This window comes from Brassica napus, chromosome C9 (assembly GCF_020379485.1).
Source record: "Brassica napus cultivar Da-Ae chromosome C9, Da-Ae, whole genome shotgun sequence".
Taxonomy (NCBI): Eukaryota; Viridiplantae; Streptophyta; class Magnoliopsida; order Brassicales; family Brassicaceae; genus Brassica; species Brassica napus.
In genome coordinates, this window is record NC_063452.1 from 41,381,698 (window position 1) to 41,453,786 (window position 72,089).

At 35.3% G+C, this 72,089-nt stretch overlaps 1 protein-coding gene and 1 long non-coding RNA gene across 2 annotated transcripts; one reads left to right on the forward strand and one right to left on the reverse strand.

The window, feature by feature from the left end:
• Positions 1-19,014: 19,014 nt before the first annotated feature.
• Positions 19,015-20,358, reverse strand: LOC106417593 (probable membrane-associated kinase regulator 6). Its single transcript, XM_013858375.3, has 2 exons — positions 19,531-20,358; positions 19,015-19,449 (listed from the first exon to the last, which is right to left on the reverse strand). The coding sequence occupies exons 1-2, from the start codon at positions 20,213-20,215 to the stop codon at positions 19,442-19,444; spliced, it is 693 nt and encodes a 230-aa protein (XP_013713829.1). The 5' UTR covers positions 20,216-20,358; the 3' UTR covers positions 19,015-19,441.
• Positions 20,359-29,884: 9,526 nt separating this feature from the next.
• On the forward strand, positions 29,885-35,634 carry LOC111209646. Its single transcript, XR_002661079.2, has 2 exons — positions 29,885-32,672; positions 33,688-35,634. It is a non-coding gene; the product is annotated as an uncharacterized LOC111209646 (long non-coding RNA).
• The last annotated feature ends 36,455 nt before the right edge of the window (positions 35,635-72,089 follow it).

Here is a 72,089-nt window from a genome sequence, read left to right on the forward strand (position 1 = left end):
ACGGATTTTGCGAGGACTGGAGGGGAAGCTAAATACCGCTTCAGCTGTTGGAAAGCGTTTTCGCATTCTTCCGACCATTCGAATTTTTTATTTCTCCGTAAGATATCGTAGAAGGGCAGGCACTTGTCCGTTGATCGTGAAATAAACCGGTTAAGTGCCGCGACTCTACCGGTCAGCCTTTGGACTTCCCGCTTATTCTTCGGTGAAGCCATCTCGATCAGTGCGTTGATCTGTTTTGGATTAGCTTTGATGCCGCGGAATGTGACTAGGTAGCCGAGGAATTCCCCTAATGCTACGGCAAACCTGCGTTTTGTCAGGTTGAGCATCATGTTATGGGAATTTAGCTTCGCTAAACATTCCTCGAGATGTGAAACGTGATCCTTTGCTTGGAGGGATTTGACGAGCATGTCGTCGATATAAACCTCCATCGTTTTACCGAGTTGTTTGAAGAACATACGGTTCACGAGTCGTTGGTAAGTTGCGCCAGCGTTTTTGAGGCCGAAGGGCATTACCTTCTAGCAATAGGTTCCGCGATCGGTAATGAACGCAATCTTCTCGCGATCGTCAAGGTTCATCATAACTTGATTAAAACCTGAGAAGGCGTCCATGAAAGACAGAAGTTCATTACCCGCCATTGCTTCTACTAATCGATCGATATGTGGCAGAGGGAAACTATATTTGGACAGGCCTTGTTTAGGTCTGTAAAATCCACGCAAATTCACCATTTTCCGTTTTTCTTTTTGACTACTACAGGGTTAGCGAGCCAGTCTGGATACCTCACTTCCGTTATTGACCCGACATTAAGCAATTTTTCGACCTCGTCGTTTACCGCGGAAGCCCGTTCAGGTCATAGCTTCCGCCATTTTTGTTTGACGGGTTTGAAGGTCGGATCGATATTTAATTCGTGACACGTTATGTTAATGTCGATCCCTGGCATATCTTCTGTGGCCCATGCAAAAGTATTGAGGTTCTTTTTTAGACAGGTTATGAGCTCTGTCCTCAAAGGCTCGCGGAGATTGGCTCCGATCTTGACGCATCGTTCCGGAGATGCTTCGTCGGGACAGACTGTGACCACAGGTTCGCAAGTTGGTTCGCGTTTTTCCTCTAGGGCCGTGATGTTACGAGACTGCCAGAAGAGTTCCGCTGAATCTTGACTTCGCGAATCCTTGTTGGAGATCTTTTTCTCCGCTTTTCTAGGAGTGGTCTCGAGGTCTCGAGGTCTGGTCTTTTTCATTTTTGTTCTGCGGCGTAACACACCTGTGATACTCTTGGGTTTCCCCATATTACCTCGACTCCGTTAGGGGTTGGGAATTTGAGGCAAAGATGGTACGTTGATGGGATGGCACACATGGTGTTCAACCATGGTGTTCCCATGATAACGTTGTAAGATGCGGGACGGTCAACGACTAGAAACTCTGTGCCTCTTTTCACGGTTCCGGCTTTGACTGCGAGATTAATCGACCCGTAGGCCATGCTTGTTTCTCCCGAAAGTCCCAGTAGTGGGCTAGGGTATTTCACGATTTCGGATTGATCGATCCCCATTTTCTCGAAAGTATCCTTGAAGATGATATCGGCCAAACTTCCGGTGTCGATTAGCACCCTAGCGACGTCGACATCTCAGATCGTCAGCTCGATAACAAGGAGATCGTTTCGAGGTTTGGCTCGATCAACCGTTGCTCCCCCCTTGAACGAGATGACGTTCGCGCACGTCGAGTCTTGCATATCGTTCCTGATCATTGAGTGGCTTTTGAGAGTTAGATTGATCCGTACCCCCCCCCTCCTTCTAGCGCCAAACTGTGGGAACCAAAATTCGCACTGTCGATTTCCGTTTAAATTAGGAAAGTAGGAGAACCCTAGTTTCCCAGAGGTCCCGGATATCTACTAATACCACACGCTAAGCAATCAGAACACGAGATAACAACGATAAATTATATGAAATCGTAAAAAGAGAGCAAAGAGAAGTCTTATTCGGAATTTGCGTATGAACGTTTACAACAAGGTATAAGCCTGGGCTCGAGAGCTGTTGGTGAGATTCCTAGTTCTAACAACCCTAAGACGGCTAAACCTAATTGAGTCGCAGCTCGAACAAAAACGGAAAGTTGCCTATTGCCCTAAGTGCTAATTTTTCTCTGAGAAAAGTCCTCCTCATGCTTCTCGCCTAGGACTCCTTATATACTGGCTCCTAGGTCGGTTTGCGCTTTCCCTCTTCTACCCTTAAGCCGTCATAGCATAAAAATGGAGATATTCCATTTTTTCAAATCTTCGTAATTATCTTCAAAATTTCGTATTTATCCGCGGAAACTTGACATTTATCTTTCCTTGCGAACCAAGCGTAAACAGTCATGCGGCTTACAGGTTGTTGGTTAAGAAATCTTAAGTTGGGCCTCGGGTCATGTCTTAGGTCCCTTTGGGCCGTCTTCTGACTCGAAGCGTTTTTTACGGCTTCTTTCGGTAAAGTTTGATCGATGACTTAGAATGGCAGGAAACATGAAATGGGTTCGCTACGGCCTTCGGGAGATAGCATCGAAGGGTAGACGAGAACGCATGGACTAATCGTCGTATCAACGTTTCGGAAGAGCTCGGTCGCTACGTAGCGACCGAGCGGAACAGACGCTCGGTCGCTACGTAACGACCGAGCTTTGGCTCGAGTTCGGTCGCTACGTAGCGATCGAGCGGAACACGCGTTCGGTCGCTGCGTAGCGACCTTTTTCGAGCTCTTGTCCGATGTCTCGTGTTTCCTCCGCAAAGCTTTTCGTAAGGAAGAATCTATTTCGAAAAAGTATTTGTCGAAGAAAGTTTCTCGTTTTCTTCTTCGAACGTTTTGAATGTTAACTTCGTCGTAACCGTTTTTAACCCCAACATCTCCTAATAAATTATGAGAAGAAAAAATGGCCTTATTATATATATTGAAGTGTTTTTGGTCCCCCAAGCAGAAGAAGATGATGAAAAAAGAAATGAACATAGGAGATAGGAACAGTGTCACGTGGAATGCTTGGATCTTCTCGGAACATATCTCGTCTATGTCTCCTTGTTTTTTCTCACTAGCACGTGAGATTATTATAGTTTCTTCCTCTCATCGTTTACCCAATTATATTTCTCTCATTTTTAAGTGGTATTCTTTGTGACACTATTCAATCGGCTAATCCTCACGAATCTTCGGTTTTGTTACCTAATTTCTCTCGGTTTGATGTATCATATAAGACGTGGGCTAAAAGCACTTGTGGGATCCGACATGGCTTTTTCAGTTCTTGTTATACGTTGGTATTAAGAAGTGATAGATTTCGTTTTAAATTTTATTTTTCATTTGGTTGATTGAAGAATTTGATATCGAATTCCACACATCTTCCTATCAAAACAAAAACTCCTCCGTAACAAAGTCTATGTAACATCCCGAATTGTGATATATAGAAAGGCTTAACAGGATTGATTTGGTTACCTATGTCACCAAAGTTGACTTATCTTTTCTGTCACACATCTGTTTAGAACTCCAGAGTTAAGCATGCTTGGACTGTAGTTGTGAAAGGATGGGTGACCTATCGGGAAGTGATTTGCGATACCGTGCGAGTGAAGCCAAAGCACGAGGAAAGACCAGGTGGTAATTGCAGGGTCAGTAAATGATGATTTCAAGCCTTCGAAAAAATTAACGGACCGACCGTTGGAATGGGGTGGGGCCCACGGGACGAGAGAACAGGCGTGGGTGGCTCATTAGCTGTGGACGGTCGGGGCGTTACAAGTGGTATCAGAGCTGGTTAGCCATCTAGGTTTTGACCCGAGAGACATCTTGAGACCTGTCATGGGGGAAACGAGGACATTGCGTTCTTTGAGAGAGGGTGAATTGTAACATTCCGAGTTGTGATATATGGAAATGCTTAAGAGGATTGATTTGGCTACCTATGTCACCAAAGTTGACTTACCTTTTCCGTCACACATCCGTTTAGAACTCCAGAGTTAAGCGTGCTTGGACTGGAGTAATGAAATGATGGGTGACCTATCGGGAAGTGATTCGCGATACCGTGAGAGTGAGGCCAAAACATGGAGAAATGTCAGGTGGTGATTGCAGGGTTAGTAAAAGATGATTTCGAACCTTCGAAAAAATTAACGAACCGACCGATGGAACGGAATGGACACACGGACCGAGAGAGCAGACGTGGGTGACCCATTAGCCGTGGACGGTCGGAACGTTACAGCTTAACTAAAACGCAACGTGTTTTCGAAAATTAAAAGATGTCAATGACCAATATAACTAACTTGACTTTATTCAAATGGTAACTTTAGGAATAGGGCCATAAATAAGTCCATAACTCAAGAGGACATGTAACTATGGCTATTATCTAGAGTTATAAAACCATTATCTGGCTTTACAAGACAATCAATTAAATATGAAAAAGCTTTGTGATTATCATTATATTTTGGCAGTAAGATTTGAATCTAGATGCAATGTAACCAATGGACTCTCTGTACCCCCTAAATTCTTCTAGGACCTATATATTTGCAGAATAAGAAAGGAAGAAAATGATGCCTAGGCAAATCATTTTGCCTGTCTTTTTGGGTGAATATGTCCTTCGACACAATGATTTCAAGCATTGGAATACCTGTATGTTTATTGAATATTTTAGTTTGGAAGCTATCTTGTCTCTAATGGTATAGGGTCTATATTTTTTTTAACCATTTATATATGTTCGGGTAAATCTTTTGCTACAAAGTTGCTGCAAAATTATGGGCAGCAATTTTGTTTTTAATAACAAAAGAGAATTACTTTAAACAATCCTTAGTTTTTTTTTTTTGGTGGAATCGGTCCTTAGTCTATATATTCGAATTCAAAGCACTTTCATAGGTCTGGCTTGAACGAAACCCATATGTTTGTCCCCATCCGGTTTATAGACTACTATGTTATGCAGCTTTAGTAAAAATGTGATAGATGCGAATCCAACGTGATATTAACACTTTCTATAAAAACGTGATATATATATATCAACACTACTAATTAACCATTGTGTAAATTTCTTTCTATTTTCAATTGGTTATGAAAAAAGCTGCATAATACAATTGATTTACAATATTCCGTAAGTTAGTAAGCAAAAAGAAAAGTATTCCATAAGCTTAAAGTTTGTATATAAATGTATAAGTAAAAACATCTTATATTTTTTTTCTGAAAAAATTCATATAAAAAAGTATAAACCAACAATAGTAGGCCTGAGTCCACACTATTGGGGACGTGACCTTGATGTGCTGATTTCTGCAATATTTTGCATAGCAGCCTAGGCTAGGCCTGAGACTTTTATCCGAGATCCGGATCCGATCTGAGATTTGATCCGGATCCGATCCGAAAATCCGGATATCCGGAGTGGCCGAATCCAGATCCGGATAGTAAAATGTTGGATCTGTCAAAGCCGGATCCAGATCCGGATCCGGAAATCTTTATTTTTTAGTCCGGATATCCGGATCCGTAAGTTTTATTAATAACTATTTCAAAAATAGTAACATCTATATATAAAAATTAATTTTATTTAATATATTTTCATTTTTATAATAGTATATATAAATTGTATGTAAATTTTGTAATCTTATACATAGAAATAATTAAAAATATTATATATTTTTTTATTTTTAATTTTTTTAATATTTTATATATATTAATATTATTTTTTATTTATTTTAAAGATCCAAATCCGGATCCGGATATCCGCCGGATATTACAATTTTTAGAAGGATATCCGACATCCGGATATCCGAGAACCCCGGATCCGGATAAGGATAGTAAAATTATGGATCCGCCGGATAAAGATCTGAATCCGGATACCTTAAAATTGTCCGGATACCCGATTCGTCCAGGTCTAGCCTAGGCTAAGTTTGAAATCTAGACACAAGCGTCAAATTTCTGTCAAGTTTTGGATTTCGCCGATGGTTTATGATTTCTGATTTTAAACAATCATAGAAGGATCAAAATCAAAACTCTGTCATAATTTGCAAAGATTCCCACTTTATGTTTGCATATGTATATATATACAACCCTTATGGTATATTTAAACATGTGATTATTGTGATAGATTGTAGATTGTCAGGTATACTACAGAAAATGCTAAAGATTCATATAAATGACAAGCACATTCAAACAAAACGAAAAAATAAATAGATCACGAAATCCACCTACTTATGATATCTTGTAGTGAAAATTTCCATAGAAGTATATATGAATTTCCTGAAGCAAGATAATAAAATTAGTGAATAAAAGAAGGACAGAACTTAGGTTCACCCCCTAGGGTGAACCTTTAAATTCACCCCATCCTTTAGCACCAATCAAATTTTCACATAGATTATTAATTAAAAAATATTAAATTAAACAAAAAATAGCTATAAGAAATAAAAAATACTAATTTTAACGATGCTAACGCTTCCACATAAACCCAAAACCCTAAATCTTAAATTCAAAACCCTATACCCTAAATTATAAACCCAAGTCCAAACCCCTAAACTCAAACCCTATACCCTAAACATTAATCCTAAACCCTAAACTCTAATCCTAGACCCTAAACCTAAACCCTATATCCTTATACCCTAATCCTAGACCCTAAACCCAAACCCTATACCCTAAACCCTAATCCTAGACCTTAAATCCAAATTATATACTTTAAACCCAAAAAATAGACTATAAACCTAAACCTTATACCCTAAACCCAAGTCTTAGACCCTAAACCTAAACCTTAACCCAAACCCTATAGCATCTAAGTTTGGGGTTTGGATTTAGGGTTTACCGTTTGGGTTTTAGGTCTAGGATTTGGATTTAGGGTATAGGTTTTAGGTTTGGGTTTAAGATTTACCGTTTGGACTTATGGTTAAAGTTTTGGGTTTAGGGTATATACTTTGGGTTTAAGGTTTACGGTTTGGGTTTAGGGTCTAGGACTTGAGTTTAGGGTATAGAGTTTAGGTTTATAGTCTAGTTTTTGGGTTTATGGTATATAATTTGGGTTTAGGATCTATGATTAGGGTTTAGGGTTTAGGGTATAGGGTTTGGGTTTAAGGGTTTGGATTTGGGTTTAGAATTTAGGGTATGGGGTTTTGAATTTAAGATTTAGGGTTCAGGGTTTACGTGGAAGCATTAGCGTCGTTAAAATTAAATTTTTTATTTTTTGTAGCTATTTTTTATTTAATTTAATGTTTTTTAATTCATAATCTATGTGGAAATTTGATTGGTGCTAAAGAGTGGAGTGAATTTAAAGGTTCACCCTCGTGAACCTAAGTTCTGTCCATAAAAGAAACTCTTGAGATCAAAAATGAAGGTGGAATGAGTTCATATATACAGATCCAAAAGATATTAGCTGATATAAATGCAAGTTGTTCTAAAGGAAAGATTACAAAACAAAGTGAATTGAAGGACATGCTGATGGTTATCAAAAGGGGAAATAAGTGCTAATCAAAACTATTTTACTAGCTCTACTGGCTTACACTATGTTTATCTTCTTACTTTCTTTGGAGATATGTGAGAGATTTGCGAGTGTTATTGCACATTTCTGGTGGAGTTTAAATCCATCTAAAAGAGAAACTTAAACTTCGTTTACCAAGAGAGAACGGTGGAATTGGATTCCGCCTGATCCATGACCTAAATATGGCACTCCTGGAAAACCAAATATGGTGATTGATTCAATTTTCAGATTCTCTGGTAGCTCGACTTTTGCGTGGAAGATACTATTGACTTAGCTCGTCATTGCGAGTAACTCGTTGGATAATCCTTCCTATGTAGTATTTCAACGACAAGAAAATTACTACTACTGAGGACTAGACAGAACATTCATTTAGGATATGAGGTTAAAATGTGGGAGGCTCATTTGATTCCTATAACACCAGCTAGACCGGCACATCCTAATGCCTTTGTGGTACATCTGTGAATGATTGTTGGTGACTTTATCAAAGGGGATTAGACATGGGATGTGGAGATTCTTCAAAATTATGTAGTCCAAGAGGATATACCACTGATTCGTAGTTTGGTCATAAGACAAACCACCCATCGAGATATATTTTTTTGGAGCTTCACAAAGCATGGTCAATATACTGTTAAGCCTGGATACTGGGTAGCACAGAATATCCCAAAAAATGAAGAAGAAAGGTTCTTCTCAGAGCACAGTATTGTAGATCCTAAAATCTACACTAAGAATTTGATAGTGATCGGGAGTTCAGTCTAGGGAAGGTAAACGATGTGGGCAACGATATCTTTAGAACACAACGATGTAATCAGTTTCCGCTAGGCAAAAATGGACTTTTATTGATGAATAAGATCGAATACAATGAGTAAAACAAGATCGAACGTTACAACGAGATCGTTAAGAGAAAAGATCTAAAGATGGATGAAAACAAGGTCGAAGTATGGGTGTAGCTCTCTCTAGGATTTTCAACGTGTCCCTTCCTTATGCGTCGATCTCTTCTTATAACGGGCTGCTCCCGTGATGCTCGCAACCGTTCCGCGATCTCTGTTTCCTTGGATCGATCTTCTTCCTGCTTCGTCGCAGTCGGGCTCCTCTCGTGGTCGCGCGGGCCAAGCCTTTCGGGCCCAATTACTTAGTTGACCAATATTGGGTCCAACAAGTATCACCAAGCGTCAGACCTTTGTGTTGAAAATAAAGACTCCCAGAAGATGTGCCACCTTATTTGGCAGCTTATAACCGGCCATGTAGCGGTAACAAGGAACCTAACACGTTGTCATATGCGATGTGATAATTATTGGCATATATGTGGGGACCTTGACGAATCAGTTTCTCATGCCACTTTTGAGTGCCCACCGGCCTTGTGTGCATGGTATTTATCAGCAACACCATCGAGTCCTGATATCTTCCCTGTTATACTGAGTATTTATGCTAATATAGACTTTTGGAGGAAGAGCAGTATTGAAGATCCAGATCCAGAACAGATCCATAATTGGACATGAACACATATCCATGTATAACGATAACGATAAAATTTTCAGAGGCATAGATAGAGACCCCCTTGAATTAATCAGATACGTGGAAAGAGAATGCAAAGCTTGGTACTTTGTGAGTGTGACTATTCTTACAACATCACAATCATTAAGTAACACTGATTGACTATCCATATTCTTAGTGAACATATGTTTGGTGGAAGACTCATGGATTTCCACCTCTCAATTCAGTGGATGCGGATTGGTTTGGATAGACATCTCTAGACATATTCAATTATTGGGGACACGAAATATAAGACGACATGAGTCAGATTTACATTCAAAATTCTGGGTGATGGAGAGTATACTATGACATTCAACTTCCTAGAGTTTTAAAACAAACTGCACATACCTTTCACTATGATTAAAAAACCTTATGCATGAACAAATTTCTTAACAGAGCTAGAAGTGATTGACTCTCAAAGAAGATTCCAAGCATTCAAGATATTCTACATACCTCAAGGGCAAAAATGGAATTTTGGATTCTCTACCTAGAACTGCAAGATCTTTCTATATGGAATTTTGTTTTGTTAGTTGTTATATTTCGGTCTGGTTGTCGAGATCACATCTAGTTTGAGTAATAAAATGACCGTGTGATGTAAAAAAGTGTATTAAAATCTATAATTACAAAATATTCCAGTTATTGAGGAATTTGTTCTCTATGACTATCCGTAGTTAATTTATGAGCAAACTTAGATGAGGACCAAATTAGAAAAAATATAAGGGAGGGTTTCGTTTCAATTTATTAGAGTTTTGGTTTAAACAGTTTTGGACTAATCATTAGATTTTTTTTTTCATTTATATGTAAGCATATATTGATTTAGTTGTTTTCTATTTTTTTGGTCTAGTTAAATTTATTGATAATAGAAGTATGTAGAAATGTAAATACAAATTTTTAGCAATGTTTACACATATTTAAGTATGTAGAAAAAGAGAATAACAAGTTAAGCTTAGACAAGAAAACGTAAATAGTTTGAATTTGGTGTCATCCACATTTGCTTATGTCACTTGCAAATTATGTTTTTGCTAAATAAAACATTTAATTTTTTTTTTCTGAGTTTCAAACGCCAACATTTGGTTTGTACGAGTCAAATTCTAAATTGACTGTTGTTATGTGACTAATAGGTCCATGAACTTCCAGCCTTCCCAATTTTGTTTAGTGTTCCATTCCTGCACTTAGGTATAAAATCATAAAATTTGTTAAAATGCTACATACATTAAAGTTTCTCTTATCACATGTATTTGTTTACATATACGTATATTGAAACACAATATGACATAATCCTGTAACTTTTTTTGAAGGGAAAATTTTTGTGATAAAGCAACAATTTCACGTATTGAATAATGTTCCTACACTTTTTCAGAAGTTATATTAAAGTAAAGAAAAGAGTTTCATATTATTGAGAGGAAAAAGCTAATCATATATAGTACAACATATTAATTTAAATCTTAAGAGGCAAGAAAATAAGAAAACATGACAACTTCTATAACAATAGTAAAACATGTAGTATTAAACAAGAGAAAAAAACAAAAATATCACTAAATCAAGTTTTTGTTCCCAAACTAGCACTCAAGGTCAAAAATCACAAAAATAGCACTTAATGTTTTATCAAAAGTCACAAACTTAGGGTTTAGAGTTAAAGGATGGGGTATAGGATTTAGGGTTTAGGGTTTAGGGTTTAGAGTTTAGGGTTTAAGATTTAGATTTTAGGGTTTAGGGTTTAGGGTTTAGGGTTTAGGGTTTAGGGTTTAGAGTTTAGGGTTTAGAGTTTAGGGTTTAGGGTTTATGGTTTAGGGTTTAGGGTTTAGAGTTTAGGGTTTAGGGTTTAGAGTTGAGAAATGAGGTTTTGGGGATAAGATTTCAAATTTTGAAAAATAAAAAAATTAAAATTTTCAAAGGATAAACTTAGAAATGTGCTATTTTGGTCATTTTAGTTTTTGAGTGTTATTTTTGTTATATAAACTTAGAAATGTGCTATTTTGGAGATTTGCCCATTAAACAATATCATATATCATAGTACTCCCTCTCAAGTTGGAGCGTGGAGGTCATAAACGCCTAACTTGCCAAGTAGATAAAAGATTGTTTTCTTCCAAGAGCTAATGAGAAGGTCAACAAACTGATAAGTTGTGCTGATAAGTTGTACTGACATGAGAACTAATGATGTTTCCGGTTGTGATTTCATCTTGAATGAAGTTACAATCCTTCACAGTGTGCTTTGTGAGTTCATGAAAAACATGATTTCTGATATATGCATAGCTAACTTGCTATCATAAATCATAGGAGTCTCGTACGTGACCAAGTGATTCGAGCAGCTCCTTTATCCATATAAGTTCTTGGTCGGCGAGTGTCATTGACCTATATTCGGCTTTTGCAGATAAAATAGAAACACAATATTTTGCCAACTGGATATCATAGGTAGATGAGAGTAGTATATACCTTGACTGGTTAAGTTAGATGGGCCACTTTAGGACGCGAGTTTGTGAATTGTTTCCATAAGCATATCAAAAGGATGAGCACCTGTGCGACCGCATTCTGGAATGACGTCAAAACGATAATTTTGTTGTAAAAGATGCGACTATGATTCCCAAGAATTATTTCAGAACTCCCAAGTCTTTCATGCAAAAACATGTATGAATGTAACTTTTGAATTTAGTAATAACCTCAGAATCATTACCAATGATTGCTAAGTCATCGACATAGATGAGTATGTAAAGAACCTTATCACCATTAACCCTAGTGAAATGAGAGTAGTCTTTCTGACAATGGACAAATCTATATATGAGTATAGAGTTTGATAAATTTGAAAACCAAAAATGAGGTGCCTAGCGCAAGTCGTATAAATACTTGTGTAGACTACATACAAGAGATGGATTCGAAGGTGTAAATCCCGGTGGAGGTTTTTAGATTTCATCTTTGAGGTCACTATGTAAGAATTCATTATGGATATCCATTTGTAGAAGTTCCCAGTTTTTTGGCATATGTAACTTTAAGAAGAATCCGAATAGTGTTCATATTAACAACCACAACAAAAGTTTCATTACAATCGACACCTTCTTCTTGATGATTTCCCATGACAACCAAATGTGCTTTTTTTTTTGTTGTTCAACAGTTCCATCGACATTGTATTTGATGCGATAAACCCATTTAGACGTAAGGGATCTTTTCTAGGAGGAAGTTGTTGGAACGACCATGCGTTATCCTCATTAAGTGCGATATATTTTTGTTCCCATGGCTCGTCGCCAAACTTTAAGTTTCACAACATCACAAAAATGAATAGGCTCGTCTCCATGAGTTATAGCTGCCATAAATGTTGTGTGCATATCTGAGAAGCCATATATAAAAACAAAATTAGTGATGGGATATAGAGATGTACCAGAAAAAACCAACATGGAGTTGGTGGATGCGAGAACATTGTTTATATCACGTTGAACGTAGTAAGTCATGTATGGCTTGAGCCGCGTAAATGAAATCTTTAGACGTACACCTCAACCAAGTTGTTCCACTTGTGGAACTATTGTTTGAATTTCTAGTGGCCTTTCATCTGGAGAGGATATGTCTTGCGAAGAGGATGGTGAAGAATATGGAGTAGGAGTTGATATTGGTGACTGACCAGAAGGCTGCACATTAGTGGTTTTAGTGCTCCCCATGTCGTTGTAAATTATGACTGGAGATGGAGCAGAATTGTCACTAAAGTCTTTGTACTATAAAGGAGAAGTGTCAGTCATTGAATTATTGGTTTAGGAACAAAGGGTTGACTTGTTGTAAATGGAAACAATGTTTCATTGAAAATTACATATCTGGAGACAAAGAAGTCGCTTGTTTCAAGATCAAAAACTCGCGAACCTTTTGGACCAACAAGATAACCAATAAAAATGTGCCTTCTGCTATGAGCTTTGAACTTATTTGTTTTGGCAGTTAGACGCTTAGGAAAACATAGACTGCCAAGAACCCATAGATGATTATACAATGGCGCAGAGATGTGTAGGACTTCATATGGAGATTTTTCATCAAGGAGCGTACTTGGTGTGCGGTTTATTTGCATCAGTGAGAATGCTTTCTCCCAAAAATTTGATTGGTAGATGTCTTTGAAAAAAAAGAGATATCGCAACATTGAGTATATGTCGATGCTTAAGGTCAGAGTGCATTCGTTTTGCTGTGGAATTCCAACACATGAGGGATGATGGGAGATTCAATTTCTAGAAAATGGTAACATAGACACATGAATTCAGTTCCATTGCCACTTCAAGCCGTTTGAACTTTCTTTCCAAATTGTCTTTCTAACATCGCACAAAAATTCTTTAGAACTTGTGCGACTTCACTCTTTGCGAGTAGAAGATGAGTTCACACTGCTCTAGAATGGTCAACACCTATTGAGAGAAAACAATGAGCCCCAAATGATGATTTTGTTTTGTATGGACCCCAAAGATCAAAATGTATTAGGGAGAAAAAATTGGTAGATTTATTAGAACTGCCATAAAACGAATCACGGGAGTGTTCAGACTGAATAAAAATGTTGCACAAATATTTAAATTCACAACTACTACTATCAAAATCCTTAAGTGTACATAAAACTGAAGATATTGCTTTCTTTCTCGGGTGTCCCAAAAGTTTATCCACAAGGATGTGTAGTTGTTAGTTGTAGTCTTGTATGCGCTGCCTAAAACTATCCCGCAAAAGTTATAAGCCACATTCTATTCATCACCTGCTCATATCGACATCGTCAAAGAACAGTCATGTATAATGCATAATTTGCCAGTGAAGATAGAAAAACAAACCAATTGTCGTAATAATCGTGCCAATGAAATCAAGGTGTAGGAGAGATCAAGCACATATAGAACGTGAGGATCCTATGACCACCAAGGGGAAGTGATCCTTCTTTTGTCGCATATGAGTGTTTGTCGTTTGGAAATACGATAATGTTATGAGGAGTTTCACATATGTTTGTTAACAGATCTGTGTTACCCATCATGTGGTGTGATGTTTCTTAATCAAAAATAAAATTGACATTCATATCCTTACCATAAAACTTTATGTTGGAATATTATGGTTTGAGTGGCACTAAAAAGTAATGTTATTTTAACTAGCATTATAAAAATGCCATTACTTTTTAATGCCACATCAGAAAAAACCCGGCTCCACCTAGGATATTGCTGACATGTTAAAGAACTCAGCCAAAAGTACAACGGCGGTATTGACAGCTAAGTTATGGTTACTTTGCGACTGATTTAAACAACACGGCTGACTTATAAGATATGTGCTGACTTACAACATAAATCAGCCTTAAGTTACGGCTGATTACTTACGGCTGATTACTTACGGCTGATTTACAGAAATGTGGCTGATTTATGAGATAACGGCTGACTTACGAACACAAGTTACGACTGATTTATACATCGACGGACTGATTTGTCGAAAATTTGAATGTGTTATAGATAAGACACGGCTGAGTTATGTTTCTCCGACTGATTTAGTGATCATTGGCTAGATGAGTTATTAAATTTACGGTTGGATTATGGGAGGTAGTTATAGTTGATTTACGTATAATCAGCCGTAATGAGCTCGATTAATAGTAAACTCAGCTTAATTACGGCTGAATTATTAGCAAAAGATTAATTACTACAATAACATTTATTTGACGGCTGATTTATTTGACGATATAACTGACTTAATATTTTCTAGCCTAATTACGAATGATTTATTAGTGAAAAATTAAGTACTGAAATAGTATTCACGTTGAGACTGATTTACATTTGTACTTGATGGTTGATTTATTTAGGCTCACTAATGTGTTCGTTTGGTGGCTGACTTACCGATTTTCCATGTCATCAGCTCCTATTGTCCATGTCATCATCTCTTATTTTCCATGTCATTATTAACATTGCAACAACCAAATTAGGGTTTATGTACAGACGCCGTGTCTTCTTCTTCTACTTCTTCTTCATCATCTACCATATTCATTATTATTATTTTCATTCATCTTTCTCCTAGATCTTATGGCTCCGGTAATTATTGTTTCCGGTAATTGTGTCAAGAAAAATAATTATTTATTCAACACCGACGGTAGAGGTGTGTAGAGTTCTGCATATAGATGAGGAAAATAATGGATTAGGGATTAGGGATTGCGAAGTCGGTACTCGATGATTAGGGATTGATAGAGCTACATGTTCTCGAATAAATCTTTGAAAACAATGGCGTACGATACTCCACTAGTTTACGTCTCCAATGCTTGACAATTGAAAGGTTTTCTAAGCCTAAAGAAAATCAAACATCTACGTCTCTGTGTAGAGATTACCTGAGAAAAAGGATAGCGAAATTAGTCGGAATCGCGGAGCGAGAGAGAAGAAGAAAAGGTTATTCAGTTATGGCTCAGAAGTAGAAGGCTCATAAGTAGAATTTAGATACAGTGGGGTTATGATGGTTTCAGCTTGGAGAAGAAACGCAACGAGAAAGACATTGATTGCTCTGGTAAAATGGAAGGAGAAGAATTGTAAGTAGGCAGAGAAGATGAAGTAGGCGAAGAAGACGAAGAATATGATGATTTTGAAAGCTAATTTGATATGTTCGACGACTCGGATGGTGCGTCATCTGAAATGATAACTTCATTTCATACGGTGCGTCTCCAACACATGACGAAGATTCACCGACTATCAAGGATTTTAGTGTTTTATATACTAAGGTATGAATTTTGTTTACAATACGGCTGAGTTATGATTACAATTCGAATGAATTATAGTTAAAATACGGCTGAGTTATTTAAACGATACAGATGAGTTATGTAAACGATACAGTTGAGTTATGGTTAAAATATAGTTGAGTTATGGTTACAATACGGCAGAGTTATGGTTACATTGCGGCTGAGTTATGATTAAAATGGTTGAGTTACAGAACAATCTTCCTGGATTTTTAGTTGTTCCATATGTAAATATATCAGAGGTATCATCACACCAACACCATTTTGGTGTTCCTCTCTCCACATTCCCACGTCCCCTTCTTAAGTTGTCTACCACGAAATCCAATTAATTTCAACAGGAGTTGAAACGAACAAAATCGAATTCCACTTACATGAATCGTAGGATGAGATTGGGTTAGATGAGAAAGACATTTTTTAAGATATTTTAGAACCCTAATCACAACTTCATAATAAGAAAAAGAAGAAGGTATCTTCAATCAATGATTCTGAACCAATAAAAAGAAACATAGACACGACGACGTTTAGTTTTTTTTTTAAAAGTATCATCATCTCGAGATTAGAAAGGTCTCGAGATTAGGGCAAATAAAGGGAGCCAAACTTTTCAAAGTATGGAAAGACGAAACTTCGCGATACGGCTGAATTCTGACAAAAAACGATATGACTGAGTTATATAAACGATACGGCTGAGTTATTGAAACGATGTGGTTGCGTTATTTAAACGATATGGCTTAGTTATGACAAATAAATGATACGACTGAGTTGTTTAAATGATACAGCTTTGTTATATAAACAGTACGGTTGAGTTATATAAACATAAACATAACATCTGATTACAAGGAAAATTGAGTTACATTCAAAAACCAAAATTATCATGCCAAACTCATTAAACATATCGATGAGATCAAGCCAAACTCTAGTTAGCTTCCAATCAGGCTTCTCGCAGCCAAGCTCCCATATCATCTTCAAGGTGTGCATTTGATTTCGAAATAATGTTCTAGACTCCAACTGTCAAATTATGTCTCGCATCCCACGTATATTTTCGCTACAAAAAAAACAAAAATATTAGTTTTGTTATTAAACTAAAATGGATACATAATTGTTGCTTAAAACAAGTATAAGAAACCATTGTTCCTTAAATGATCGGGAATGAAGCTGTAAGTCGGCCACTCATGAACCCAGCCTTCTAGAAGAATCTTTGGAATCGCTTGCGAGAGATCGTGTAAAAATATAAACAACATAACAATTGTTCTGTCAACATAGGCACCCACACCAAGGTTTAGAACGGGGAGGTTATCCCGATCTGCAGAACTTAGTATGGCATTGACATTGCTTTGTAACTTAGATGTCAAACCAGGGACAATCGACATGACATAGGCCTTTGGAGAGAGAATATGTAACTTTGACGAGGATTATGTTTTTCTAGAGAGTATGTGATGGGAGAGACAAGGTTTCTGAGAGGGGAAATATATAGAGAGATATAGAACGACGAAACCTCGCGAGATAAATTTAATAAAATTTAGTAAAATTTGCATGCCCGAATTTATGGTTTTGTTCCTTCCCAAAATAAGAAACTTCGCGATATAACTTATACTTAACGGCTGTGTTATAGGACCGTTACGGCTGAGATACTGTTCGGATAGGATTTAAAGTTTAGGGTTTAAGGTATAGGATATAGGGTTTAAGGTTCTTAAGGATGTCTACTTGGAAATATAAGAAAGTACACACATTCAAATGAAAGTACATCGTATATGGTTTACTTTATATGATTTGGGGTTCAAGATCAAGTTAAAGTCTTGTAAGTAATTATATAAGTAATTGTAAGAGAACATATATCTCAAGATCATTTTAGAGTCTCAACTTGGAAACTCAAGAAACTACACACATTCAGTCAATTTATATTCACTTGATGTTGATAAGAGGAGCTTCAATATATTTTTGTTAAGTACTTCAATTACAGTTTCCAATTTTAGGGTATGTTTGAGGCATGACTGAGTTATATAAACGATACGACTGAGTTATCTAAACGACACAAATGAATTATATAAATATTTTCCGATTTTAGGGTATGTTTGAGGTATGACTGAGTTGTATAAATGACACGGCTGAGATATATGAACTACACGGCTGAGCTGTATAACAATGCATAAATCAAATACAAAATAAACATAACATAACTCAAATACAAAATAACGTGAGGGATGTCTCCCGTATGGAAATTGTGATTAATGTCTTTATTTTCAAGATTAGAAGCCCTTTCAGCGTAAAGTCTTGGAGGGTAATCTCGTGCTTGATCTTCAAAAACATCCATCTGATCATAAAATACATATATAACATATCAATGATAAATCAAACGTAAAGCATACAATATACCAGCCACCAAAAAATACTCAGCCACAATTATATATATAAATCAGTCGCGATAGAAAACTAACTCAGCCACTACTGTAAATATAAATCAACAGCAATAGAAAACTAACTCAGCCACACCATAAATCAAACTCAATCACAAACTAGAAAAACAAAAAAGTAAAGCGTCGAAACATACCGGAGAAGACGACTTCAGACGATTGCAAAGAAGACGATTTTGGAAAAAACGCTTGCGGAGAAGGCGATTTCGGAGAAGACGCTTGCGGAGAAGAAAGTTTTGGAGAAGATGATTTCGAAAAAGATTTCGGAAAAGACACTTGCGGAGAAAGCAATTTCGAAGAAGACAATTGCGGAGAAGACGATTTCGGACGAAAACAACGATGTCTGCTCAAACGGCGGTGAGGGTTTAGTCGACGAATGAAGTTTTAAGTTAAACATCATTTGGTTATGTTCCCTATCTTTTGATCACAGTGTGACGTGGATTATAATTATTTGTGACGTAGATTTTTTAATGCTTTTAATGATTTTTTAATTATAAATAATTTCAGTTAGAAAAAACTTAGCAAGAGTGTTTATTTTAATCTACTAAGGGTTTACAAACATTTGAATAATTTTCAAAAGATGTATGATATTGTTGTCATATAACAACTTTTATGTGGTATTTGAGTAATAATCTCCAAATTATCCCGGAATCTAACTTTATCTTTAGAAAATACACACCTCGTGCTGATTTTACTGAAACAGTACAAAAGCGGCTAGCAAAAATGGATCATCGGCCTTAACCATTACCAAGAAGTCTAGAACCCACTTACAAGGGACTATTTTCACCTTGGTTACGAAATATATATTGATAACGTTTTGGATATTATGTTTTTGGAACTTCCTTTTTTTGCTTCTCTGTGTTTGATTTAAATGTTTTGAGTTACAATTATGATAATATAAGGGGTTCAATCATGCAAATATATGATGACATCCCCGTATGACATCGCTAAGACAAGAAAAGACAAGTTTTGCACAAAAAGTAAGAAATATTGAAACACAATTGGTCCAGAAAGTAAAACATGGGTAGGCACATATATGATTACATATATAAAAAGAAACTATTTAACTTACATATATGGATAAAAATAGCCAAGAAAATCTGAAAATATTTTCTTGATTCTGCTAGATGCCTATATGACCTATATATGTGCCCACTCATGTAAAAAGAAAAAAAAAAGAGAAGAAAAAAATCCTTGATCCACATCTGATGACACATTCACATGGAATCATCACATCAAACTATTTAATTCAAGAGAGATTAACAACAAAAAGACACATTACAAGTTGCTCTCTCTCTCTCTCTCTCCCCTACTCCATGTATAAAGTACTAATATTCTCCATCTCTACTCCTAGGCTCCTAGCTGCTCCTTTTCCATGGATTGATTCTTCACTTTCAATTTTCTGTTAAAATAAACAAACAATAATTAATACATGATCAAAAGTAACTGTAAAATTAAACAAAAAATGATATCTACAAGATACCGAAAGATTTCTTGCAATGAAGAACGGCTTCGTAAATGGAACTCTCTGAATCGCAAGACCTTCTCCAATAATAATCATCTGCAAAACTTATTCTTGGCGACGACGTTGTTTCATCAGAATAAACTCTGCTTCTGGACAACGTCCTTACACGGATCCTCGTGTCGCTTCCAATACCTCCAGGTGATCTAGCGGATCTACATCTCCTTAATCTTTTACACAGTGGGGTCAAAAAATCAAGATACTTGAACAAAACCCATTTCGACACTCTCAATTTTCTATAAGGAGACTTGTTTTTAATGTCACGCGTCTCGATCTTCTTCTCCTTTTTCGTATCCAACGGCGTATATTCTTCCTCGGTAGCTGCTGACGTGGCTTTTGATATATAAGGCACGACGTAGCCGTCGCGGATAAGCTCGTCGGCGTGAACTAAAGAGTGATCTTGGTCGGAGAAAGAGACAAAGTTATCGAACTTAAAGCTACTTTCATGGGCTTTGTTGATGAAGAATCTTCTTGAAGGAGGCAATCTTGGATCCATCTCGATGAAGGAGGAAGAAGAAGAGTCTTCGTAGGTTTGATGATAATCATCAATGGAAACTTCTAAAGAAGGAAAGTTAACTAACCAACTGTAAGAGAAGCTGTCTACGGGAACTAGTGCCATTGAAGCTTCTTGTTGATTTTCTTCCATGGCTCTTTTCTTATTTATTTTTTCGGGGATATGTACTCTTGAAAGTGTTCAGAGGTGTGAGGTTTGTGTTTCAGAAACAAATGTTTCAGTGAAGAACAATGTTCGGTGTGTATATATACATGAAATGACATACACACATATAGAAGCAAAGATATATTTTATTTTATTTTCTTATAACGGTAATATATTATATTATGTGGTTAGTTTGGTAAGAAACAATAGATATTAATAATTGGAAAAGAATAAGAAAAGAAAATATATATAAGAGTTTGTGAGCCCATATACTCGTTAGGTGCTGTTGTCTTCTCTCCTTTCCACTCTTTTATTTTATTTTTATTTAGTTTACTCTTTTCCATATACAAAAGTTATTTTAGTTATTTATTCCATTGTAGCATCGTATTTATCTTTTAATTAGGAATATCATTCAAAGCTTTTTTTAAGAATCACCAAAAGAACGATGCAGGTTGACGCATGTCTCATGGGATTATTGATTTGGAATACAAAAAGAAAGAAAGACATAAATTAGTTTTTTTTTGTTTTTGTTTTTGTAACTTAACATAAATTAGTTATATTAGGTTTTTTATGAGAGTATATGGACTGAAACTTAATTAAGACCAACTTTAATGAAACACCAAAACACTAAATTTTGATGTTTTTCTGAATATTATTTCACTGATGTAATACTATTTATTACACCAAATATCAAAATGTATTTTTATAAAATATTTATTAATATAGTTAAATTAGTTTTAAAAATTAGATTAAATTTATAATTAAAACTAAATATATTGTATTGTTTTGTGTTTTCATTTTATTTTCAGAAAAATAAAATAAAAATTATTTTATATACTTTATATCTTATTTTAATAACATATATTTTAATTTTTAACTAATATTTTTATAAAATATAAAATGTAAAAAAATATTAAAAACATAAACTTACAAAAATTTAACAGGATATAACTTAAATATGATTATTATCAATTAAATAACTAAAATATTAAATTAACAATATAATATTATTTTGGTATGAAATTTGGTGTTGTGGTTGAATAAACAAAATGACACTAAAATATCAATTTTGGCGTTATGATTTGGGTTACCCTAATTCTCCAAAACAGACATTACTTATATGATTAGTCTGGGTAGAAACCTAAAACAAGACCCTATATCATTATTACTCTGCTGACTGGAATGCTCTTAAGATAATCATTGTAGGGTAGAAACCAAAAATGTTCGCTATTTCATAAAATCTAAATAAGCTAACACAAATTCGGACAAAAAGCCACATGTTCTTTGATTGTCTTTTCTCAGCGTTCATTTGGAAGAAGCTTAGCAATGGGATCCTTTAAAATTCTTACTCTGTTGACTGGAATGCTCTTAAGATAATCATTGTAGACAAGTCACTTGATGCAAAAGCACTATTTTGCATCAGATATGCAATGCAGTGTGCAATACATAATTTGTGGAGAGAGCATAATAGAAAAAGGCATGGTGAAGCGCCGACTATGCAACATGCAACCTTGGAGAAGATCATTGAGAAGAAAATTAGGAACAAATTCATCCTTGTAAGTGTGAGGGAAGCGAACAAACTGGGGGGTGGGGTGTCCTTGCGGTTTGGTTCGGAAGTAGGGAGTAGTTATTTTTGTTTCGGTTGGAGAGTTATAAAAATAAGATGCACTTGATGTAAAGCAGTTTTTTGGTGAATACAAATTTAACATGCATTCAAAAAAAAAAAAATTCTGACAAAATACTAAACTATTTATAATATAATTGTACACTACATATTGTAATTGTTCATGATAAATGTTGAAAGCAATCTAAATAAGGACTAATCCAACAATGCTTATACAAAACATTAACAACAACTAAGATTTTAAATCCATGTAAACAAGATGACACCATAGGAACAAAACAATAAACTCTACAAAGGCATTTGCAATCCCACAGATCGACATCAAACATCCATCTATGACTTCTCTAGCTGGGTTGGAGGAAGGACTTGTGGCTGAGTTGTTGGAGTAGGTTGAGTAAGAAGTTGCACTATCTGTTCAGGAATAGCAAGAACATTGGCTTGATTAGTAGCAATAGGTACATAAGCAGAAGAGACATGGATTTGTTGGTGCAAAATATTATGGAAGAGCTGATTGATGGCAGCCCTTGTTGCTGCCATGTCTTCCTTCATGCATGATATGTCTGTCTTGCCATCACCAACATCAGTCGTGATGCTTTCGAGGCATGTTTCCATACTAGATAACCGCATTTCCATATCGAAGTTGCGGATAAAAGACGGTGTAACTTTTGCCAGATGGAGGATTCTTCTTGTATAAGGCGCTACATGCCCTTTTTGGCATGAGTTGTCTATGAAAGCAAAGTCAAAACAATCAAAACAAAACACATTAAAATAGTCTGAACAGAACACAATTAGAACACATAAACACATTTTAAATACGACATATTTAAATAATCAAAGCCTAACTCCAACTAAAATAGAACACATCAAAACAAATTCTAAAGAATTCGTACACAAAGCAAAACATAACACATCAAACAAATTCTAAACTCGTACACTAATCAAAACATAACACATCATTTTCTAATAATCAAAGCCTAATTCTAAGAAAAACATGCACATTAACAACTTCCATCTACAAAACTTCAACACTAGGCAAAAAATAACATGATTGTAATAATAAGAACATAACATTCAAATAGAATGTTTTTAACAGGACGCGTGAAGGAGCTGATGTTGCGCTTGGATTCTTCAGTGATCCCTCAGAGTTAGAAATCTGTGTGGCTTTCATCTCAGCTTGAGTGACGAGTTCTTCAGCTCAGTACTCCAAAAATGTACCATCTTTGTGTGTGTGTGTGTGTGTCTTTCAGACAGCCAATGTATAATGGTGGTTCTTTAGCATCATTCTCAACCATCTGAAAAACAATTTTTAAAGAGCATTAGAGATTTGTTCATAAAAAAAATAGCATTAGAGAAAGCATATATTTAAAAGAAATAAAGACATTAAACGATACCATGTTTTATCAAATGCGTGCAAAGGACCAAGGTCTTGCATTATCCTTGTGAACCTCTTTATCTACAAGGTCAAAGTTGCGGCTCTTGGCAGCTTTCATGCTCTTCTTTCGTGCTGGTTTATTAACCAATGTTCCATGAGGTATGTCTAGTCTTCATCGCTAATGTACTTTGGTTTCTTGTTTTGCCTCTTCTCCTTGCTAATTCTTTCCCCAACTGATATCCTCATCTTCTTCTTCCAAAGACCAGAGACCAAGTCGTTGAACTGAAGTTTTCAATAATAATTTTGCTACAAGGAAAACAAAACATTTAGCAAATAAAAGGAAAACCTAATATCTATGAAAATGGTTTAAGTTGAAACACATACCACAAACGTTTGCCACCATACTTTCATCATTTCTTAGGGAACATACATTCAACTATTCCTTTATCCCATATAATAACATTTCCATGTTGCACGGATAAATTAGTGGATAGAAGGGTCAATAACAAACCAAAAAAGATAACAAAATAGCAACATTAACAATATTCAATGTAAAGCATAAGCAAAAAAACTATATATAACTATATGAAACAATTCGAATAACTATAAAATCAATATATATACATATATCTAACAATGTCTTGATAAGTGTAACATAAACAAAGTCAACAAAATATCTAATTTAATCTAATAGAAACGCAAGTACTGTCTAACTTACCATAGAGCTCCATTGACTTTATTTGGATGGAGATGTTGCTAGGATATCCTAGCAGGAACATTGGACATCACATTTTGAGTCATTTGTGAGTAGCTATTTGAACGAAGTGAGAAAACAGTCAGTCTCATAGCTCCTAATGGCATTGGTGGAGACATATATGATGTCTGTGTTACTCGTCTTGATTCATATTTGTTCACAAAAGAAGAAATATAAGCATTAGTCACAACCAAAACGAAAACCAACTCAGAAACAATAAAAAAAATTGTAGTCGTAATCCAACTTGAAACCCTAAAAATTGGCAAAATAAAAATCAATTGGAAAAATCAAAACCCTAAAAAATCGGCAAAACCAAAAAATAAATCAGAATTTAGTCCAACTTGAAAATCCAAAATCAAAACCCTAAACAAGCAAGGAACGAATCGACGAATAAGAATTGAAAATCGAAAACCAGAATTCTAAACATGCAAGGAATGAATTGAAGAAGAACGGTAAAAATCCAAAACAAAACATGCAAAAAAATCAAACAAGAAGGATCAAAAATCCATAACCAAACCCATAAAAATTATAGAAGAAGAATCGAGAAAGAGGGATTGAATCGAGGAAGAAGAAAAGAACAGACAAGTACATTAGAACGACAGACAGCGATACAATGAAGATATGAGGGGGCAAGTCTTAGGACGATATATGGCAAGACGAAGATCGGAGGTGGCGAGGCTTTCGGATTGGAGAGAAACTTGTTTTTTCTAAGTGTCGTAATGAGAATGAGGGGAGTTGATCAAAAGAAAGTGCTAAAATTTAGCCTAAAAAGAATAATGTGGCTACATTGTGGCTCTACGATATTTTTTAGGGATAATTAACAACGAAACCAAATAAATTGGTGGCAAATCCAAATTATTAGGTGCAAACCAATTTAATTTTTGGTTTATTTTTAAATATCCACTACCCAGCCATTGAATAGTTGTGGCTAAGTTTCATTTAACCGCGAAACCAAAATTTAATCGAGCCAATTCTTTTTTTTTAACACAGCCACGAATTAGTAGTCACTAAACCGTTACTATTTAACCCTAAGTATTTGTCCCTAAACTCTAACCCCTAAACATTTAAACCATTGTATGGTTTATATCCTAAACACTTGAACCATTGTTTTATAACATAAACATTTTACAACACAATTTATAACATAATCATTTATGGAGACACATGTTGTTTATGCCACTACATATCGGAAACAGTCGCTTCGGGTTGGTATATGCGCTTTAGACAATCTGTAACCGGCATGTAAAACATTCTCTGTTTTGGTATTTTTTTTTACTTGTCACACGCATAATGGTAGCATTCTCTACCACAAAACCGACAGGTGAGCAAATTCAGATCTTCTCTTTTCCAAAATAGCATACAATTAGCCTCACAACCATCAATCTTATGTACTAGTAACCCAAGCGCCAGTGTCAGCTTCTTTGTTTCATAGTATGATGATGGAGCTTAATTAGACTGTAGAAGCATTTTTAAAGCTTCAGATAACTCATCAATACATGATTTTTCCAAATTATATTATGTCTTCACTTTCATCATGCACAATGTAAGATACAAATGAGAAATTCATTTTTCACACCAACGTAAAGCTGTTGAATTGTCATTTCAAATGCTTGAAAGCACTATCATGAAGTGACTCTTCATTGATGGTCTCTTCTATAGGTTCAGAGATGTGGTGCTATGTCTTCTCCCATGTAATCATATGCTTCAGAACCATGATGGTAACCATAATATTCAACATTCCTAGTACTATCCTCCCACATTTTCGTCAGCCGACAATTCCTTTGCCCCAGAACTCTCACCAACATCATAAAATTTTTCTCCATGACTCGTCTATATATAGTAATTTCTCTAAATCTAGACGAGAAAATATGTCTTGAAACGATTTTTGCATCCATGTTTTTCACATTTTTGCATCACGCATAGACACAATAAAGTATTACTCTTTCGATAAGATGTTTCATTTGAAGAAAATAGAATAAAAGTGTTACTACCTTGATATAAACATTTGAAATACAATTATTTTCTGGATCAACTCTCTGATCCATCCACTCTCTCGACTGAAAATATAACGACATAATCCTTGTTCAAAAGAAAAACATCATCTGCTTACAATTTTTTTGTTATATCCTCAAATGAAAAATATTTTGTCGAGAAGTTTAATTATATAGTTGATACCATCTCCAATCTATCCACGTATAAACGTGGTTATTTTTGAAATTTATCCCTCATTATATATTCTCCGACATAGACAGAAAAATGACGTTGAAAATTAGTCATTGTTTCGCCTTAACCGCGGTATATAGTTTTTGATGATTCGACGAGACAACACATTGCCACTGATATGTTGGTGGAAAATTTGAAAACTATAACCACCTAAATGACATGGAAAAACCATGACTTAAATATTAAGACATCTCTAATCCATAACACTGAAAACTACACTATTTTAATGTATTTTTAACACTAAAAAATATTTTTCTCCAACCATAACACCAAAACTCTATTTTATTATTATATAATTAAACTAAATTTTTTATTATTATTTAATATATAAAATAAATTAATTTTGTTATGTAATTATATTGCACAAAAATATATCACATGTAATTATTTTTAAATAAATATTTACAATTTTAACATATCTATTCTATTAAAACAGTAACATGACCTATTGATATAGGTGTGGTCCAACTATTTTAATATAATTATTAAAATCTCTTATTAATCATTTAAGATAAATATTATACAAAGAAAAACATATATATGACTAAAAACACAAATATAAAAATTAAATTTCAACAAAAATGTAAAACAAAAACTATATTCGTCCTTTTAAGGGCGGCTCAAAATCTAGTAACAATATTAAAATTATTAATTAAAATAAACTATTTCAATATATGTAATATATTGATTTTATTTATTCATTTAACTATTTTATATGTATTTATTTTGCCTCTAATAATTATTAAACTAATATTTATTAATAAAAGTAAAATGAATAGTATTTTGTATTGTGAATAGTAGTGTATAAACAGTGTTTAGTGTTGTGAATAGTAACACGCCAAATTTTTGTTTCAAAATCACGTAATGGTATTTTGTTATTACCTAATGAATCATTATCTATTTTTATTTTATAGAAAATGATATATGAAATAGTAAGAGAAGTCTGTATATATATTTCGACTAAATCAAAAATGGGGGATTTGCCAAAAATGATTCAAAACTAGATTTTGAATACAAAAGTGTATCCCAAATTCAATCAAATGCAAAAGTAACTCAAAAGCCTAGTGAATTTACAACAGCCCCCTTATGAACAAATAAAAAACATGTATTCAATTTTACCATTATAACCTTCCGTTGGAGAAGACTTCTTTGTAAGTCTTCTCTAAGATGACTTCTTTGTAAGTCTTCTCGTTCAGTAGATCTTAAAAATAATTTTATAAAAAATATTTTGATGGGTAAAAAATTGAAATCATGTAATAATAAAAATTTCTCAATGATGTAAATTTAGTTCATCTGAAATTGAATTATTTTCAACATAGATGAGTGAATGTATATTGGCTCATGAGTCATTGGTTTAGGGTTTGGTAACATATGTTATAGTTTTGTATGCATCTTTATGGTTAGATTCTGAAATCTTACCTTCATTTTTTTCTTTTTCAAATTGACACATATATGTTTAGTAACTATCTAATAACTTGATTTAAACACTTTCTAAGTTTTTTTTTAAGTTTAAGAAAATGTTTTTTTCATAGTTAATTGATTTTAGGGTCTGGAAGATTCACAGAAGACTTAAAAAGAAGTTTTCAGACACATCCCGCCTAAATTTTAGTAGAATTTATGGTTCCCGCCTAAATTTTGGAATAATTTAGGTTTCCCGCCTAAATCAAAGTCTTCCATAAGTCTTCCAAGAGTCTTCCATAGTCTTCCAGGAGTCTTCCATAAGTCTTCCAAAGAAAGTCTTCTCATGGAATATATCTTAAAAATAATTTAAAATTTTTATAAAAATTATTTTCATGGTTTAAAATTTGAAATCATGTAATAATAAATATTTTTCAACGATGTAAATTTAGTTTATATGAAATTGAATTATTTTCAACATAGATGAGTGAGTGTAGATTGGTTCATGAGTCATTGGTTTAGGGTTTGGTAACATATGTTATAGTATTGTTGGTATCTTTAGGGTTAGATTTAAAATTTTATCTTCATTTTTTTTCTTTTTCAAATTGACCTATACATATTTAGGAACTATCGAATAATTTGATTTAAACACTTTCTAAGTTTTTTTAAGTTTAAAATAGTTTTTTTTGCATAGTTATTTGGTTTTAGGGTCTAGAAGACTCACAGAAAACTTAAAAAGAAGTCTTCCGTCACATCGCGCCTAAATTTAAGTAAAATTTAGGGTTCCCGCCTAAATTTTGGAATAATTTAGGCTTCCCACCTAAATCAAAGTCTTCCATAAGTCTTCCATGAGTCTTACATAAGTCTTCCATGAGTCTTCCATAAGTCTTCCAGAAGTCTTCTGGGTCAAAAATATTTGACTTAATTAGAATTTTTGTCTCCATATATAAAGAAAATTTACACATTCTCTTTCTTCCTCTCAAATGACTGGAACAAAAATGTAATGTTTCTCACTCTAAAACTCTCCAACCTCTCTCTAATCTCAACTTTATATCTATTTCTCACTTTTCTTATGTCTTCTCACTAATTTATCTTATTTTTGCAGGTTTTTCATTACATGATTCTCATATTTCACTCTTTCAAAGGTACATCTCTAAATTTTGGATATGAATTTATGTGTGTGTTTATATGTTAAATTCTAAAAAGCTATAGATTCAACATAGTGTGATAGTTTTTTTTATTTTGTAAGCATAAAATTTTCATTTTTGAAGTTTTTCTCTGTTTTGAAGTCAATTGAATGTTTTTGAATTTGCAGGTTTTTTCAGATCTGAGAGACTTTGGAAGACTTCTCAGAAGACTCTCAGAAGACTCTCGGAAGACTTCTCAGAAGCCTTCTTAGAAAGCATTCTAATGCATTTTATGCTGGAAGACTTCCTGTAGAATACTTCCCATGAAGTCTTCAGGAAGTCTTCCGAAGTCTTCTGCCTAAAGTGGTATATAAATTTTGGATATGTATTTTGTGTGTTTTATATATTAGATTCTAAAAAATTATAGATTCAACCTAATTTGACTGTTTTGTTTATTATCTAAAAATTTATTTTGAAGTCTTCTCTATTTTGAAGTCATTTGAATGTTTAATATGCAGATTTTTCAGATCTAAGACTGATTTTGGAAGACTTCTGGGATAATTCTTGGAAGACTCTCGAAAGACTCTCGAAATACTCTCGGAAAACTCTCGGAAGACTTCTTTGGAAATCTTCTGTATTTTATGCTAGAAGACTTCCCACGAAGTCTTCAGAAAGTCTTCCAAAGTTTTCTGCCCAAAGTGGTACAAAGAGATGATATAAGTGGAGTCCAAGCTTATCTATGTTGAGAAATAATATCTAGCTGTGTAATAATTTTGTTTATGGTCTTTTTATGATTTGTATGTGTAATATTTTAGTTGTGAATTATTTTGTAAACTTTAAGAGATGTTAATCAAAAGAGTGGTAAATATGTTCATGTTTTGCCAAAAGTACTTGACTTCATTAAAGTTATTGATGCAACATACCAAAAAATATTTTAATCATTCTACCCGCACATAACAAAACACAACAACACAGAAACTTAGCAAAATTTGCTAAAACTAGGAGAGAAGACTTCTCAAAAAACCATAGTCAAATTCACAAAAGATCAAAATTGAATTTTAAGTGAAAGTTGAAATTTTAAATCTCATGGAAGTTAAAAATTGTATCTTATGATGAAGACAACACAAACACATAACATCAACTTAATAAAACAAAATCATCAGAAAACTTCTTATGATGTCTTCTACAAGTCTTCTATGAAGAAGACTTACAGAAGACTTTTCCGTTTATCTAGAAACATTATTAAACATCAATGTTTGTAACTTCATAATTATCACCAATTAAGTTATAAATTCGACTAAGTAGTCTCAATATTGACTAATAAACATGAATTAGCAAGAAGATTTTAAAAATTCATTTTAATTTTGGATAAATTTGAAGTTTAATAAAGATTTACGTAGAAGACTTCTTTTGAAGTCAACCACGAAAGACTTCAAAGGAAGTCTACTCTGTGTAGACTTCAAAAGAAGTCTTCTATTTAGGTAATTTTTGCAATTGCAAATTTACGAAGGAAGACTTCTTAAGAAGTCTATTCTACAGAAGACATCTTCGGAAATATTCCTTTGTAAATATTGGCTTACTTTTGAAATTGAATTTTTTTCGAAATTCCCAGAGAAGTCTTCTCGGATAAACATGTTACTTTTGAATTTGACCGAAGTTAGTCAGAATTTTGACTTTTTATAGAAGACTTCTAGGGAAGTCTACCTGGAGAATACTTCAGAAGAAGTCTTCTCTAAGTCTTCCGGAAGTCTTCTCAATGTCGCAAGAAGTCTGCTGGGTTACGTTTTGCAATTGACTATATTTAACTTTTTGAGAGAAGACTTCTTTAGAAGTCTTCCGTCGGATGACTTCTCTAGAAGTCTTCTCTCGCGGGCAAAGGTTTGACCAAAAACCTAGAATTAAACTCGAGAAGGTCTTCTCATTGATATTAAATGTTTTACTATTATTTTTCAATTGCAAAAGTAACCCACGCAGACATCTTCCGGCATTGAGAAGACTTAGGAAAGACTTTCAGAAGACTTTTGTAGAAGTTTTCTCCAGGAAGACTTCCTTAGAAGCCTTCTACAAAAAGTCAAATTTCTAACCAACTTCGGTCAAATTTAAAAGTAACATGTTTATCCAAGAAGACTTCTAAAGAAGTCTTCTCTGGGAATTTCGAAATTTTTTGTTTACAAAGGAAAGTCTTCTTCGCCGAACCGATCTGAAAAATAAAATGTAGTTCGCGATTTCATACCTTGGACTCGTGAGATAGACTTGCGTGGTTTCTCCAATCACCCAGAACTTCACCACAATAGCTACCTACTCGTTAATCATCAAGAATCGTGAGCTTATGAACCTTACATAATTTGTAATCAAAATCTTAAGTTTTTTTTATGAATTTTGAGAGAAAGTGTAAGATATGTAGTTTGTGTGGATAGAAAATGAGAAAGGATGAGAAAAAATCGAAACTTTAGGGCATTAACACTCTCAATTTGGTAGTTCATGGTGGTTAAGGTATTGATGTCAATGGCAAAATTGTAAATATTTGGTGAAGATGAAGATGGTAAGGTAAAAGCCTTATTTTCGAAAAAAAATAAAAAAAAATAATGGCATTTTGGTGAATAACTAGAACTTCTAGGGTGAATAGGACAAAACAAAGTTTCAAAAAAAATATAAGTTATTTTTGTGTTTGACTTAAAATTTTGAGTCATTTTTGAAAGAACCCCATCAAAAATATTATCGTTATCTTAATTTTTAAGTTTTTTCTAAATTCTTATAAATTTTTATGTTTTAATTTAATTTATTTTTATTTTAACTAACTTATTTAGGTAGATATTACAAACAATATGAATTTTTAATGAAATCTTTTTAATGTAGTTTTTTTTTTTAATTTTGAATTTGAGAAATAAATTTTAATGTCGAACCAGGTCACTAGTTTTACTGATTTTGGCAGTTTTTGATCGGATTTGCCGGTTTAATTAAATCTAGTTTTTAATACAACCCGAAACTGGTTAAAAGAGCGAGCCACAGTCCAACTGTTTTGATCGGCCAGTCCGGAAACACTAGCGTGCACCAATTTATTCATATTTGTAATAACTAAACTTTTCAATTATTTAATATATATATTTTTTAATTATATCTTAGTATGTAAAAGGATGCAAAATAAATAATAATGCGTAAAATAATTTGAATATACAATGTTTATAACACGCAAGAGGGGATGTATTCGTGTATGCGAAAGTGATGGGCTCTGATGTATTTATATTCCTTTGTCTATTTCAAAGAAAAATAACTTATGTGGTTAAAGGTTATGGTTTTACTAAATGGATTTCATCATTCCATAAGCATGTTAAGTGATAAGTACTTCATCTGTTTATTAATAATTTGATTTTATTTTGCAGGTGGGAACTCCTTGATTGTCAACTCCTTCGCTCAGTTTTTTAATTACAGTCCCGAGTGTCATCAAGCTCTTGTTTTTATGCGAGCCTTCCTTCAGCCTAACACCCTCTGCACCGTCTTCGCAGAGAATTTTTATAGTTAAGTTGAGTGGCTTAATTTGGTAAATATTAAGGAGAAAGTTAGGGTTAATTTTAACTTGTACTTCAGTTTTAATAGATTAGATAAAATAAAAAAACCGGTTTGATCAATTTTTTTTTGTTTACTTATCACATGGTTATTATGGGTATGGCTAAAAATAAACTAATTATTTGTTTTACTTGTCATAAAACTAATAATTGTTATGATGGGTAAAAAAGGAATAAAAAGCTGATCATCAGGACTGTCCCGTTTTTCTTAGGTGCAGTATCTTCTCCGTCGTGATTACTTGTATAGTCAGTGAACAAGTTCCCACGGTTGCCACATTGTCGAGGTTGACATTGCTCCGCCGTAGAATTCGCCGGACAGCAACCGGTAGGAATACCTCTGCAGGAAATATATATTCAGACCTCCTGGGAGGTGGGAGCATCAAGGTAAAGCTTTCAGATGATATTGTTTTCGTTCTCTTGGTTGTTTATGGCAAAACCATGACTTAAATATTAGGACATCTCTAACCCATAACACTGAAAAATATACCATTTTAGTGTAATTTTAACACTAAAATTTTTTTTTCTCCAACCATAACACCAAAACTCTATTTTATTTTTATATAATTAAACTAAATTTTTTATTATTATTTAATATATATATAAAATAAATTAATTTTGTTATGTAATTATATTACACAAAAATATATCACACGTAATTATATTTACAATTTTAACATATAACAATATTAAAATGATAAATTAAAATAAAATATTTCAATATATGTAATATATTGATTTTATTTATTCATTTCACTATTTTATATGAATTTATTTTGCCTCTAATAATTATTAAACTAATATTTATTAATATAAGTAAAATGAATAGTATTTTATATTGTGAATAGTAGTGTATGAACAGTGTTTAGTGTTGTGAATAGTAGTGTATGAACAGTGTTTAGTGTTGTGAATAGTAACACGCCAAATTTAGTGTGGTACTACAGTTTTACACTAAAATGATGTGATTTTTGCAGTTTGATTGAAGAGACTTTGGTATAAAAATTACAGTAAAATCGTATTTTGCTGTTGGTTCGGAGATGACCTTAGCCATAGTATAAACGTGGCTAATAAAACAACAATGAAGTTTTAATGGCAATATCATGGTTAACATATTATCCACGGTTATTTTCGTGGTTTTTCCATGGTTATTTTCATGGATATATAGTGGCTAATCTGGTTATATTTATTTTTCTGGTCAAAACGTGGTTATTTTAACTATAGTTTAGCCACGGCTATTCTTAATTATGGCTAAATTGTTAATTGTGGTTGGTTTGTGGTAAAATTATAACTTTCCTGCTCAGCCACGATTTTTCTATGGCTAACTCATGATTATGTTGAATGTTTTTATTAATGATTTGACCAAGTAAATAATAACTTAATTTCTGGTAAAACTTAAATTCAGCTCGATAAATTACTATCAAGCTATCACCGCTTGATTGAATGATGGCCACAAGCTACAACCGATGTATTACGTTTTAAGATGAAATTTTCAGAGCATTGCAAATGAAGAGGACCACGAGTAATAAATGAAAGAAAACAACGTAAAGAAAGAAAACTAAATATAAAGTCATTTTCATAAACAATAAGAGGTGAAAGAGAAGGGGGTGGGGGAGAGAAATAGAGGTCCCGGGAAGTGTCGGGGTGCGAGACGAATGTTGTCCAAAGTTTAGGGGACAAAAGCCGAAAATAAAAAGTGACGTGGAGACTCATCAAAGTCTTTCTTCAGGCCGTTTTGCATGGTCTTTTTAAAGGTTACGTTTGAGATACATGAAATAAGTTTTATTAAATGTAATTTTTCGCATATTGAATGTATTTCAGAAGTGCATTTAATGATATGAATCTCTCAAATCTCGAAGGGAATGTTTTCTGGTCGTGTATTGATGCTAACATGAGCTATAATTAATAACACTGATAAGACATATGTGTCTCCTAGTTTTAGAGAGGGTTTATTAATTACGGATTTATGAGACAGAAAGTTTTATAGCTTTGATCGTTCTTTTCTTCTCAGCAAATATCGATATAATTATCGGTTTACCAACCAATTAGGATAATAAAGTTTACAACTTGTTGACAAGAAAAAAAGTTTACAACTTTACGTAGACAAAATCACGTAAACAAATCTTATTTTTACGACTTAATCAATCAGCTTTTAAATTTAAACAGCGTAGAATGCATATAGGCGTAAAGAAAAAAATACCTAAACCAGACTTTAAAGACAGAAAGATCTTTAGTTTGTTGGCCAAAAAGAAAAAGAAAACATCTTTAGTCTGTTACATGATTTTTGTTTTTGACTAAATATTTTCTATTACATATTTGGATGTTTTGAAACGAATTATCACACTGAACTAAGAGAAGATAATTATTTATCGTAATACAGATACAAATATAAAATTTTAAATTCTACTATGAAGCAATGTTCGGAATTGCGCTAGCTATAATAACTAATAAGTACCGTTGATCTAAGCCTAGCCCAAAATTAATAAATCGGAAATTAAGCATAAATTATTCAAAGATTCTTTTGATACTTTTATCCATAAACGCGTATATAAATTTAATATGTGAAAAATATATGTTGGGAATGTGTGGTCTAGCGGTCTTTTTCCCTGGTTCTTAACCTTCAGAACTCTAGTAAGTAGTAACACCCTTATTGCCATTTTTTGGATTATGTTTAATGAAAACAATTTACGATCTTATCTTCTTCTTCTTCCGTTTTTATGTGATTTACAGATCAATATATCGCATTTTTCAGAAAATTTCATGATTTCACAATTTTTACAAGTGACTCTTGTAAGTTTTAGTCAAATATAGTATAAAAAATTGATCCATTTCGGTTTAATTATCGTCGTAAAGTAAAATTTTCGTTCCTGTGTAAAACTTATTGACTTGTATTCTAATCTATTTTTTATTGGTTGAAATGTGATTATGTATATTGATAATGATATTTTTATTTATTAAATATATAAAATTAAATATTTTCTTAATCTGTGTACCAAATCTAAAACGATAATTAAAATGAAACATAAAGATAATGATCATGCACTTCAAATTATGATTTTCCAAGCCTGTTCATTTAACTAGATATAAATGACATTTTAAAGTCATGCATATAAATTAATAAAATATTTTCTTAAAATTTTCAAAACAAAAATATCAATACGTATTTACCTAACCACGAATCAACCAATAACTAAATAAAATGCATAATATGAATAGTTTATATAGCAAAAGGAAAATTAGTATATTTTACAATGAAAATTAAAGACGTCATCTAATTTGGAACAAAGTTTTTTTTTCTGAAACATCAAATATTAGAAAATGGAGAAAATATACTTTGGGTGAAAATGAAAGACACAGATAAAATTTTAGTGTATTCGACAAATAGACGAAACTTGCTTATGGAATATATATATATACATATTGCCTGTGCATTTTATTGCTGAAAATTGTTTTATGAACAAGAGGATAAAACAATGAGATGATTATGCAATACAATACATGAGAGGTCAGTAAAGTTTCCTAACCAACCGGAGTTGATGGTAGGGTTGTTTAGTGACTATTAGAAATTAAAATTCATGCATGCTTGATGGTAATTAATCAATAGAAATTAATGTGGAATAAATTAAATTAATGATTCTAGACCAAAAAGTAGCAATGGTTGATTGTTCAAGAATCATAGGTTATTTCATCATCTTAATCAATAACCTTGACCCTTCTTTTCTTATAATTTCGCCAGTTTGAATTTTGGTTGATTTTTGATGACTTTTTCATTTTGGCAGTATATATTAAAAACGTACTTATATTTGCTTATAATAGAGAAGTTTGTGTATTCATAGTATTAATAGGTCTCTAGTTCTCTCTAGAGTTGATTCTAAAATGTTACAATGACTTTCCATTAGGTTGTGGTATTGTTTACACATTTGGTCAATTGGTGTGTGTATGCAAACGATTGATCAATTTAGCTCCATTTCCAGAGAACTTGTAAATTAATTATTATAATTTCAAAATCCCTTCAGACTAAGCTATATTTTTTATGCTTTGTTTTTTTATTACTAATTCCTTTTCAACCGTTTGTCTTTTTGCAAAGTACATTCACAAGAGTAGAAGATCATGTCTCCAGATTTGGAGTCCATGTTGAACACTCTTTCTGAGGAACATGAGAGGCTTTTGGAGGGAAAATAAAGGATGATGTCTCAAAGCTGCACATTTTATGAAAGAGCTTATGAATTAACCACCTTAATGAAGTACCAACCATGTGGATACTTTGGTCAAGAAGACCATTGTGATATGGAGAGAGATACCAGTCTTTCCTATAATGAAAAAATTACTAGAAACATGTTGAAGTTGATATTTGAAAGACAAGAGAGGATCCATGAGAAGATATAATCTATGACAAATGAAAAATTTTACAACAAAAAACTCACTTAAAGGACTAAAGAACAAGATGAAGAAACTATCCCACTTTGGAGAAATATCCCTTACATACCACATTCATGAAATGCGATTTTGAAGAAACTGTTCAATTCAAGGATGAATTTCAACAAGAAATTTGAAGAGTCTATACATGAGTTTGAATCATTCTTTGGAAGCACAGTAGATGATAATCTTATTATAAGATATGAAGAACACGTTGAATATGTGACATTCATGATTTATCAAACGAGGAGAAATAATGAAGAAGTAATCTTGGTTGAAAAAACCTTTGAAGATCTTTGTAGTGATAGTTTGGTTGATGAATGTATAAGGCAAGAGAGAACGCATTGGTTATGAATTAGCTTTCAATCAAGGAAGAAATGCATATGAAACCAATTTCCAAGAAGAAAACAAAGGGTGAGGAATCTAAGGAGGTTCAAATGACTCACATTGAAGAAGCCTTCAAGGAGGATCAAGAAGAAGAATCTCCAATGGAAAATTTTGTGGCCAAGGATCTTGGAATCATTATTGATGACCCAAGAACATTACTCTTTGAGGAGATTAAAATGTAGAAGTTTAGAGGTTGGTTTTATGATGAGTATGATCCCAATTATCCGGGATTTGGCAAAGAAAACTTCAATCTTTGGATAAAGATCAAGAGGTATCCACAAACTCAACCCTTCTCGCGTCCACTTCTCTAGTTCAGCTCATCTCTCTCAGTGGAACAAATCCGAGGCCAAAGGTCCTCTACCATTCAATTTAGCCAATAACTCCAAGTAAGTAACGCTCCAACCTTGTACATACTTAGATTTCATTTTATCTGTTTTGAACTCTTTGTCAAGTTTACTCTCACACAAGGTATTGTGTAGTAAGTTCCGGAGAGAGAATACTTTCTCATATTATATTCTATTTTCAGTTTTTTTAATCTTGAGTCTCATGCACGTCATTGCGAATACTTATTGCATAGAAAACTCCAAATTTTTTTTTTAATGAAATAAAAATTTTCAAAAAGAATCATGTAGAACATGTTCTCATTTTCATTGCAATATGAGAATTAATGCACTTTCCTTGTTGAGTAACAACTTAAGTGTTTGATTGAATGTCCATCCTTGGAATTGTTATTGCATTTCGATAAACATGAAGTTAAGGAAAAACCAAGTTGGATCTCATAGCTTGAAAAAGTTGAACTCATTTGTAGATGCATGTTTGCCTTATTGCTAACTTTAGGAAACTAAATTTAAATAAATATATAATTACTATCTCTTGAAACTTGGATTCTCATTCTTGGTAACACTAAAACATTCAAGTTTTCTTATCCATTTCTAGACTTTTTTGCAAGCTTGAATGGCCATTTGCATACTAAATGGTACCCCACCTTGAACCTTAACCATTTTATTTTTCCCCATGTTGATTGATTGAGTGAGGTCTCTTGTTGATGATGCATACTTATGCAAAATTTTGAATGATAGGAGAAAAACAAGAAGTAGTTTCCATATACCAATTAATTTGATTGGTTAGGATTGAAGATTTGATATGACTATTGGGACTGAGGTAATGATTTGAGATGTGAGAAAAGAAGAAAATAAACGAGTGGAATAAGAGCAAACAAAGAGTAAAGAGAACTAAAATGGTTGAATGTTAAAAAAAAGAAGAAAAAACTCAGGAAGCATGAGAGAAAAAAAAGCGCTAAATACATAAAGAAACTGAGAGAAAATAAAAATAAATAGGATGAAAAGAAAAGAGAGCAATGTGATAAGAAAATGCTTCATAAGTAGTGAAATGGTGAAAAGAGTAATTTTGTGGGGTGAGTGAGGTGATTTGGGTTCGATATTCATTTTCTGGGAAACGAAACTAGAGAAGGGTAGAACATGGAAGTGAATACTTGTATGCATCAATTATTCTTCTTCTTCTTACTCTTACAATTAGCTTGTGTATCCTTTTTTTCTTGAGTTAAACCCTTAAATAAATTGAATAACCTCCACTTTGAAAGTTGTTCTGGCCTCTTTGACACTTAGCCCATTGGTTTGTGATTCAAGTTGAGTTGCATTGAATTTTGCTAATACATTGAAAGTTTAGCTGTAAGGCAGTACATGAGTGAAGAGCATGGCTAACACTTTTAAAGTATAGATCACTGGTGCACTTTAAACTACTTGGATGGACATTGAGTTGAAAGCTTTTGTTGGTACTCTACGATTTAAATTTACTTTTTCAAATTTCTTCTCTTGACTTTACTTGATTATTTACTTGAGGATAAGTAAATGATAAGTCTGGGAGAGTTGATATCTCATGATTTTCATGGTTTTTAGCATCTTATATTAATTCATTTATGTCATTTTAGGTTGCTCTTAGGTGTATATGTTATATTTGTGTTTTTATTTGCATATAACATGTGTTGGAGAAGTTATTTGTGGATTTGGAGGTGATTGGAAGATTTTAGAGTCAAAAAAGTGAGGAATGAAAGTAGAAAGAATTCTGGCTAAAAGCCAAATCAGCCATAGGCAATACTATAGTGAAGCCATTGCAGCTCTGAGAGCCCAAAAAGCAAGACATGTCAAACACTCACAGCGGCCATCCGCAGCAGCATGTGCAATCCGCTAGAACAAAATGGAGATTTCCAGTTTGGGATCACGATGAAGTAGCCGTTGCAAAGAAAACGACAATTTAATCTGTGCCAACACTTACAACAGTCTACGGCAGCAGTCTGCGACCTTGTCTCCTAACCGATGTAGGCACACATGAGTTTGATAAAGCGGCTGTTTCATTTCAAAAATTCAAGATTCCTACTTTGACCAGTTTTTATCGAGTTTTGTTTTGGGCCAACCCAAATTTGTTGAGTTGACCTGGTTCGAGTTTTAGCCTAAAAATAGGCATTTTAATGATACAAAAACCCTAAGCATCAATTTATTTTAGTTTCTTTGATTTATCTCACATTTAAACTTGACTTCTTGTGAATCTTGCTTGTGTTTAAGGATTTATTTTTGGAATAAACTTATAATCACTTGATTATCCATCTGTCTATTAAGGGTTTAGGTAGTCTTAAGGAGATTCGTGAGTGAATTTTTTTAGAGTTTTTGGGTTTGGTGGATTAGGGTGATTAGTGCTTGATATTTTATTTTATGTACTTAATCTATGTGATATTTACTGGATTGGTGTGTTTAATATTCGATTAAGTTTTGGAAATCATGATATATATCATAAACTGTTTCATGTCCGGAAAGTGTTCGATGAAATGCTTGAAAGAATCAATCAATATGTTTTACTAGCCTAGCTAACGGAAGTTGATGCTAGGGTTGTTTAGTGACTATAAGACTTGAAATTCATGCATGCTTGAATATAATTAACCAATGTGAATTGATGTTAAAAGATTGATTAGCATAAGAGTTATTGTCACATGAGTGAATTAGTTTATATTAGTGGTCCTAAGCCTAAAGATTATAAATTGTTGATTGTTTAAGCATTATAGGTTAGTATCTTATCATCTTAATCAATAACCTTGATGCAAGAGCTTGTATTTCTTCTATTTTCGTCGGTTTTATTTTTGGTTGACTTTTGTTTATTTTGGTTAACTTTTCTATGCAAAAACCTTCTTCTATTTCATTAAATTAAGGAAGTTTGTGTATTCTTAGCTAGTGTCAATATGTTTATGTGAATTCGATCCTAAAATATTACAATAGCATGCCATGAAATTGTAGTATTGTTTACACATTAGGTTAATTAGTGCGTGTGTAAATGCTTGATCATCCATCAATCGACAAAGCAATCTCCACCTCGTTACTACCGCAAGAATCAATCGATCCCGAACTTAATTCATCTATCTTCTATTGTATGACCAACTGGAGACCATTCACAAGTGAGCAACACAATTGAAAGAATAAAACAAAAAATGAGACCTCAAAAAAAAGACAAAAAGGTTATCTTATTTAAGGAGGCAAAGTGAAATCTTTAACATTGCTTAAATAAAGGGAATGATGGTTGTCACGGTCACAAACATACCCACTGCAAAGTATATGCAGCCGAACTTATTTTTAACAGAATCAACAAATTCCCCAATACATTACACTTGGTAAATTGGGAGTCGTTATTGTTGGATATGATCTTAGCACAAGGCCTAATAGAATGCTAGCAATATAATGAAATCGGCCCCATTAGATGATAAAATCGTACTTCCTCTAAAAGGCATAATTATTATTAATTGAAAAAAACAGTTAGAATTGTACAAAACACCATTTCATATTGATGGGCATCCACTCTTAGAAATCGTCAATATTTTTCACCTCAAAAAGTTGTTTTTTGACAACTTCATAATTTATTAAAGAGACTTTGTTTAAACAGCCTTGTTTATAAAATCTCTTTAATTCTTTTAATTACCAAAGTTAATTTTGTACGTAATTATTAATATGAAGATCTGCGAACACTACAAGAAAACATCGACATACTGAGGGAAAAAATCGCCGGTACGTCGTCGGAATAACGTTATTCCGACGACATACCGACGAAACAAGTCCTCGGAAATAACTCCTCGGAAATTCATTTTTCCTCAGAAATCCGTCGGAATTTTCCGACGGAATTCCGAGGAAACAAATTTCCGAGGAAACTCCGAGGACCACCAGTTCGTCGGAAAGCTCCTCGGAATATACCGAGGGAGAACTTCCTCGGAATTTACCTCGGAAGTTCCGACGAAATGTTCCTCAGAATTTTCATCGGGAATTTCCGAGGAAATGAACCCTCGGAAAATTCCGAGGAACAAGTCCCTCGGTATATTCCGAGGAATGAGTCCCTCGGTATATTCCGAGGAACATGTCCCTCGGTATATTCTGAGGGTTCATTTCCTCGGAATTTGAACCCTCGGAATATACCGAGGAACAACTCCCTCGGTATATACCGAGGAATGAGTCCCTCGGTATATTCCGATGAACATGTCCCTCGGTATATTCCGAGGGCTCATTTCCTCGGAATTTAAAAAAAAATAATTTTTTTTAAAAAATTAAAATTTTTGAAATTTAAATTCGAAAATATAAAATTAAAATTAAAATTGAAATCATATTAGTTAATATTCAAAGTTGTACAAATAAAAATAAAACATTCCGAGTTTTTGAAAAAAAAAAAACTACGGGTCTGGCACGTCCGGGAATACCTCGTTCGGGTACATCCTCTGCATCATCTCCATCATTTGCTGGTTCAACCTCCTCTGTGCCTCATAGCCCGCCTGTTGAGCCGCCATCTGGGTCTCCAACAAAAATATGCGATCATCTTTGTCCTTCAACTGAGCCGTAAGTACTTCTGGATCAACAAAGGGCGGTGGTGCAGAAGAAGGAGGAACCGACCGGGTGCGACGACCCAAACCGACCAAACGTCCCTTCTTCTTTGGAACCGACTGAAATAGAAAATAGCCAAATTTAAATCAAGAAATAAATGAATTGAACTTTAAAAAAAAGAACTTACGGATTCAACGATTTCGTTGATTCGAAACCGGGACAAGTTGGTCGAAGCCGTTGAAGCGTCATCCTCGGTTTGAAGCTGAGACACTTCGTCTTGCACCTGAGTTTGGACCAGGGTGACCACTTCCCTCACAAGACCGTCATCAATCTGACCGGTCTTCTTGTTGGTATACGTCCTCTTCATTAGGGCGAGATCATTAACCGGCTCGCCATCATTTTCTTCCGCCTTGAAAAAAACATAAATTAAAGAAACATTAGAAATTAGGAGAAATGCGAAAAAAAATAAAATTTCAAAACTTAAATAATTGAAGAAAAAGCGACTGAACTTACCATGCGATCTCCCAGAGAGGCAATAGATTGAGCACCCAAGTTATGCTTGAAGACGCCCTTCCCTTTACGGCCGCTCCTGCGGTTGGTGGAGTTGGTGGAAGAAGTTTCTTTCGTCTCTTCATTATCCCAATGCGTACACAACTCCGTCCAGACCGTGTGGTTTATCGACTTTGGGACCTTTTAATAAAAAAAAGAAAATAGTTTAATAAATTAAAAAATAGTTTAATAAATTAAAAAATTGTTTAATAAATTAAAAACAAACCTTGTTGATTTCCCACTTCTTCTTCTACTCGTGGATCTGCTTCCCATAGTTGTCCATAACTTTATGGACGAAGTGGTGATAGATAAAGAGCGTCTTATCGGAATTCCAGTTGAATTCTTGCTGGAAAAAAACACAATTAGTAGAAAATTTATATTAAAGATTAAAAATATAAGTAAAAAATTAGAATACTTACCGCAAACTGACGAAACCACAGATGCTGCTTGTCGGTAGGGAAGTCAGTGAAAGTCGGATGTCCTTTGTCGAGGACCGAGTACATCATACGGTTGATCCATGCGCTGATCCCGTTCCCGGATCGGTCGAACCTAATAAAAAGAACAAACGGTTAATAATGAATCAAATTTTAATAAAAAAAAAATATGTTTAATTACCATGTTTGACCCCGTCCATGTGGATACGGAGTGAGATAGGGAAGATAGTCACGACCGGGCTGTCGAACCAACTCCGCAACACTCATCACTCCCGGAGGACCCGAAGGAGCAGGAGCGGGTGCAGCAGCGGGAGCGAGAGGAGCGGGAGCAGGAGCGGGTGCAGCAGAGGGAGATGTATGGTAGGAGCTGTGGGGCGAAGGGGAATCCTAAAAATGGCTGGAATCCCGAGACTGACTCCCCGTACCACCACGACCACGACGCTGTCGAGGCCGGGTCTTATCATCATGAGACCTGTAAATTAAAAACAAATATTTAATAAATATAGAAATATATAAATTAATTTTTTTTTTTAAAAAAAAAAATCCCAAATAATAGTTTTTAATCACAAAAAAAGTTTTAAAGATATTAAAAATGTTTAATAAATATATAAAAATAGTTCTAATAAACAAAAAATAGTTTTAATAAATAAAAACTAGTTTCATAATTACAAAAAATAGTTTTAATAATATTAAAAATGTTTAATAAATATAGAAATTTATATAATATATATATATATATATATATTTTTTTTTAAATCCCAAATAATAGTTTTTAATCATAAAAAAAGTTTTATAGATATTAAAAATGTTTTGTAAAATCCAAAAAATCGAATTTATATACAAAAAACGTTTTGGAAGATCCAAACAATCGAATTTATAAACAAAAATCGTTTTGTAAAATACAAAAATCGAATTTATACACAAAAATCGAATTTATATACAAAAATCAATTTTATATATACAAAAAAAAATGAAAAATTTATAAAAAAATTCTAAATCAATTCAACAAAACAAATTATTCAACCAAATCACAATTCAAAACCTATTATACAACCAAATCACAATCCTAACCAATCACCCTAACAAAAATCTATCAAATCTACACAAAAACCTAACAAATAGAACCTAAGAGAGTGGGATAGGGTCCTTACATGATTTGTATAAGAGAAGGGGGAGATCGCTGGAGAGGAGGGAGAGGAGCCGCGCAGAGGAAGAAGAGAGAAATGGGGAAGAAGAAGCGGCTCGTGGTTATATGCCTGGTTTCCGTCGGAATTTCCTCGGAATTCCGATTTCAATTTTCGCAAAATATTTGCCTGGTTAAATGAAAATATTCCGAGGAAATTCCGACGGATACTTAAATATCCGTCGGAATTCCGTCGGAATATTCCGAGGAAATACCGAGGAACTAGTGTTTGGGGTTTCAAAACATCGATTTTTTTGCCGTATTTTACTTCTTATACAATTGTAATGCATACCATTGAGGATTCTTTGTATAGATGATCATAAACCATGAAATAACAAAATTTCAAAACGAATTGTAAGTATTCCCTTTACCGTTCATCAAAGTGTATAAGTGTTTCTCTTATGTTGTGGGGATTTCGTTCATACAATCGGAAAAGTGTTAGTTATAGGTAAGGAACAAATTTTTGACTTCATAATCAGTCTAAGACACTTAATAAGGGTTATATAAGTGTTATTCAAACCACAAAACATTATTTTCGGTTTAAAAACCCTACTTCCTCGGAATTTCCTCAGAATATTCCGAGGGAATTCCGAGGAAACCCTTATCTTCCTCGGAATTCCGTCGGAATATTCCGAGGAAATACCGAGGAACTAGTGTTTGGGGTTTCAAAACATCGATTTTTTTTTGCCGTATTTCATTTCTTATACAATTGTAATGCATACCATTGAGGATTCTTTGTATAGATGATCATAAACCATGAAATAACAAAATTTCAAAACGAATTGTAAGTATTCCCTTTACCGTTCATCAAAGTGTATAAGTGTTTCTCTTATGTTGTGGGGATTTCGTTCATACAATCGGAAAAGTGTTTGTTATAGGTAAGGAACAAATTTTTGACTTCATAATCAGTCTAAGACACTTAATAAGGGTTATATAAGTGTTATTCAAACCGCAAAACGTTATTTTCGGTTTAAAAACCCTACTTCCTCGGAATTTCCTCAGAATATTCCGAGAGAATTCCGAGGAAACCCTTATCTTCCTCGGAATTCCTTCGGAATATTCCGAGGAAATACCGAGGAACTAGTGTTTGGGGTTTCAAAACATCGATTTTTTTTTGCCGTATTTCATTTCTTATACAATTGTAATGCATACCATTGAGGATTCTTTGTATAGATGATCATAAACCATGAAATAACAAAATTTCAAAACGAATTGTAAGTATTCCCTTTACCGTTCATTAAAGTGTATAAGTATTCCACACTCTTTTTTTTTTTTGCCAAACTGTTAAATGTCATTAAAATAATAATGAAGATCTGGTTACAAGTGATTGAAACCAAGAACTGCTTTTCAACCGATCAGGTTTAAGAGGCTGCAAAAAGATTTAACCCCAAATAATCTAAAGAATTAACACCAAGCAACACAACAATGGCTAGATTTAAGTTAATATTACATTAGAGCACAAAGACAACTATATTGAGCTCCCATACCCAAGCACTTCTTGTTCTACTGGTTTGAAACAGAGAGCAAAGAATAACCTGAAGTCAAATTCGATCAAACCTCACCTAAGTGGCTCCTAGCAGTCATCGACGGAAGCGTCTGGCTCACGCCCCGGAGCTCCGCTGGAAGAGGACATCGACAAAGCAAAGACCAAGTTAACACTGAAGAAGGCGAGAATGTAAACCAGTAACCACACTACTTAAGATGAAGAGCACGGTCAAGCGCAGACAGTCGTTCCAGCTCCTCATCCTGCTATGCGACATAGAAGATGCGGCGGAGACAACAAGATTACATATCAGCTATCTGCCAGTAGCTTTGAAAAAGGAAATGAAGCACAGAAGGAGTACGGCACTCCTTGAAGCAGGTGACATGATGGCAAAAGAAAGATTTGCCTTTTCTGCAAGAGACGTCGACACCGAGGTTTGTCCTTAAGACCCTAGTAGTAGACGATGAGATCAGGGAGGAAAAGCCAAACATTCGCTGAGGTATACCATGGAAGCCGTCATTTGAGCTAAAGAGACAGAGGTCCTCGTTGGTGCGCCTCACAACCACCCTTCACTCAGAAAGAGGAGGAGCTCTATGCAAACCCTGGAACCTACCGCTAGAGCAGAACGCGTCGAAGCTTCTAGTGGATCTTAGATCTCAGATCTAACCCAGATATGAGCGCAATTGGCGGCTAAAATCAGATCAAGGGCTCCCAGTGTGACACTCCCAATCGTATATGACCGGAAATGACACGATTGATGTTCCTCGATGGTCGATCCGAGGTTCTCATAATACTTCCGATCACCTTAGACCAACAACCAAAGAACACCAACGCTCCTATTGAATACCACTCTAGGCTTTTCAACCCGAAAAGCAATATCCGATAGTTAGTTCTTCCGGACAAGGGCTAATATCATAAACATGTACTTTAAAAACATTCTTCATATATCATTTAAAAGCATCTTACAAAATTTGTTATAAATTAACCTTGAGGTTTTCGGTCTACAAATCTTATACATAAGATATATCAAAATGACTTTGCAAGGATAATAAAACTACTTCTGGCTAATGATGTTCCTTCCCATCCTAGAGTAAGGTCTCCCGTCTACTGGTTACCTGCATCACAAATGAGTCATGAGTAACTAGTTTACTCAGTGAGCCTAGTCCTCCACCTCAACATATATTAATAATATCACAAGTAATCAACTCCATTTGTATGCAGTGGAAATATATTGCATAACTAATAAGAATGCATATATAAGGCCTATCATTTCCTCGATGTGAATCTTATCATAAACATCATCTCCACGACACCCACCATTCACTTATAATATTTATATATAGACTAAACCCGGAAAACAACCAAGGCTAACCGAGCCTAGAGGAGAAATAAATATAAACATCATCTTCATTAGATATTCCAAGATCGAACATCTAACGCTGCATGCAGTTACACGGCCTCCAAGGTGCGACCCCATCATCGTGTCTTCGTGTTCTTGTTCCGTATCGCAGGAACAATTCACGGTAATGTGGAAACTTTCGGGAGAGTGAGTGTACAATAAGACTTCACATGATTTGTACTCATATATTTAATACTATACATATGTAGTAGTACTTGAGAACAAGTGCAAAAGTTTTGAATAAACCTCTATGATCATTCATAAATATTTATTAAGTGTTTACACTAAGTAAACACCTCACCAATTCAATATTGATCAAGAGACAAAGCCTATCAATCATCTACAATTTCAATCACGCAATACTAATTCATAACTCTTTAATGATCTATCTAGACTCACCTTTGATTCCATGACATTGGCTAATGAATACTAGACTCCAGTTCAAGCTAAACGTTTATCACTTTCTAACTCCCAAAACAGAATGAGGTCTAGGCATGATCCGTCTGGCCCGACCACTCTCCTCGAGTATCTAAATTCAAAAAAAAAATGCTTGGAACATATGGTTCATCAGTCTGATTAATCCCCACAGTTCAAGATTCATGACAGATACTAAGGCAGGTTCAAACAGAAATTCAGCTCTTCTAAGTTCTTATCAGATAGGTTAATTCAGCTCAGAGCAATTCAGATTAAATATGCTTAGCTAGGCTCTTTAAGAGCAGTCCAACCACAAGTTAAGAAAAGACTAAACCTGACATTGGTTTAGGCTAATTGGTCTGGACAGGACGATCAACAACTCATACAGCTTGTTCAAATCAAAACTGTTCTGAATCAAGTGGCTAAGTTTACCGGTTTTACTCAAAGCTAGATGAATTCGGTTTCACTCTTCCTTGATGATGCTCACGCCTTAATCTTAAGACCAGATCAATTCATATTCGGTTCATGATCAGAACATGGTTTAGATTTTATTCCATACATGAAGCTTTACCGATTAAAACAACAACTTTCTGAACTCAGCTCGACACCACTTGAAGTTGAAGCCACGCCAACCCTACTCGGTACCACAAAAATACATGTTTGGGATTCATTCAGAACACAGTTCAAACCGAGACCAATCCAACAGACTACTCACAGAAAACTGATCAACACAACATCTTACCGATTAAAATCAAAGGCTGAAGAACATGGGTTATTCTCAACTTCTGGACACCAAATCTTCATCTCTTAACCGCACCAATACTCACTGATTAAAGTCACAGGATGATGAGAAAGGGTCGTCTTTGCTCAATTCTCTTCTCTGATTTTTTTTTCTGAATTTCTCAACTAATTTTTCTCACAGATTTTTCTCTCTTCGTTCTCTCTGTCTCTCTGAATTTTTCTCTGGTCTTTCTTGAAGTAACAGGACGTACAGAGGAGAGAAGAAGATGTTTTATACCATATGGGGTTGCTTCAGCTCAGGGTTTTCTCTTTACACAAAGTTGTAGTTTGGAGAAAACACGTGGCAACCAGCTTCAGCACAAGCAGCTCACCTTTCCATTAGATGAAGAAAGCTGCAAGCAGCTGAAGCAAACAGCTTGTGACCAAAATGTGACTTCTAAAGAGCAAGCAGGTAAGCAAGAAGGTGCATAGCACATGACTGATCCAGCAAGCAAGCACACAAGCTGGTACAACTCATGAGACTGATTTAAATTAACAAGCAGCTGAAACTATTCCCAGCCAGTTCTCGACCAAACATTTTCCCGTCCATCGAATCTCATCTTGCTTTTATATAAACTCTTCCAGCCTTAATAAAACTCGACCATAATAATTAAAACTCGACCAGAACTATCAAGGGTAGGTGTATCGGCCACAAGACAGTCCCATCGAGACATTAATCACCGGGTCGATTTTTTTTTTTTAATTCTGTTCGAACCAACTCCAAATTGGTCGAGTGAAATTTTTCTCGACCCAAATTCTATCTGCTCGTGAGAGTTATTACATTATTCCCCCCTCAAAAGAATTCGTCCCCGAATTCTGAAAACATAGATGTACACACTGTACTGAACACTGTCTCTGAAAGGAGTTCTGGATATTAGCTATGTACTTATCTTCATGTGCCCATATCAAAACAACTCATGGTCGATTCCTTGATTCCCCCAACCGATCCTTTCTTTTCTGAGCAGCCACTTTCAAGATAACCAAATTCTTTACTCTGCACAACTCTTGTCAACTGCGGTCTGTGTACTTTTTCTAACAATCTTGTCTCTGTAGACTATCACATCTCAACATTTTCTATCTGGCTTTCTCCCATAACAGCAACATGAAATTTGGAACGTTAAGTGATGTGCCATACGTGAAAGTAACATCTCCAGTCTGGTCAATGTTAACTTGATTAACCGTGCAACAATCAAACAAGAACATGCACGATCAATCAAACCAACATGATTCGGACCAGGGGTGCTACTCTCAAATACACACACTCACCCATTCCAAGAATGATTTCACTTACAGTATTCTTTACACTTCTGATCTATCTGAGACCCTCTTCATAATCTTCTGAATAAGTTAACCTTTCTGATGTTTCCCATGATCAAGTCTTGTTCCATTGCTTTCTGATTTCTTTCTTCTCTCCAGCCACTGAGGATTCAACAGGTCCGTCTATACCAAGCTTGATTCACCAACTGTCTAATCTTGTACGACGACTTCATACTTTATGTATTGATACATCCTCTGATATTTTAACAACCTTGGCATTCCCATATGCCTTACGGTCATACATATTCCTTAACTCATCAATCTTCTTCGGCGTTCACTTAACATCTCTTCTCTACTCATCTAGTTTAATCTTCTGGTAGAACTTGAGTTCCTTCTCCCACGTCTTTTCTAACTAACCTTGTGTACATAACACTCCTTATATAATCCACTGAAATTATCTTCATTCCGCTCCTCCTAAGTTTTCCTTAAGTTCCCATTTCTCAACTGAGTTCCTTAGACACAAACGAGTAAGCTATCTTGATTTACTACTTGCGATCTTCAAGACTCTCAGCTCTCTCCTTATAAGGCAGCCGAATAAATCAATCCGAGTTTCGCTTCATGATTCTTGAGATCTGTTGGGGTTAAAAATGGACACGACGAAGTTAACATCTAAATATCCGTAAAAATCGGCATGAACGCTTTTACGAAAAGTAATCTTCGTAAAGAAATCTTCGCGAAGAACTTTGCGGTGAAATCTTGCACTAGTCTCGGTTGATTCATCGAAACTAAACACCCATAACCCAAGAACACGTTCATAGAACGTCGGAAATGGATCCAAACAAAGTCGCCACGTAACGACCAGTCCGGGAACAAGCCGGTCGCTACATAGCGACCGACCAAGCCACTCAGTCGGTCGCTACGTAGCGACCGAACTGTCTCGAACGTTGATCAACGGGTACTACCCAAATCCGTGCATTCTCGTCTGTTCCTTAATGCTAGCTCCTATGTACCGCAGCCATATCATTTCTCACTCCCATCGATCGGAGTTATCACTTAAACTTTACGATAAAAATCGCGGAAAGATTATTTTTATCGAAAGACGGCCCAAATAGGTCTAAAACGTGATTAGAAACCCACTTACGATTTTTTTGAGGAAAAGCCCATAGATACTATGGCGGTTTATACTCAGTCCACAAGAAAAGATAAATGTCAAATTTCCACAGATAAATGTCGAGTTTCCGCGGATAATCATGAAGATCGAGAAAAATGGAATATTTCCATTTTCGAGTTATGACGGCTTAAGGGTAGAAGAGTACAGCTCAAACCGACCTTGGAGGGAGTATATAAGGAGTCCTAGGCGAGAGGCATAAAGGGAGAACTTTTCCAGAGCAAACTTAGCACTTAGAGCATTTAGGCAACTTTCCGTTTTTGTTATTTCGAGCTGCGACTCAACTAGGTTTTGCAGTCTTAGGTTTTTAGAACTAGGAATCTCGCCGACCGCTCTCATAGCCGAGGCTTCTACCTTGTTGTAACGCTCATACGCGAATTCGGAATAAGACTCCTTTTGCTCTTTTTTTATGATTTCTTATTTTTCTCGTCTTTATTTCGTGTTCTGATTGCTTGGCGTGTGATATAGCAGATATCCGGGACCTCTGGGAAATTAGAGTTTTCCTAACTTTCCTAATTTAAACGGAAATCGACAGTGCGAATTTCGGTTCCCACAAGATCCTTCTCTATATCGAAAACAAATTCCCCCCTTCATAAAGCATAAGCAATGACATTTGCCTTTCTTAGGGCTTCTTTGATCAGTGAAACTTGCATTCTTTCTTCATACCAGAATGATGGAAAATTATGAAGTGCAAACATAACTGAAACCAACTCCAACTCATGCATAGCTAAGATGTACGCAAACATAGAGACTTCCTCTAAATGATTGCCTTCTTCTTTACTCCTTTTCCTCATTCCCAGGTAATACCTTTCTCAATCAATCAGCTCAGCGGTTGATATGGGTTTCAACTCTTCAAAAAAACTTATGATGGTAAATCCAGAGATCTTCGAATCTCGATAACAGAGATTAGAAACGACCATTATTCGATATCAGCAACATCTTTTCTAGATCTCCAACAAATCCTTGTTCCAACTTGCTGACTAACGGATCCAACTTCCAATTTCCCAGCAGTAGCATTTACTAAAACTTGATACATCCATCGAGGGTCTTTGAAAACCAACTGCACCATGCAACTGATCTTTACCACTCATAAATTCTAGAAAGTTGATACTTAACCATAGCCACGTCATCTATAGTTGAACATAACCCCAAAATCTCGTCCTTCTTCTGTATCACTGACATGGGCACTCCCCCAGAAAATATCTAGGTCGAGGGAAACCTTTCTCCAAACAAATCTTCTAACTGCTAGTTTAACTCGGACATAACAACTTGGTGAGAATCCTAGGCTATTGCAGCTAATCCAGGTTCAACAAGAATACTGAACATGTTACTTTTAGATGTCGACCATCCTTTCAATGCCTTAACCACATCTTCATCTTCCCTGATTATCAGCCTGTCTTCTATTCTGCTCCTTTTCATCTTCTACTTTCTAAACGATCAAGTTACTAGAGTACACTTCTTCACCCTTTTTCCCTAAAGGTTTTCATCTCGCCAGACTGATATGAGCGATGCTCAAACACTTGGTAGAGTACCTTTGTAGGCCAACGGTGCCGTGTCTTCTTCCAAATACGTCTTTCCTCGACATCCTAATTGAGCTCGATAACTAGATAGCCAATCTCACTCTAGATAGAAACATACCGCTCTAATGGAAGTACTACGGAATGGGGAAGGCATACCATTAATTTAACTGGCATCCCATACTTCCAGTATTAAGAACGGTACTTGAATTCACAAAAGTGAATCCTCCCTAATACTATGACACTACTCAGGAACTACAACTATGTGTTGTTCCCGAATCAAACACAATATGGGCGGAAAATTCTGTCCATAGACAATGTCTCTTACGACACCTTGATCAAAATTCACATTTTTTCCAGTCATTTATATAATTTTTTAAAAAATGCACACAACACACAATGGGAAAAGAAGCAAACCTGTGATTGGACCTTTCAGGGGTTTTGGCGGTCAAGACAACTATAAAGTGTAGGCTCTACCCAAATAGCCTAACACTTGGATCAAGACTAATGGTAAGGAAGCGCAAACATGTCTAACTACTGGTACCCTAGGTATAGGTAAAGGAATCGAGCAACTTCATGGGCAAGGGTAAAATAATCATCCTTACTCTTCACAAGGGAATAACCAAAGCGAAATGATGCAAACAATCAAGAATTTCTCGCACTTGGACGATCCCAACTATACTGTCCTGGCATGTCACCACCATAACAACTCAGGCTCCTCGATCTTGATCTGACGAAACATACACCCAAAATCATCCCAGCGACTTAATCCACTGCTTGAAAATGATATTCGATCTTCACTGGTTGGAAATTACACGGTCTGCAGGATTTGGTGAACTTCTTCAGAAATAACTTCTTTAGTATTTGCGTCATACTCTAACATCTCCTCGAATCTCTGAAACTCCATGGTCTTTTATCTACTCCAAAATTCTTGGCTAAGTTCCCAAATATTTTCCGTCTGATCTTTGGCTTATTCTCCAAACCATAATCGATGAATCAAATTCACTCCACCACATATCTCGATGCTAAAATTATTGTATATGATTAACTCGACCTTAACCTTCTGGCGGAAACATCTCACTGTACCAACTTCGTAAACTTAATCTTCAATCGGTCCCATACCTTGTTTAGAAAATTCTACTTCGTGAACTCTTGAAATCTGTCCAACTCGATCTCACCTCTCTGAAGTAATTCTTAACTCTCAACCAACAACTCATCGCATTCATCTTCAAATAGCTTGCTGCCAAATCCTTCTTGTCATTCTCTGAACAGCGGCCACGTCAATATTATGCTCTGGGTGTTGCATCCCAATTCTTCCTCAAGCCAAAGTATACCTCGAACGTTTTAGTCTCTCTTCAGTATCTTGTGGTCCCAACTTCTTATTCTTTGCATCATAAGCTCCATCATATTTCGTTGCAAACAGAATGCTTCTGGTGCTTCCATCATCTTGTAATACAATCAAACCATCTCTTCCTCCAACGCTAAGCTTGAAGCAAATGCTGAAGAAATCATACTTGTATGGCTCTGGTGCTTGTACGTCTTAGCATGAGCTGGTTAGACTTGCGAAGCCGGAAGACTAAGTGCATCTGAGTGATCATGTGCAGTCGAATCGTACTGAATCGGATCACAAAAAACACCCACCTTGACATCGATAACACACGAGTCCAGAGATGTATTCGATGTATCAGTTATGTCCCATATATCTCTCTAAAGAATTAGCATCCCCACTAGACCACAAAAGAACGGCAGGAAGGCATGAAGTTACTGACTCCTAACAGGACGGTAGTGAACCCGACCATGAGGGTAGCAAACTCGAGCATGATGATAGTAACATCGGTAAGTACGATCCACCCGTTCAAGCTTGTCTCGGTGCTTCGGCTATGAAATATTACGGTTAGGTAACTACCCATGACTATCTATCCTAAAATAAAGGAACCAGCCAGCATATTCTAGTTATACTTGCGACTCATTTTGACTCGAAAAACATTTGAAACAAGTCCCATTCTAGCATCATATAACCATGCTCTGATACCACCTTTGTGACACCCCCGATCGTATATGACCGGAAATGACACGGTCGATGTTCCTCGATGGTCGATCCGAGGTTCTCATAATTGTTGCGGTCAAAATCAGTCACGACGTAATTAATGTCTGAAAGTCCGTAAAAATCGGCATGAACGTTGTTGGGGTCGAAAACGGTTACGACGAAGTTAACGTCCAAATCCCCGAAGAAGAAAAACGTAGAAACCTTCTTCGACAAATATTTTTTCGAAATAGATTCTTCTTTGCGAAAAGCTTTGCGGAGGAAACGCGAGTCATCGGACAAGAGCTCGAAAAGAATCGTTACGCAGCGACCGAACACGTGCTCTGCTCGGTCGCTACGTAGCGACCGAGTTCGAGCCAAGGCTCAGTCGCTACTTAGCAACCAAACGTCCATTCCGCTCGGTCACTACGTAGCGACCGAGCTCGAACCGAAGATCGGTCGCTACGTAGCGACCGAGCTCTTCCGAAACATCGATACGACATTAGTCCATGCATTCTCGTCTACCCTTCGATGCTATCTCCCGAATACCGTAGCGAACCCATCTCACGTTCCCCGCCATTTCTAAGTTATCAATCAAACTTTACCGTAAAAACCGCGGAAAGTTCATTCTTTATCGAAAGAAGCCGTAATAAACGCTTCGAGTCGAAAGACGGCCCAAAGGGACTTAAGACATGACTCGAGGCCCAACTTAAGATTTCTTAACCAACAGCCCATAAGCCGCATGTCGTTTTACTCTTGGTTCGCAAGGAAAGATAAATGTCAAGTTTCCACGGATAAATACGAAATTTTGATGATAATTACGAAGATCGGAAAAAATGGAATATCTCCATTTTTATGCTATGGCGGCTTAAGGGCAGAAGAGGAAAAGTGTAAACCGACCTTGGAGCCAGTATATAAGGAGTCCTAGGCGAGAGGCAAGGAAGGAGGACTTTTCACAGCAAACTTAGCACTTAGAGCGATTTAGGCATATTTCCGTTTTTGTTATTCGAGATGCGACTCAATTAGGTTATTGCCGTCTTAGGGTTTTAGAACTAGGAATCTCGCCGACAGCTCTCGCAGGCGAGGCTCTTACCTTGTTGTAGCACTCAAACGCGAATTCGGAATAAGATCTACTTTGCTCTCTTTTCGATTTCTTATACTTTATCGTTGTCATTATTGTGTTCTGATTGCTTGGCATGTGGTATTAGCAGATATCCGGGACCTCTGGGAAATTAGGGTTTTTCTAGTTTCCTTATTTAAACGGAAATCGACCGTGCAAATTTCGGTTCTCACAATTTGGCGCTAGAAGGAGCGGGGTACGGATCAATCTAACTCTCAGCCACAAAACGCTTGATCAAAACAATGTCTGGAAACACGAAAGACAAAATCGCTGTTCGCAACAACGCTGGTAAGACAACCCCAGCCGCCACTGCGCATATGGCCAACGATTACGCAAACACCATAGTGCCTAAAAAAAAAAAATTTTTAAAAAAGCCTAGCCGCGACTTTTCGCCAACAGGAAGTGCTACGAGACGAGCTTGCGATTTCTCTGTCTAAAGGAAAATGATAAATTTTATCAAATCCCGTAAGTTTGGCTCATTTCCGAGCTAAAGAAGTTTCAATGCGTAAGGGTTTTACCAAAACACGTTTTCTGAAAACTTTTCGGAAGGTAAAACTTGTTCTCCCAAAAACCGCAAAAAACCCCTAGGTTAAAGGCGGAAAAAGGAAGCGCAACAAATCGATTATACAGCTCGGTCGCTACGTAGCGACCGAGCACGCACAAGGCTCGGTCGCTACGTAGCGACCGAGCACGCACACAGCTCGGTCGCTACGTAGCGACCAAGAACGCACACAGCTCGGTCGCTACGTAGCGACCGAGCACGCACACAGCTCGGTCGCTACGTAGCGACCGAGCACGCACACAGCTCGGTCGCTACGTAGCGACCGAGCTCAAGCCAACTCTCCACTCGCTATGTAGCGACCTGCAAGGCCTCAGAAAGGTCCCCCTTTGCGTTCTCCTTTGAATCCTCATCGAAACGGTTTTCGTTTCGTCTCAATCAGAGTTTCCGTTGAGATTTTACGACGAAAACAAGTAGGACTCTTCTTGGCTTGTTTCCACTCGCTACGTAGCGACCTGTCAGACCTTCACTCGCTACATAGCGACCTGTCAGGCCTCAGAAAGGCCCTCCTTTGCGTTCTCGTTTGAATCCTCATCGAAACGCTTTTCGTTTCGTCTCAATCGGAGTTTCCGTTGAGATTTTACGACGAAAACAAGTAGGACTCTTCTTGGCTTGCTTCCACTCGCTATGTAGCGACCTGTCAGAACTTCACTCGCTACATAACGACCAGTCAGGCCTCAGAAAGGTCCTCCTTTAGGTTCTCTTTTGAATCCTCATCGAAACGCTTTTCATTTCGTCTCAATCGGAGTTTCCGTTGAGATTTTACGACGAAAACAAGTAGGACTCTTCTTAGCTTGCTTCCACTCGCTACGTAGCGACCTGTCAGACCTTCACTCGCTACATAGCGACCTGTCAGGCCTCAGAAAGGTCCTCCTTTAGGTTCTCTTTTGAATCCTCATCGAAACGCTTTTCGTTTCATCTCAATCGGGGTTTCCGTTGAGATTTTACAACAAAAACAAGTATGACTCTTCTAAACTCCTTCGCTTGCTCCTACTCGCCCTTACCTCCATCTTTGTGTTCTCCTTCAAATCTCGATCAAAACGTCTCTTGTTTTGTCTTGATTGGAGTTACCATTGAAACTTTACGATAAAAAAAAAAACCGCAAAGACTTGTTTTCTCGCTTGGATTCAGATTAATCGTATAAAACGGCAACTGTTAACTTAACACCTCAGCCGCCTCAACTATACGATTACGTTGAACCTTTTTATAAAAATTGACGACGTATCTATGGAGAAGATAACAGCCAAGTTCGGAAGATAAATTTCAAGTTTAAAGGATAAAGACCAATATCGAAAATGGCGAACATACACGAGAAGAGGAAGGGGAAATAAGCAAGCAAAACTGAGAAGAGACAAAACTGCGTCTTCGAGAGAACTAAGGTATTTCCGACTTGAAATTTTTGAAATCAGACTTGGAATTTTCGTAGGAAATTACTAAGAAATAAAAACGCCTTTGAGACTGCCATAGAACTTTAGGGAACGTAAAACCTAGGTGGATAGTCTAGCGAACTAAGTCTTAGGCGATTTTTCTTGACTCGATATATCGTTCCATAACTGTTCACCCAGATCTTGCAAACCGATCTAAACTCTCCGAAAATCGAGAAACAATCGCCACGTATATCAAACTCGCTTCCTAAAGAGAGAGAAAACTAGAGACATGAACGTCGTCTTAAAACCGATTCTTTTCTAGCAATTTTCTCGGAACCGACGTATTCCAAGTCGTCAAAGTGGAAACAAACCAAATCACAGTCCAAGCGTCGTCTTTAAATCGTCCAGGATTATTGATCATTTCAAACCTTAGAAGAAGAAACCTACACAACCCTTCAATGTATCGGTTCAACTGTTTTCTTTCGTAAAAAAAAAAGGGGGAGTAGGTACGTATACTATACTCGTATACTCCCAAACTTCAAAAACTTTTGCAAATCGTCTCAAATAGGCAAACGACAATCTAAAATTCGTCTAAACGCTAGCAACATATCCAGACGATCATGAACATAATCTCAAAGACTATACATCATTTCTTGTCGCAATCATGCGTAAACATATACCAATATCAAACTGAAACTCGATGATTAGCCAAAGTATTGAAGCCCTTTCCAGTTTTAGAAAGCCAGTTTCGTTTAAGAATTTCTACGAGAAATCTTCAATCACCAAAGCATTTCTTTCAGTTTCCGTTGTACCAAGTGAGTCACGGAAAAGCATCGAAAACATTTGTGACGAAGAAAACTCGAGAATAGATGTAGCGTCGTGCACAAAGAGACGCTTTCCTCCCGATGGTGGCTAGATCCACCTCTGGTCGACCAATTCGTTCCAAAAACGAATGTGTCATGAGAATCCTTTCATAAAACCTATGAAAAACGTTCTGCGACTAGATCGTAATGAAATAAACTTTGGTAACACTCCATGAGTAACCCCAAGCAACTTTCACCTAGGATCGAAATCACAGCAGAAACATTTCTGGTGAAACCCACAGAAATAACGCTACTTTAACATATGTTTACATATGACCGATCTACAACCTTCGTAAAACCGGTCCCCGTTACTTACGCGAAAAATCCTTCGTACAATCAGACTAAGTCTTACGAAGAAACTTTCTAAAGTTAACATAACAGGCTTTATGAAGAACCATGCGGCTCGCTGGCTTATGCTTTTCTTTTCCCTCGGTCACATCCGAGAAGGCAGTCATCCCGCCACTGACTCCACACTGGTTATGTAGCAAACCTCTTGGGCTTCGTCTTCCTCAGGCAAAAAAGATTCGATTTTCATAAGACTATAGGTCACATTATACGAAATATTCGTCGTATAACTGAAACCTAGAGCGGAGAATCATTTTCTACGACTATCAGCCATATTAGCATGGATAACCCCGGCAAACTTAGCCTATCAATCTCAACAAGCGCTCTTTGGCCCTCGGTCAATTCCGCCTTCCACTAAAGGTCCAAACCAATATTTGCCATCCCCTTTAAGGACAATCGTAAACTAACATAACCTTAAATGTTAAAGTACCATGGTCTAATCTTTGACCTACAACATCCTTGGCTATCTGAGTGAACACATCTCTCACGCCAAGCCAAACTATTTGAGAAACCATAGCTCCATCACTTAACGGCTAAACGACAATGTACGATTTGTCTAAAAACGTCGTGTGACTATTAAGAGAATAATTATCGTATAGCCTACAGTCGGAAGTCATATGATAAATTCTTCGTAACGAAACTCAGTCCTAACAACCAAATGGTTAAAGGAAGATCTAAACTTTTCGAAAATTGACCGAGTTCAATACACTCCACAATTCACTTTAAGCCCGCAACGTTTTACCCATAATACGCGGCATGTAAGGAAAAATCCGTAACAAAGCTTCTAGAGCTATACGAAACATCCTAAAGAAATGCACGAAATAGAGCTCGGAAAGCCAACACTTCACAAAGCACTATGAAGGAAAACGCTTCTTCCCATGAAAAAATTTACGCGACACCTCAGTCCTAATTCCTCGATCGCAAATCAAATTATTAGCATCCAAACAGGAACAACAATTTTGGCTGCGAACATCTGTAGTCAAACAAGAACGTTTCTCAAACGCAGGGCTAAGACTAAACCCTTGCAACATCGCAAAACATCTTCAAGCCCGCGAACATTTCAAGCACGAAACGCGGCATATGAAAGAATAACAAATCTTCAGCCTCGCGAGACGTCGCAGACGCCTGCAGATTTGTTCTTCGACGAAATTTTCTTCCTCGAAAAAAACACTTTCTTGGAAGACCAGACAGTCGTACGCACTAACATCTTCTCAAAATATATCCTTCGCGAAGACTCGAAATGGTATTTTTTACCATTAAGTTTGTTGCTGATCACAACAAACTCTTAACGTCCTAAACAGACTTAGCCATCTCGTGGAGATGACTCTCGTACATCCGACACAAGGATAATAGCGCTATAAAAGAAACCCAAAATTTTTGGTCAGCACTTCTAGGAGGCTTAAAAATTATCCTTGGAGAGATGCTCGGTTCCAACCATACAAGTCGTTTAAGCCGAAAACCTATCACGGACTTTAAATCGGTATGGAATCAGGATGAAACTGAAACGGGATACGTAAGTCGAATTAGTCATCGCACCCTCTAAAACCAGGAGTAAACCTAGGTCTTGCCCCAAACCCAGCGCACTGGTCTCTAACATCTCTAGGCATAGTATCAAAAACCTTGATACGAGATCCCAAAATTTGTCTCTTTGCCAATATTCGAGCGTCTTCAGAAATCCCGAAAGATTTACACACTGCGGAAAACTCTCGAAACAGATCACGAATATAGCAGTTCACACAGAGTTAGATTACGAGATGACAACTCGTAGTCTTCCTTCTACACCCATATAAAATGCCATCGGCAGCAACACGCCTGATAACCGCTACATAAAAACTAGACAGTAAAGGTCTCGCTGGAAAACAAGTCATAAGAACCTTAACTCCAAGACGAACTACGAAAGGCTTGATCCCTTCAACAAGGGTACGTAGGCAGCCGTCTTAAGGCGCAGCCCCAATCTTATCGCGTTCTACTCTTAGAAGAGCGAGAAGACCACTTACCACGAACCTTTTCAACCATTAATTCCGCCTAACTCACCTAACTTGCCAAGCCACTCGCTAAAACCTCACGCTAGAAGCTCATGGTTCTAACGAGCTGGGGGGCTAACTGTTGGGGTCAAAATCGGTCACGACGGAATCAATATCTGAAAGTCCGTAAAAATCGGCATAAACGTTGTTGGGATCAAAAACGGTTACGACGAAGTTAACATCCAAATCCCCGAAGAAGAAAAACGTAGAAACCTTCTTCGACAAATACTTTTTCGAAATAGATTCTTCTTTGCGAAAAGCTTTGCGGAGGAAACGCGAGTCATCGGACAAGAGCTCGAAAAGGATCGTTATGCAGCGACCGAACACGTGCTCCGCTCGGTCGCTACGTAGCGACCGAGTTCGAGCCAAGGCTCAGTCGCTACGTAGCAACCAAACGTCCATTCCGCTCGGTCGCTACGTAGCTGGAGCTCGGTTGCTACGTAGCGACCGAGCTCGAGCCACTCGCTTGGTCGCTACGTAGCGACCGAGCTCTTCTGAAACGTCGATACGACATTAGCCCAACTTACGATTTCTTAACCAACAGCCCGTAAGCCGCATGTCGGTTTACGCTTGGTTCGCAAGGAAAGATAAATGTCAAGTTTCCACGGATAAAAACGAAATTTTGAAGATAATTACGAAGATCGGAAAAAATGGAATATCTCCATTTTTATGCTATGGCGGCTTAAGGGCAGAAGAGGAAAAGCGTAAACCGACCTTGGAGCCAGTATATAAGGAGTCCTAGGCGAGAGGCAAGGAAGGAGGACTTTTCACAGCAAACTTAGCACTTAGAGTGATTTAGGCATATTTCCGTTTTTGTTATTCGAGCTGCGACTCAACTAGGTTATTGCCGTCTTAGGGTTTTAGAACTAGGAATCTCGCCGACAGCTCTCGCAGCCCAAGCTCTTACCTTGTTGTAACTCTCAAACGCAAATTCGGAATAATATCTACTTTGCTCTCTTTTCGATTTCTTATACTTTATCGTTGTCATTATTGTGTTCTGATTGCTTGGCGTGTGGTATTAGCAGATATCCGGGACCTCTGGGAAATTAGGATTTTCTTAGTTTCCTTATTTAAACAAAAATCGACCGTGCGAATTTCGGTTCCCGCAATAATACTTCCGATCACCTTAGACCAACAACCAAAGAACACCAACGCTCCTATTGAATACCACTCTAGGCTTTTCAACCCGAAAAGCAATATCCGATAGTTAGTTCGTCCGGACAAGGACTAATATCATATGGAACCTGTACTTTAAAAACATTCTTTATATATCATTTAAAAGCATCTTACAAAATTTGTTATAAATTAACCTCGAGGTTTTCGGTCTACAAATCTTATACATAAGATATATCAAAATGACTTTGCAAGGATAATAAAACTACTGATGGCTAATGATGTTCCTTCCCGTCCTAGAGTAAGGTCTCCCGTCTACTGGTTACCTGCATCACAAATGAGTCATGACTAACTAGTTTACTCAGTAAGCCTAGTCCCGCATCCCAACATATATTAATAATGCATATAAGGCCTATCATTTCATCGATGTGAATCTTATCTTAAACATCATCTCCACGACACCCGCCATTCACTCATACTTATAATATTTATATATAGGCTAAACCCGGAAAACCACCAAGGCTAACCGAGCCTAGAGGAGAAATAAATATAACCATCATCTTCATTAGATATTCCAAGATCGAACATCTAACGCTGCATGCAGTTACACGGCCTCTAGGGTGCGACCCCATCATCGTGTCTTCGTGATCTTGTTCCGTATCGCAGGAACAATTCACGGTAATGCGGGAACTTTCGGGATCGTGAGTGTACAATAAGACTTCACATGATTTTTACTCATATATTTAATACTATACATATGTAGTAGTACTGGAGAACAAGTACTAAGGTTTGGAATAAACCTCTATGATCATTCTTAAATATTTATTAAGTGTTTACACTAAGTAAACACCTCACCAATTCAATATTGATCAAGAGACAAAGCCTATCAATCATCTACAATTTCAATCACGCAACACTAATTCATAACTCTTTAATCATCTATCTAGACTCACCTTTGATTCCATGACATTGGCTAATGAATACTAGACTCGAGCTCAAGCTAAACGTTTATCACTTGCTAACTCCCAAAACAGAATGAGGTCTAGGCATGATCCAGCTGGCCCGACCACTCTCCTCGAGTATCTAAATTCACAAAAAAATAGTTGGAACATATGGTTCATCAGTCTGATTCATCCCCACAGTTCAAGATTCATGACAGATGCTAAGGCAAGCTCAAACAGAAATTCAACTCTTCTAAGTTCTTATCAGATAGGTTAATTCAGCTCAGAACAATTCAGATTAAATATACTTAGCTAGGCTCTTTAAGAGCAGTCCGACCACAAGCTAAGAAAAGACTAAACCTGAATTGGTCGAGTGGAATTTTTCTCGACCAAAATTCTATATGCTTGTGAGGGTTATTACACCCAGAGCCATCATAGACACATCTCGCCTCGCTGGTGGTCTGAAAATACCAAAGACCCATTGAATTCAGTTAGATCCGGCGGAGGAGACCCCATCGGACCCAGACACACTGAGAAAAGAGGAGAGACAATGAGAAGATATCATAGGGTGAAGACGATGAACACGAACAGTCACGAGGCCCGGTCGGAGAGCACCGGTGGCCAACGCGAAAGAGCTGAAAACATAGGCGGACTCGAAAGAAAAATTAGAGAGAGAATATAAGGAGGGGAAGGTTTTTCAGTTTGACACACTTTTTCTTGTTGATTAACTACGCAATCAACAATAAATATTCAAAATGAAAACTGCATTTCATTATTTTATGTTGTTTACAAAGTAACTTAGTACTAAAACTAAATAGTAACTAAATTCTAAAACTCAATTTTATACCTTATAATTTATATCGAATAACCATTATTCTGATCAGTTAACATTTATAAATAACGTAATTAAAATGGCTCACCAATGCAAAAACAATATACCATCAGACATCCACATATCAAATTATCAACGCGCAGATTCTAGTAAAAATATGATTATATTCTTTTGTCAAAAAAATAGTCACAACTTTTCTTCGTGTATGATTTTTTTTTAAAATGGACTTCTCCTAAAAAAATCATTTCATTTATTTCTATTGATATTTTGGTATCATTAAGATATCAAATTTTATATAATCGACACATATAACAACTTCACTTATAAAAATGACATAATTTTATTTTTAATTATATAAATTCTGTTGACAAAAAAAATCTAACAAAATCTTAATAAATTTTAAATATTTTTATAAAATAATGCATTAATTATTTTCGTAATTAGTAGTATAATATTATTACAAATTAATGTTAATTAAGATTTTATTATAAAATAAAAAATAAATTTTGTATGTTATTTCCATAAACTTTTAATTACAGTCTATATTATATTAAAATAGAATGACTATATGAATTAAATATAAAATTCTATTAAATTGATAAATGAATTTATTTTTTTTAAAGTCATTTGAAATATCATTCACCATTAGGGCGGGTAAAAATTCGTAAACTATGTATAAAATCTACTAAAATAATAAGTCTAAATTATTTAACCATAAAAATATATTAATTTACTTATAAATCATGCTATATACTAAAATTATAGATGCTAAAGGATATTTTTTTAAACACAACAAGGAAATATAAATAATCTTGAAAAAATATATGTTCTATAGTATAATTATATAAATTTAAAAAATATTGTATGTAAGTTGTAGAAATTAAACAAAGAAATATTTTTAAGGGATTCTATTTGATTATTTATGATTATGAATTTATTATACCAAAATTAATATAATATATGTAATAATAAGTAATAACAAAGTAAAATGGGAAATTGCCAAAAAATACAATTTTCAAAGTACCACTTTTCATGTTTACACTAACCACTTTTACCCTCATCTTTATTGAAAGATAAAAGACATATATAACCTTTTGATTAAATTTGACAAAAAAACATATGGTTAATTAATCTAAACTTAAAACATCAACTTTAAACCCTAAATCATCAACTCTAAACCCTAAACCATGAAACATCAACCCTAAACCCTATACCCCGAAACATCAACTTTAAACCCTAAACCCTAAACCATCAAATCTAAACCCTAAAACATCAACTCTAAACCCTAAACGTAAACCCTAAACCGTAAATCTAAACTTAAAACATCAACTATAAACCCTAAATCATCAACTCTAAACCCTAAACCATGAAACAACAACTCTAAAACCTAAACCCTGAAACATCAACTCGAAATCCTAAACTCTAAACCTTCAAATCTAAACCCTAAAACATCAACTCTAAACCCTAAACGTAAACCCTAAACCCTAAAAACCTAAACCTTCAAATCTAAACCCTAAAACATCAACTCTAGGGTTTTAGGGTTTAGGGTTTAGGGTTTAGAGTTTAGAGTTTAGAGTTTAGAGTTTAGGGTTTAGGGTTTAGGGTTTAGGTTTTAGGGTTTAGGGTTTAGAGTTGATGTTTTAGAGTTGATGTTTTAGGGTTTAGAGTTAATTTTTTAGGGTTTAGGGTTTAGAGTTTCCTTTTTAGGGTTTCGGGTTTAGTGTTGATAGTTTAGGGTTTAGTGTTGATGGTTTAGGGTTTAGAGTTGAAGTTTAGGGTTTAGGGTTTAGAGTTGATGTTTTAGGGTTTAGAGTTGAAGGTTTAGGATTTATGGTTTAGAATTGATGTTTCGGGGTATAGGGTTTAGAGTTGATGTTTCGGGGTTTAGAGCGTATTTCAAAACGAAATAGGGTTTAGGATTGATGGTTTAGGGTTTAGAGTTGAGTTTTAGGGTTTAGGGTTTGAATTTTGAAATAGTATAATTCGAAAAAAAAATATATATATTTTTTATTTTTTTAGATTTTTATTTATTTAAATATTTATTTATTATATATATAAAGAACAAGGACATAAGAGTCTTTTGCCGTTTAATGAATAAAGTATTTTTGAAAATGTCTCTTAAGTGGTGGTATGAAAAGTGGTAGCATGAAAGTGGTAAGCATGTAATTTTTCCGAGTAAAATGAATAAAAGAAATCTTTATATATTGGTAATGCCAAATAAAAAAAAAATTATAAAATTACATTATATATAATATTAAAATGTAAATCATATATTTAAAATTTTTACGATTATATTTAAGCTATTCATTTATAAATGTAATTTTACATGCACGGACGTGCCGGTCAGCCTCTAGTTTTTTTTGTTAAAACTAAAAATAGGATCATGGGACAGATTGATTAGTAAATGGTTAAACGCTATGGACCAATTGAATACAACATATTTTGATAGTCAAGAAAAAAAAAAAGAGAGAGACTGGATTATGAATCATTACAGTAAAAAAAGATTTACATTTGTATAGGTGTCAATAATCTAGGTGTCAATAAAGATTTACATTTGTATCTAGTAAATTTAGTCTTTTCTTTTTATTCACACGCCATATGAAAAGCCACTAACAAAAGCATTCATATACCGCTTTCATAATTGTGACCGTAAAAACTTCTGTAAATTTTACCAAAAATTAAGTAATTAACTTAGCTTGACCAAAAAAATTATGAATGGCTAGTTGCATATTCTACTTCGTGTTGTTCTGGTTGGATCTTTGGACTAAATGTTTATTTTCTAGAATGTGAAAATAGGAGACTTAAACCGAATTAATGTGAAAAAAAAAACGAATTAAAGTTTGAATATGTTTCTACCGAGTGGAAACAACAGCACTGGATATATTTACAAAATTTAAATAACACACCCCTTAGATCGGTGCTAAACAAAGTACATTATTGGTGAAGTGATTTTTTGAATTTTGCTTATGTATCATCACCAAGTTCATTTTTGTTAGAAAAATGATATGGCTTAGTGAAAATGATGACATGGCTAGAAGCTAATAATGACACGGACATTCACATTTAATATTAATTTTTATTTTTGGTAAGTTTTTGAAAATAAAGTAATAACTCATTTATCATCATTAATAAAATATTAAATAATATAATAATAGAGTCAACGGTTGGATTTTTAAGTTTTCACAAAAGGAGGAAAGTTAATGATCATTAAATCAGTGGTTACGGCATTACGAAATCATGTGATGTCTTGCTATCGTTCACCTAAGGCAACCGCAAAAAAAAACTGACGAGTGCGGTAGCACAATTCTCGTGGAATCCAGAGGCATGCACTGGAAATCATGGGACAAAGTATTTATGGCATCTGATAGAGAAGCCAAACACTTTATTTTCTCGAGTTTTCAAAGGTCGGTATTACAGGAACGCCTCACCCCTGGAGCCGATTCGTTCATATTAATCAAAAGGATGGGATCGGTCGGTAGCAACCAAACGTCCATTCCGCTCGGTCGCTACGTAGCTGGAGCTCGGTTGCTACGTAGCGACCGAGCTCGAGCCACTCGCTTGGTCGCTACGTAGCGACCGAGCTCTTCTGAAACGTCGATACGACATTAGCCCAACTTACGATTTCTTAACCAACAGCCCGTAAGCCGCATGTCGGTTTACGCTTGGTTCGCAAGGAAAGATAAATGTCAAGTTTCCACGGATAAAAACGAAATTTTGAAGATAATTACGAAGATCGGAAAAAATGGAATATCTCCATTTTTATGCTATGGCGGCTTAAGGGCAGAAGAGGAAAAGCGTAAACCGACCTTGGAGCCAGTATATAAGGAGTCCTAGGCGAGAGGCAAGGAAGGAGGACTTTTCACAGCAAACTTAGCACTTAGAGTGATTTAGGCATATTTCCGTTTTTGTTATTCGAGCTGCGACTCAACTAGGTTATTGCCGTCTTAGGGTTTTAGAACTAGGAATCTCGCCGACAGCTCTCGCAGCCCAAGCTCTTACCTTGTTGTAACTCTCAAACGCAAATTCGGAATAATATCTACTTTGCTCTCTTTTCGATTTCTTATACTTTATCGTTGTCATTATTGTGTTCTGATTGCTTGGCGTGTGGTATTAGCAGATATCCGGGACCTCTGGGAAATTAGGATTTTCTTAGTTTCCTTATTTAAACAAAAATCGACCGTGCGAATTTCGGTTCCCGCAATAATACTTCCGATCACCTTAGACCAACAACCAAAGAACACCAACGCTCCTATTGAATACCACTCTAGGCTTTTCAACCCGAAAAGCAATATCCGATAGTTAGTTCGTCCGGACAAGGACTAATATCATATGGAACCTGTACTTTAAAAACATTCTTTATATATCATTTAAAAGCATCTTACAAAATTTGTTATAAATTAACCTCGAGGTTTTCGGTCTACAAATCTTATACATAAGATATATCAAAATGACTTTGCAAGGATAATAAAACTACTGATGGCTAATGATGTTCCTTCCCGTCCTAGAGTAAGGTCTCCCGTCTACTGGTTACCTGCATCACAAATGAGTCATGACTAACTAGTTTACTCAGTAAGCCTAGTCCCGCATCCCAACATATATTAATAATGCATATAAGGCCTATCATTTCATCGATGTGAATCTTATCTTAAACATCATCTCCACGACACCCGCCATTCACTCATACTTATAATATTTATATATAGGCTAAACCCGGAAAACCACCAAGGCTAACCGAGCCTAGAGGAGAAATAAATATAACCATCATCTTCATTAGATATTCCAAGATCGAACATCTAACGCTGCATGCAGTTACACGGCCTCTAGGGTGCGACCCCATCATCGTGTCTTCGTGATCTTGTTCCGTATCGCAGGAACAATTCACGGTAATGCGGGAACTTTCGGGATCGTGAGTGTACAATAAGACTTCACATGATTTTTACTCATATATTTAATACTATACATATGTAGTAGTACTGGAGAACAAGTACTAAGGTTTGGAATAAACCTCTATGATCATTCTTAAATATTTATTAAGTGTTTACACTAAGTAAACACCTCACCAATTCAATATTGATCAAGAGACAAAGCCTATCAATCATCTACAATTTCAATCACGCAACACTAATTCATAACTCTTTAATCATCTATCTAGACTCACCTTTGATTCCATGACATTGGCTAATGAATACTAGACTCGAGCTCAAGCTAAACGTTTATCACTTGCTAACTCCCAAAACAGAATGAGGTCTAGGCATGATCCAGCTGGCCCGACCACTCTCCTCGAGTATCTAAATTCACAAAAAAATAGTTGGAACATATGGTTCATCAGTCTGATTCATCCCCACAGTTCAAGATTCATGACAGATGCTAAGGCAAGCTCAAACAGAAATTCAACTCTTCTAAGTTCTTATCAGATAGGTTAATTCAGCTCAGAACAATTCAGATTAAATATACTTAGCTAGGCTCTTTAAGAGCAGTCCGACCACAAGCTAAGAAAAGACTAAACCTGAATTGGTCGAGTGGAATTTTTCTCGACCAAAATTCTATATGCTTGTGAGGGTTATTACACCCAGAGCCATCATAGACACATCTCGCCTCGCTGGTGGTCTGAAAATACCAAAGACCCATTGAATTCAGTTAGATCCGGCGGAGGAGACCCCATCGGACCCAGACACACTGAGAAAAGAGGAGAGACAATGAGAAGATATCATAGGGTGAAGACGATGAACACGAACAGTCACGAGGCCCGGTCGGAGAGCACCGGTGGCCAACGCGAAAGAGCTGAAAACATAGGCGGACTCGAAAGAAAAATTAGAGAGAGAATATAAGGAGGGGAAGGTTTTTCAGTTTGACACACTTTTTCTTGTTGATTAACTACGCAATCAACAATAAATATTCAAAATGAAAACTGCATTTCATTATTTTATGTTGTTTACAAAGTAACTTAGTACTAAAACTAAATAGTAACTAAATTCTAAAACTCAATTTTATACCTTATAATTTATATCGAATAACCATTATTCTGATCAGTTAACATTTATAAATAACGTAATTAAAATGGCTCACCAATGCAAAAACAATATACCATCAGACATCCACATATCAAATTATCAACGCGCAGATTCTAGTAAAAATATGATTATATTCTTTTGTCAAAAAAATAGTCACAACTTTTCTTCGTGTATGATTTTTTTTTAAAATGGACTTCTCCTAAAAAAATCATTTCATTTATTTCTATTGATATTTTGGTATCATTAAGATATCAAATTTTATATAATCGACACATATAACAACTTCACTTATAAAAATGACATAATTTTATTTTTAATTATATAAATTCTGTTGACAAAAAAAATCTAACAAAATCTTAATAAATTTTAAATATTTTTATAAAATAATGCATTAATTATTTTCGTAATTAGTAGTATAATATTATTACAAATTAATGTTAATTAAGATTTTATTATAAAATAAAAAATAAATTTTGTATGTTATTTCCATAAACTTTTAATTACAGTCTATATTATATTAAAATAGAATGACTATATGAATTAAATATAAAATTCTATTAAATTGATAAATGAATTTATTTTTTTTAAAGTCATTTGAAATATCATTCACCATTAGGGCGGGTAAAAATTCGTAAACTATGTATAAAATCTACTAAAATAATAAGTCTAAATTATTTAACCATAAAAATATATTAATTTACTTATAAATCATGCTATATACTAAAATTATAGATGCTAAAGGATATTTTTTTAAACACAACAAGGAAATATAAATAATCTTGAAAAAATATATGTTCTATAGTATAATTATATAAATTTAAAAAAATATTGTATGTAAGTTGTAGAAATTAAACAAAGAAATATTTTTAAGGGATTCTATTTGATTATTTATGATTATGAATTTATTATACCAAAATTAATATAATATATGTAATAATAAGTAATAACAAAGTAAAATGGGAAATTGCCAAAAAATACAATTTTCAAAGTACCACTTTTCATGTTTACACTAACCACTTTTACCCTCATCTTTATTGAAAGATAAAAGACATATATAACCTTTTGATTAAATTTGACAAAAAAACATATGGTTAATTAATCTAAACTTAAAACATCAACTTTAAACCCTAAATCATCAACTCTAAACCCTAAACCATGAAACATCAACCCTAAACCCTATACCCCGAAACATCAACTTTAAACCCTAAACCCTAAACCATCAAATCTAAACCCTAAAACATCAACTCTAAACCCTAAACGTAAACCCTAAACCGTAAATCTAAACTTAAAACATCAACTATAAACCCTAAATCATCAACTCTAAACCCTAAACCATGAAACAACAACTCTAAAACCTAAACCCTGAAACATCAACTCGAAATCCTAAACTCTAAACCTTCAAATCTAAACCCTAAAACATCAACTCTAAACCCTAAACGTAAACCCTAAACCCTAAAAACCTAAACCTTCAAATCTAAACCCTAAAACATCAACTCTAGGGTTTTAGGGTTTAGGGTTTAGGGTTTAGAGTTTAGAGTTTAGAGTTTAGAGTTTAGGGTTTAGGGTTTAGGGTTTAGGTTTTAGGGTTTAGGGTTTAGAGTTGATGTTTTAGAGTTGATGTTTTAGGGTTTAGAGTTAATTTTTTAGGGTTTAGGGTTTAGAGTTTCCTTTTTAGGGTTTCGGGTTTAGTGTTGATAGTTTAGGGTTTAGTGTTGATGGTTTAGGGTTTAGAGTTGAAGTTTAGGGTTTAGGGTTTAGAGTTGATGTTTTAGGGTTTAGAGTTGAAGGTTTAGGATTTATGGTTTAGAGTTGATGTTTCGGGGTATAGGGTTTAGAGTTGATGTTTCGGGGTTTAGAGCGTATTTCAAAACGAAATAGGGTTTAGGATTGATGGTTTAGGGTTTAGAGTTGAGTTTTAGGGTTTAGGGTTTGAATTTTGAAATAGTATAATTCGAAAAAAAATATATATATATTTTTTATTTTTTTAGATTTTTATTTATTTAAATATTTATTTATTATATATATAAAGAACAAGGACATAAGAGTCTTTTGCCGTTTAATGAATAAAGTATTTTTGAAAATGTCTCTTAAGTGGTGGTATGAAAAGTGGTAGCATGAAAGTGGTAAGCATGTAATTTTTCCGAGTAAAATGAATAAAAGAAATCTTTATATATTGGTAATGCCAAATAAAAAAAAAATTATAAAATTACATTATATATAATATTAAAATGTAAATCATATATTTAAAATTTTTACGATTATATTTAAGCTATTCATTTATAAATGTAATTTTACATGCACGGACGTGCCGGTCAGCCTCTAGTTTTTTTTGTTAAAACTAAAAATAGGATCATGGGACAGATTGATTAGTAAATGGTTAAACGCTATGGACCAATTGAATACAACATATTTTGATAGTCAAGAAAAAAAAAAAGAGAGAGACTGGATTATGAATCATTACAGTAAAAAAAGATTTACATTTGTATAGGTGTCAATAATCTAGGTGTCAATAAAGATTTACATTTGTATCTAGTAAATTTAGTCTTTTCTTTTTATTCACACGCCATATGAAAAGCCACTAACAAAAGCATTCATATACCGCTTTCATAATTGTGACCGTAAAAACTTCTGTAAATTTTACCAAAAATTAAGTAATTAACTTAGCTTGACCAAAAAAATTATGAATGGCTAGTTGCATATTCTACTTCGTGTTGTTCTGGTTGGATCTTTGGACTAAATGTTTATTTTCTAGAATGT

Excerpts from the sequence above, each read along its gene's own strand:
- LOC106417593 (XM_013858375.3), bottom strand. The coding sequence starts at position 20,215 with ATGGAAGAAAATCAACAAGAAGCTTCAATGGCACTAGTTCCCGTAGAC.